Source organism: Notamacropus eugenii, chromosome 5 (assembly GCF_028372415.1).
Source record: "Notamacropus eugenii isolate mMacEug1 chromosome 5, mMacEug1.pri_v2, whole genome shotgun sequence".
NCBI classification, from domain to species: Eukaryota; Metazoa; Chordata; class Mammalia; order Diprotodontia; family Macropodidae; genus Notamacropus; species Notamacropus eugenii.
In genome coordinates, this window is record NC_092876.1 from 1,683,793 (window position 1) to 1,753,693 (window position 69,901).

The 69,901-nt window shown below is 48.1% G+C and overlaps 4 protein-coding genes and 1 pseudogene across 6 annotated transcripts in view; 3 read left to right on the forward strand and 2 right to left on the reverse strand.

Annotated features, from left to right (window-relative positions):
- The window catches only part of LOC140508083 (uncharacterized), a 4,097-nt gene extending 2,150 nt beyond the window's left edge, over positions 1 to 1,947 (reverse strand). The window contains exons 1-2 of the mRNA XM_072615825.1: positions 1,623 to 1,947; positions 1 to 307 (exon numbers count right to left, since the gene is read on the reverse strand). The exon at positions 1 to 307 is cut by the window's left edge and continues 2,150 nt beyond it. Coding sequence (XP_072471926.1) covers positions 1 to 239 — 239 coding nt within the window. The 5' untranslated portion in view covers positions 240 to 307; positions 1,623 to 1,947. The remainder of the gene's footprint in view (positions 308 to 1,622) is intronic.
- The window catches only part of LOC140508114 (uncharacterized), a 40,397-nt gene extending 27,954 nt beyond the window's left edge, over positions 1 to 12,443 (forward strand). The window contains 1 exon segment of the mRNA XM_072615883.1: positions 6,890 to 12,443. Coding sequence (XP_072471984.1) covers positions 6,890 to 8,183 — 1,294 coding nt within the window. The 3' untranslated portion in view covers positions 8,184 to 12,443.
- A 9,066-nt stretch (positions 12,444 to 21,509) lies between these two features.
- On the forward strand, positions 21,510 to 26,432 carry LOC140508090 (uncharacterized). Of its 3 annotated transcripts, none has more exons than XM_072615842.1 (3): positions 21,510 to 21,528; positions 23,748 to 23,942; positions 24,594 to 26,432. In XM_072615842.1, the coding sequence occupies exons 2-3, from the start codon at positions 23,932 to 23,934 to the stop codon at positions 25,879 to 25,881; spliced, it is 1,299 nt and encodes a 432-aa protein (XP_072471943.1). In that variant the 5' UTR covers positions 21,510 to 21,528; positions 23,748 to 23,931; the 3' UTR covers positions 25,882 to 26,432. The 3 variants fall into 3 exon arrangements, with proteins under 3 accessions (XP_072471943.1, XP_072471940.1, XP_072471942.1); XM_072615839.1 differs by lacking the exon at positions 21,510 to 21,528 and adding an exon at positions 21,657 to 21,773; XM_072615841.1 differs by lacking the exon at positions 21,510 to 21,528 and adding an exon at positions 21,762 to 21,928.
- Positions 26,433 to 26,715: 283 nt separating this feature from the next.
- LOC140508102 (sulfotransferase 2A1-like) lies at positions 26,716 to 58,252 on the forward strand. The gene is made up of 6 exons (XM_072615871.1): positions 26,716 to 37,469; positions 45,429 to 45,637; positions 48,360 to 48,486; positions 52,039 to 52,133; positions 57,149 to 57,329; positions 57,813 to 58,252. The coding sequence occupies exons 1-6, from the start codon at positions 37,328 to 37,330 to the stop codon at positions 57,929 to 57,931; spliced, it is 873 nt and encodes a 290-aa protein (XP_072471972.1). The 5' UTR covers positions 26,716 to 37,327; the 3' UTR covers positions 57,932 to 58,252.
- On the reverse strand, positions 35,966 to 36,513 carry LOC140508113 (ATP synthase F(0) complex subunit C2, mitochondrial pseudogene; annotated as a pseudogene).
- Positions 58,253 to 69,901: the final 11,649 nt, after the last annotated feature.

Below are 69,901 nucleotides of genomic sequence, written 5' to 3' on the forward strand. Positions count from 1 at the left end.
TTTTTTAAACTCTTCCCATGTGTATCAGGCTTTGGGGGCCTCAGCTCCCTGGGTCCTCTGACTCTGGGAACCAAGACTGACTTTGTACTTCTGGAGTTCTTGCTCTCATTGTGTTTGTGGCCACTGTTCTCAGCTGCGGCTTCAGTGGAGCTTAAATGGGTCTCTTGCTTTCCTCTCCTTTCCCTCTTGGCTTCTGCTGCTTTGGAGTCCAAGGAAACATCCCTGGGGAGTCTTTTCATTATTTCTGTCTGAGAAGGTCTTTCTTCAGCAACACCCTGCTTTCCAGCTGACTCGTTAGTCACCCAGTCTGAAAGAAACAAAAAGACCCTATCTCTATAAATGTCCAATTGAATACTGTCTCCAGATTTGTCCTTCTGCCTCAGTATCCCCAAGGTCCACCCCAGCTGTAGGTGTTCCTCAAGCTCCCAGGGGCTGAACCACCACAATCATCCCTTTGCAGAGGACTCCCAGGTCTATCTGGCCTCAGTCTCTTCCCTGACTTTCCATCCCAAATCACCAAGTGTTTCCTGGACATTCCAAGCTGGATGTCCTGGAGACCGCATCCTTCCAGCCTTCTAGGCTCCTGAGCCTGGCAGCATCACAGACTCCTCCCATTGCACACCTGGCCCTTGGCAGTCCATCAAGCCTTTGCATGACTGGGGGTGGTGGTGGGGGCCATGGCTTTAGGCCTCACTAAGTCTGGAGGCTCAGCAGCCCGGATTAAACTTTGTTCCCTCCCCAGGCCGGTTCTGGCCCGGTCTATGGGCCTTTGCTACTGCATCCCCCTACACCGCAGGGCCCTTCTCCTCTCCCAAGGCCCAGCTTGTGCCCCAGGGCAGGGATCCTTCCCTTCTCCAACTGGCATGGCACGCTGCACCGTGGGGGCGGCCAGGGCAGAAGGGGAGAGCTCCATCTTCCGCCCCAGCCCCCCTGGCCGGGCTGCTTGGACCCCGGGCAGGGAGGCGGCCTTCCCTGAGCTCCACGGTCCTGGCCCTTGCCCCGCCTCCTTCCCTGCAGACCAGAGGGCTCCGGGGCTCCTCCCTGGGCCAGGGGCGCTGTGGGCATCCAGGCTGGCACAGCAGCTGCTCACTAAACAAAAGCTTGCTGACTGACTGCCTGACCTGTCAGTGTCTGAGGTCCCCTTTAGCTGAACTGTAACAATGTAGCCGGTAAGGCCCGACGTGCCCCGCCCCCCAGCTCGGGGAAGCCTTTATTATGCGCCTACTGTATGCTGGGGGGCCCAGGAGGGGGCCTCAGTCTGCAGCCTGCCTCAGCTTCCTCCTAGGTCCTGTGGGAGCCTCCTCGCCCCGCCCCCGCCGTTACCATGGAAACCGCGGGCCTCGGCGGCCCCGCCCGTAGCCAGAGTCGCAGGGCCCTCCTCCTCCTCCTCCCTCCTTCAGGAGCCCCTGGATGACCCTTGACCCCTCCCTTCCCCCACCCGGGTCCCCTGCCGGAAAGCCGCACGGTGCCTGACTCAACGCCTCCTCCCACCCACGCGGGCGCGCAGAGGCCGACCAAGCAGGACGGACCGGACGCAGCTGCGCCTGCGCACAAGACAGCCAGCGGACACCCGGGGCCTGCGCCTGCGCTCAGGCAGCCTTTGGGGCAAGTCTTCGACTCACCTGCGGATGCGCGTGCGCACTCGCGAACCCGCGGCGGTAGCCGCTCGTCGGGACTCAATTTCCCAGCGGCCCTAGCGGCGGGGGCTCGGCTCCCGCGGACTCTTAAGCAGTCGAGGCTGGGTCCGTGCCGAGCCGGGAGAAGCTATTCCGGCCCGAGCCGGCCCCACCTGCTGCCCCTCTCGGATCGGGAGCACGGACCGCAGCACTCAAGGCTCGACGCGGATCCCGACCCCACTTTGACCTTGGGCAAGGCCCTCCCTACAGCGCCCTGGGCCTCTGCAGCCGCGGTGGAACTCAAGCTACCTACGGAGGCGCAGTGGGAATTGTAGACTGCGACTGCCGATGCGCAGGCGTCATTCCAGTGCATTGTGGGACTCGTAGTCCTAGGCCCACCGCGAACGGACCTCTGCGCAGGTGCAGTCTGGCGCGAGGCCCGAGCGCGTCCCGGGCCTTGTCTGGCTCCGCTCGCGGTGGGGGTGAGTGTGGCTCCGCAGCGACCCCTGCTGGGCGGGGAGGAGATGCTGCCGTCCTGGGCCTGAGTTCTAGCCCTGGAGGGCTTCGCCTGGCGCCATTGTGCAAGTGAGGAAACTGAGGCAGGCGGCGGTGGCGTGGCTTGCCAGGGCCGCAGTAGGAAGCAGAGGTGGCATTTTGCCCCCTCGGGCACCCAGCAGGAGCCCGGGAGCTGAGGGGGCCAGCCCTGGCAGGCCATTGAGGTCCAGAGGGCATCCACGGAGGGCACCATCAGGGCCGGGGCAGTGCCAAGGCTGGGGCAGTGCCAAGGCTTGGCATCCGCGCCTGGACCACTGTGGGGCCCAGGAGCTGGTGCTGGAGGCCGCAGAGGGCATCCACGGAGGGCACCATCAGGGCCGGGGCAGTGCCAAGGCTTGGCATCCGTGCCTGGGCCGCTGCGGGGCCCAGGAGCTGGTGCTGGAGGCCGCAGAGGGCATCCACGGAGGGCACCATCAGGGCCGGGGCAGTGCCAAGGCTTGGCATCCGTGCCTGGGCCGCTGTGGGGCCCTGGAGCTGGTGCTGGAGGCTGCAGAGGGCATCCACGGAGGGCACCATCAGGGCAGGGGCAGTGCCAAGGCTTGGCTTTGGGCGGCATCACTGGGAGTCCAGGGCAGCATCCATGTCTGGGCCCAGCACCTGGTGCTGGAGGCCACAGAGGGCTCGGGGAGGGCTCGGCCCTGCCCTGCCCGCAGCTTCCTCTCCCCACTCTCACATGCCAGGCAGAGGGGTCTGTGGGCACACTTTCCCTTCTCGTGACTCCGTCTTCACCCACTTTAGTGCTTGTCTGAGAGGGGAGAACGCTTCCAACCTCACTCTCCTCATTTTTCCTGGCATGAGCTCAGTGTCCGGGTCATTTCCCCTTGGGCCCTTGTGAGGCCCCAGCGTAGTGGGAAACGCTTCTGCCAATGAACCTCTGCCCAGCTTTCCCAGCAGTTCTTGTCAGGAAGGGAACCCCTCCCTCACAGACGTCTCCTGTGTGGGGTGGGAGGATGAGGAGGGTGGCCGGGCTCTGATGGCTTGGGGCAGACTGGGACACCTGCTCTCTGCTCTTCCAGCTCAGCCCCCAGCTCAGGAGCGATGGCCTCTGGGTGCCAGGTGAGTCTGGGTTTCCTCTTGTATGGGCCTCTGTACCCAAAGTTTCCCTGTTGTTCCCTCCCACACTCCCCGGGCTCCTCCAGACCTCTGAGGCCCCCCTTTCTCCCTTCTACCCCTGACTCTCATCCCTCCTACCCCACCCCCACTGCCTGAGTCTCTGCGTTTGTCTGGGCAGTATCTGCAGCTGGCACCCAGAGGGAGCTCAGCCTCCCGGTGGAGGTGGGGGTAGGGTTGGACTGTAGGGCTAGGTCACTAGGTGGGGGACAGGGCAAGATGGGCCCCCCAGGCCTGGTGGCTCCCAGAGGGTCCTCTCTCTGGGGGGGACTGGGTTGTGGAGCAAGGTCACTGAAGCCCCCCGGGAACTGGTTCATCCTGCTGTTTAAGGTGAGGGTCAGGCATGTACTCACAGCCACTGCCCTCCCATTGCACAGTATAGGTGACCCCAGAGTCAGGCTGCCTGGGCAGTTCCCCTCTGCCCACTCCTCCTGGAAGCCTGAGGGCCTCTGCAGTCGGGCCCTGGGTCTCCCCACCCCAGTAGAAGGTTAACCCCCTGAAGGCAGGCACTGTGTGGCTGTTGTCTCTGTGCCCTCCACCAAACGCTGTGTTCATGTAAGCTGAGTGTGAAGAGGGCTCTGGGACGATCCCTGAATGTGATGCTTGTCACCTCGTACACTCCCACAGCAGGGAAACTGAGGCTCAGGGGAGGACAGGATCCAAGCAAGTCAAGACAGGAGGAGGGGCTTCACCCTGGACCTCAAGCAGCCCCTCTGGCCTGGAGCAGGGGTCACAGGGGCCCTGGAAGGATGGACAGAGGGTGGGACTTTAGAGATCATCCTGCCAGGCAGCCACCCCTCCCTCAATGGGAGATGTGCCAAGGAGGCTGCAGTGACTGCAGAGTGCTTGCACCCCCACAACAACCTAGGGAGGTGTTATGGGCATTGTTATGATCTCCACTGTACAGTTGAGGAAACCGAGGCAGGCAGAGGTGAAGTGACTTGCCTAGGGTCATCCGTGTGTCTGAGGCTGGATTTGAGCTGGGGTCTTTCTGACTACAGGCCCAATGATTTCCCCCCGGCCCCCCCGGTCATGGAAGTGGTCGATGTCAGAGTGGCACCAAACTCAGTGCCTCCAACTTCGCACCCGAGGCCTAGCAATCCAAACTTTCATAGGTGTGGGCCTCAGGGTTCGAGCCCCACAGCTCTGTCCATCTCCTGCTCTCCCCCACCAGGGGCCCCAGAGAGGGAATGAGCCTAGACCCATGGGCTTAGGGAGCCAGAGGGCAGCTAGTAGTGAAGCCTGGGCCCTCTGTGCCAGAGGCCACGGTTCTCCCTCTTGCTTCTTGACTTCACTGCAACTGGGCTGCCCATCACCCTGGCCCCATCCCAAAGTCATGGCCAAGGCTGCTCGGGTGTTCAATTTCCCATCCCATCCCACCTCCCTACCCCACTCAGCAGGGCCCGCTGGCCAGCAGGCATGTGCTCCATGTTTCAGGAGCCTGTGACCTTCAGGGACGTGGCTGTGGACTTCACCCCCGAGGAGTGGAGGTGGCTGTGCCCCTCTCAGAGACAACTGTACTGGGATGTGATGCTGGAGACCTACCAGAACCTGGTCTCCCTGGGTAAGGAGGCCCCTCTGAATCATTGTGATAGCAACACTCAGCTGCTGAGACCCTGAATGCTACAGGATATTGGGGGTTAGGCAGCCTGAGCTTTGGGGAAGAAAACAGGGCTGCCTCCCCCATTGTCCCTATAGGCTAGGAGCGTTGCCCCAGTCAGAATGTGTTCCCACCAGGGGCGGGTGGCTCCCACGAGGGCCAGGGTGTGTGTTCCCACCAGGGACCCTGCAGAGCCCCAGAGGAAGGGCTTCCTGATGATGGGGAGGGGGGCCCTCTGGGAAGGCAGTGACTGTTCCCCCTGGACCTGAGGGGGCTGCCCACTGTCCAGGGCTGGGCCTGAACTCAAGGAGGATTCGGCCTCCAGCACAAGTGGCTATGGCCCATCTTTCTCTTTCCAAGCAGGGATTCCAGTTCCTGACCATGATGCTTTCTGCCATTTGGAACAAGTGGATATGCTGTGGGTTGTGGAGGGAGCTGGTGAGTAAGGGTCCTGGGAGGAGGGGGCGGGCCAGGGATGTCTGCGGTCCGTCTCCTCCAGCTCAGGCTGAGGATCCATCACCCCAAAGCTTTGGGAGGCAGCTGGGAGTGGAGTGGCCTGGAGTCATGGCCGCTCCCTCCAAACCTCAGTTTGCTCCTAAGTAAGGCTGGAGGGGCTCAGGTGGGACATCTACCTCCATGGCTGCTCTGCTCCCTCTCCTCCTGCCTCTCTACTGTGGGTCTCCCTTCTGTTGGACCTGCATAGTCTGGTGCAGCTGGGCCAGACTGCGGCTCTGCCCTATCTCCCCTTGGCTGCTAAGCTTCAGGCCTGGCCTTTGACCTCCAGCCTCCATCCCCTCCCCCATCCTGTTTCCTGGCCAACTCTACTTGAACATGTGCCCTTCCCCAGCAGCTGATTGTTCTTTCTGCCAGCTGTATCTCAGGCTCCCTGCGCCTGAGCCACCAGAACTGCCCTCCTCCCTCCCACGTCCTGGGTCCCAGCAGCTCTCAATTGTCCTCAATGGGGTCTCCTGGAAACAGCCCATTTCTCTCCAGTCCTGTGGCTGTCACCCCATGCAGGCCTGGTGGTGACTGTAGCCTTTTGGAACCACACTCCCCTCCTGCTTACCCAGGGTCTACTGCCAGGTACACCCTCCCAAAGCTGGGCTTTCCTTGGAAGGAGCTCCCCTGCTCAGAAACTCTGCAGTTTGGCAAACATGGCCCTGTGCTTGCTGTTGGGGGCATGAAAGTGAAAAGTGGGGCCTTGCCTAGGTGAGCTTGGGCTAAAGTAGTCTCCAAAGTAAACACCACAGCAGGTCGTGTGTCAGAGGGGTGCTGGGAGAGCTCACAAAATGAGAGAGACCTTTAGCTGGGAGAATCAGGGGGCACCCTTAAGGAAGTGGCCCAGAGGGCAGTTTTGAAGGAGCTTGGGCCCAGGGCTTGCCCCTCCCCTGCAGTTCTCCCTCCCACCCCCATCCCAGCCTGTCTCATATAACCTCCCTGCCCTCCCCTCCTTTTCTCCTTCCCTACCCTTCTCCTTCCATGGTCCATACTGATTCAAGGTTCCCAAAGCCATGCTGCTGCTGCTGCTGGCACTGATGATTTTACCCCCTTGGGAGTTTTCATTTTTTGACAACAAATCAGCCATTTGAGGGTTTCATACATTTCTTTCAGATGGGAAGACTAGGCCAGAGGCTTTAAGCCCAAAGCAGGACATTGCCCGAGAAGCCTCCTTCCAGCCAGCCAGGATGGAAAGACCCTCAAGGCACAGGACGTTAAGAGAATCCTGGACCTGCATGGGCAGGTTTGGGAGCCAGGCCAGACAGGTGATGGAAGTGATCCTCTCTAAGAACCGCCCCATGAAGTCCCAAGACAGTGTGGGTACCACACTCCCTGCAAGGGAAAGCCTTCCTGAGCGGGAAGCCCATGGAAAAGGCTTGCCACAGAATGAAGTGAGGAGAGCCTTCACTTATCACTCAGGCCTTATTGGCTATCAGAGCAGGACAAGGTCTGAACACAGACCTTATCTAGGGAATAATGAATTTGGGAAACCTTGGAGGGACCACACAAGGCATATTGCATGTGAGAACACTCATGCTGAAGAGAAAGTCTATCCATGTAGTGTATGTGGGAAAGGTTTCCATCAAAGCTCACACTTGCTTCAACACCAGAGAGTTCACATTAGAGAAAACCCAAGGGAAAACAGCAAATCTCTAAGTCATCACTTGGCCTATGCTCGGTACCATGTGGGTTCTTCTGGAGAGAAGCCCTATGAATGCAGTGAATGTGGAAAGACTTTCGGCCGGAGCGTATATCTTACTGAACATCAGAGAATCCACACTGGAGAGAAACCCTATGAATGCAATCAGTGTGGCAAAGCCTTCAGCCAGAGCGCACCCCTTGCCAAACACCAGAGAATCCACACTGGGGAAAAGCCCTATGAGTGTGAAGAGTGTAGGAGAGGGTTCAGTTGCCGTTCCACCCTTGTTCAACACCAGAGAATTCACACTGGAGAGAAACCTTATGTATGCAATGAATGTGGAAAAGCATTCAGCCAGAGGACACACCTTATTCAACACAGAAGAATCCACACAGGAGAGAAACCCTATGAGTGTGCTGAATGTGCGAAAGCATTCACTGAAAGTTCAGCCCTTATTCAACACCAGAGAATTCATACTGGGGAGAAGCCCTACGAGTGTCGTGAATGTGGGAAGGCCTTTAGACGGAGGACTCACTTCACTCAACACCAGAGAATTCACACTGGTGAGAAAATCTATGAGTGTAATGAATGTGGAAAGGCCTTCAACCAGATTGCACAGCTCACTCGGCACCAGAGAATTCACACTGGAGAGAAACCTTATGAGTGCAGCGATTGTGGGAAAGCCTTTAGCCAGAGTTCATCCCTTACCAAACATCAGAGAATTCATACAGGAGAAAAACCTTATGCATGTCATGAGTGTGGGAAAGCCTTCAGTGACTCCTCAGTCCTTATCGTGCACCAGAGAATCCATACTGGAGAAAAACCCTACAAGTGTCATGAGTGTGGGAAGGCCTTCACTCAGAGCATATACCTGAATAAACACCAGATAATTCACTCTGGAGAGAAACCCTATGAGTGCAGTGATTGTGGGAAAACTTTCAGCCAGAGCAAGTACCTTTCTCAACATCAGAGAATTCACACGGGAGAAAAACCATATGAATGCAATGCATGTGGTAAAGCCTTTAGTTATTGCTCTGCCCTCAGTAGACACCAAAGAATTCATGCTGGACATAAACCCTATGGGTGTAATGAGTGTGGGAAAGGCTTCCAGGTCCTGTCAGCCTTCCTCAGGCATCAAGGACTTCACAGTACTGCCCAATTCTGAGGGGCTTGAGGAGGTTTGTTAGATGCCTACAATTATACAAGAGAGCAAAAGAGTGAGCTGCCTGAGGGCAGGCTCTGCATCTCTCAACCCTGTACAGTGCCTAGGACCACAGGCAGAGAGAGAGTATTTCTGAATGTTCACTGAGGTAGTAATCCGGGAAAGTGATGAATGGACAGCACTTCATTCCTGCCCTCAGCTTGTCCTGACCTGTTCTCTGCCAGGAATGCCTTCACTGGCCACCTTGTAGAGCACTGCTAGTGACCTTTCTTGAGCAGTCAGGGGAGAGATTCCTGCCACAGCCAGAGGCATGACTTGTTGGGCCCAGGTTTCAGACCCCTTTCTTCATTTTCTTTCCTCTATAAAAATGTCTGGGTTGGGAAAGGAGACACAGAGAAGGAAAGAGACTCTGAGGACTCCTCCCTGACTTAACTTTTCTCCTTTGGTTGGATGGGCTGCTGTGCTGTTACCCCAGACTCTGGATTGGGAGCCTGGAGATGCGGGCTGCAGCCCCTGCTCCACCAGGACCTCACTGTGTGTAGCTCCAGGCTTCTCTAATGTGGGAAGGGAGGCTTGAGCTACAGAGATAGCCTCTGTGGTCCCTGCCAGCCTTCTCTCTGGGATTCTGAGTTCTGATGCTTGGGCTGCTGCCTCCTGTTCCTCCTCAGTCCTCTCTGGTGTGGTAAGGTTCACTAGGTGGCCTTTCCTCAGACAGCTTGGGGAGCAGGGAGTGCATCTTACAGATGAAGAAACTGAGGCCCTGGGATGTGGCTGGAAGCCCCCTGGGAAATGCCACTGCATTTTGATCCTTGGGTGTTCTGATTTACCTGGGAACTCCTCTGGGGGAGGGGGGAGGAGGCTCTGTTCAGGGATGCAGCTATAACACGTGCATGCCTGCCTCTCCTGGGCAGTTCTCCACTGGGGTTGGTCCACCCAAAGCCCCAGGTTCTCTCTTGCTGTAAGAACAGTATCATCTCTGTCAAGGTTAGGGAGCATTCTGGCCCCCTCTTCCTGAGCAAGGCCACTGCCATCTTCCCTTCAGGGCTCTAGTGATAACCCTGAAAGCTGAGGGCATCATTGCCAGTGCCATCGCCTCAAGTCCCCATTCTGGCCATGATTAGTCACCAGTGACTGGTACCCAAATTCCATTTAGCCAGTAAACATCCATCAGCTTTTCCAAGGGGCTATTTGCTTCAAAGACAGAGCAAATGCAGGAGTCCAAACACTCCTCCTCAGCACCTCAGGTGCAAACACTGGCACTACCTCAGACTTTGGGGAGAGGGGGTTTGGACTTCAGGCAGTTTCTGCATGGTACTAGTCCTTGTAAGTCCTGTTCAGATGTGGCATCTTTGCTGGGTGAGTCCTGGGCTCAGCTGCCATCCATCCCTAAGGCTGTTCCTTTCCTCCATCTTTGGGCATCAGGGCTGAGTTGGCTGCAGACCCTGTCCTGACCTCACCCCTGCCAAAGCCTACAGTCAAACCTGTAATTCACAGGGCCACAGTTGGCCTTGGCCAGGGAGAGCCTACAACTTCCTCTTCCCTACAACGTTGCCTCTCTCCTTTTACCAGAATTGTGATCGGTAGTATTCAGCCCAAAGAAGGGATCCCACCAAAAAAGAACTGGGCTGACTGAGGACTTTGCAATTCCCTCCCCCAGCCAGGGTCTAGTTCTACAGCCAGTCAAGGAGTCTCCTCCCCCTCCCCCAGCAGACCCAAATCATTTACAGATGGTCTGCATGTGTTCCAAGCCTACCCATTGCACACATCCTCACAGCTCTCCTTGAAATCTCCCAGAGGCTCCCCAGCTGGTCCCTTGCTCTGAAAGGAGAGAGGCTTCCTAGACTGCCCAAGGGTGCCTCCTCCCTGCTGGGAGTCCTGATGGCCAAATGAAAACACTTTTGGAAGGGAAAAAGCTGAGTTAGGGTCTTGCGTAGAGTCCACTGTGCTTCTGGGATAGCCTGGCATGAGAACCAGGGCTGTGGGGGGAAGGGCTGGGCTTTTTGGGGCACCACCTTATAGATAAGTCAACTCATGTGACCTCGCTTCTGTGTCGAGGTGGTTGGTTTGAGGGTTATCATTCCTATTTTGTAGGTTAGGATCCTGAGGCTCTGAGACATTCTGGGACTTGCTTAAAACTCCATCTCGAGGAAGCAGCTGGACTTTGTCAGACCATCCATTCTTGGGGCTGCCCCTATGGCCCATGAAGGGCAAGGCACAGCATTTTAGGGGCAGAAGGGGCCTCTGGAGCCATCTATTCCAGCCTAGATCCAAGAAGGGATTCCCTGGACAGCTCACCCACCAAGTGGTCAGTTGTCTGACTTTTGCCCAAAGACCTCCAGGAAGGGGAGCCTGCCACCCCTCGAGAAGATCCTCAGACAGCTAGCTCTCAATGCTGCCCTTTGGTGCCAAGCAGAACAAGTGGGCCCCTTGCTCCCCATCACAGCCTCTAAATTCATGAAGAGAGTTGCCACAACACCGCCTCTCTTCCTGCTCTGTCCCAAGTCTCCCATTCTCCATACCAAATATTCCCAGTTCCTTCCAGCAGCCATCATATGAGAGGGGCCCAAGACCCTTCTCTATATTGGCTGCCCATCTCTGTACATTCTTAGGCTTATCAATGTTGGGTCTGATTAGGACCAAGCCCAGTGCCATAGTTGAGTCCTAGGGCTGACCCACCTAGAGTTTGCAGCCCACCAAAGCCTCTGGGCATTTTTAAAAAGAACTACCCTATCCACTCCCCTCCCCCCAACCTGAGAAGCTGGTGTTTAAATATCTACGTAAGACAACATTTATTCCTATGCCGTTTTTACATGAGCCCATGGAATCCTAGGGGGTCAATGCCATCACCTAGCCTCTTGGTCTGAATGCTTCCCAGCTCCAGAGAGCTCCACTGACTGTGGCTGTTGAGGGCTCCACTAGTCCCCCAGTCATCCTAGGGGATGTTCTCCCTCCCACTCAGCCCACAGATTCAGTTTCTTGTCACATCTCAGGATTTCACCCCCCTTTAGGACAACGGTGCTGGCCGTCCTCAGCCTTCCTTATGGCTGCTCACCTGCTTTCTCACTCTACTCATCTAATAGCCTGGAGTTAGAAAGACTCAAATGTGACCTGACACTAGCTGTGTGACCCTAGGCAAGTCATTTAGTCCTGATTGCTTCAGTTTCCCCATCTGTGAAATGAGCTGAAGGAATGGCAAACCACTTCAGCGTCTCTGCTGAGAAAACCCCAAATGAGGCTAGGTAGACTTGGCTGATCAGCTGAAGCGCTTCACTGACGGAGCATTTTACTGCTTGTATGACCTTGAGCAAGTCTTAATTAACTGTTGTCAACCGTTTACCAAAGGTTTGGTCCAAAGAAACAAACAGAATTAGTTTCCCCCTTAACTGAAGCTCTGTCCCAAACAGAATGGGGTCCCCCTTAACTGAAGGTCTGTCCCAAACAGAATGGGGTCCCCCTTAACTGAAGGTCTGTCCCAAAGACAAACAGAATGGGGTCCCCCTTAACTGAAGCTCTGTCCCAAACAGAATGGGGTCCCCCTTAACTGAAGGTCTGTCCCAAACAGAATGGGGTCCCCCTTAACTGAAGGTCTGTCCCAAACAGAATGGGGTCCCCCTTAACTGAAGGTCTGTCCCAAACAGAATGGGGTCCCCCTTAACTGAAGGTCTGTCCCAAACAGAATAGGGTCCCCCTTAACTGAAGGTCTGTCCCAAAGACAAACAGAATGGGGTCCCCCTTAACTGAAGGTCTGTCCCAAACAGAATGGGGTCCCCCTTAACTGAAGCTCTGTCCCTAGGACAAACAGAATGATGTCCCCCTTAACTGAAGCTCTGTCCCAAACAGAATGGGGTCCCCCTTAACTGAAGGTCTGTCCCAAACAGAATGGGGTCCCCCTTAACTGAAGCTCTGTCCCAAACAGAATGGGGTCCCCCTTAACTGAAGCTCTGTCCCAAACAGAATGGGGTCCCCCTTAACTGAAGGTCTGTCCCTAGGACAAACAGAATGATGTCCCCCTTTACCAAAGGAACAAATAGAATCAGGCTGTACATGTGCTATAATATGCTAATTTATTCTCATTAAGCCAGAGAATCAGGCATGATGGAGTCCAAAAAGACTTCTGAAGTCACAAGTAAACAAGCTGAAGGAGACCTTTTATACACTTAGAGCCATCCCAGCCTGTGTCAGCCAGCATTATGACTGGGATATATTGTAAATACAGTAAGATCGAAGAATGTCAAGGTGTCAAATGAAACTCTAGATTCAGGATGTCTGTGTTTCTTTTACCATTAATGTGACATAACATAATGAGTTCAATTATTCAGGATAGTGTCTGGCACAAGGCACCTTGTCCTTGGCAGTCATAAACAGAAGAATGTTCCTGGTCGGCTTCATGTGGCCTGGTAGTTGCTGACACAGGAAGAGGTATTTTGGGTTCACTCAGAGAGCAAAGCAAAGCATGTCTGTCAGGCCAGACGCAAAGCATGATGGTAGGTTAAGCTCAGAGTGGGCCACAATGCCTCTCCTGATTGGCCAATCCAGGTTTTAGGCCTTTCTCAGGTCTAGGGGGTTCAAAATGATTTGGGGAGGGGTTCACAATGTCAAGGTCTCAGTTTCCACTAAGTGCTCTCCAAAGTCCTTCCTAGCTCTCAGTCTGTGATCCTATAAATATCTGAGGCTCCCAAGCCTTCCTAAGTGTGATGTCCGATATATTCCTTAACCTTCAGTTTTCCTCGCTATAACACGGGAAAAAAATGAGACGTTTCTGATCTTAATGGACATTCCAAAGAGCACTGAATGTACACCCTGAAAAGAACCTTTAAGGCCTGTGGCTGGGCTATGATGGACCTCATCCCCAGAATGGAGAGACCTCATTGTCCCAATATCAGAGAGACCTGAAGAAAGTTTCACACTTAGAGCAGCATTCAGAAAACAGTGCTTTCTGTGCCAATTCCCTGCCTCTCACTCTTGGCCCAGTGGGTAGTGTCAGGGTTGGACATGGAGAATACTCCTCTGGGCCTATTTCCTCATCAAAGATCAAGTTAGACACTGGACACAGATCCCAACATACCAGAGAAGTGAAGGCAGAGGAGTTGGGGCATGGGGATAGGACCTGAATTCAAATTCTGAATCAGATCCTTCACTGTTCGCTGCTTACCTCAATTACCCCAACTGTAAAACATCGCCTATTTCTCTGTGTCATGAGGATTAAATAAGATATTTTTAAAAAGCACTTTATACAATGACCAGCACATAGTAGGTGCTTAAATATTGAATTTTTTGAAAAAATTCCAATGCCATCTCAGACATGTGGTTGGTTGGTTGTTGTCCTTTGTTTTCGAAGAAGACCAAAATGACATCACCATGATAAAGTGAAATTTCAGTGTATCTGACTGTGGCTGATCAGACCAATATGAGCTCAGAATGCTCTACCACAGGTTGGGCACAGAGAGTCCATGTGAATATTTGGGGTGCATACTCCAAATTTGCTCATCCTATGTTTCCTTTGTGCCATCTCATTTCCACTTTGCTCATAGAGCACAGCACCCTTTCTGATGTGGGCATGCCATGCTGAGCAGTCCTGTGCCAGTGTCTCCCATGTCCCACAGTCAAATCCAAAGTTCTAAAGAGAGACCTTGAGAGTGTCCTTGTATTGCTTCTTCTGACCACCACGTGATCACCTGCCTGATGTGAGTTCTCCATAAAATAGTCTGTTTGGCAAGTGTACATTTTGCTTTTGAACAACGTGGCCAGTCCATCAAAGTTACGCTCTCTGAAGCATAGTCTGAATGCTTGGAAGTTCAGCTCGAGCAAGGACATCTGTGTCTGGTGTCTCATCCTGCCAGGTGATCCTCAGAATCTTCCTAAGACAGTTCAAATGGAAGCAATTCAGTGTGCTGGCATGGTGTTGGTAGACTGTCCATGTTTTACAGGCATACAAAAATGAGGTCAGCACAATGGCTCTGTAGACCTTCAGTTTGGTAGTCAGTCTAATACCTCTTCTCTCCCAAACCTTTCTTCAGAGCCTCCCAAACAATGAACTAGTTCTGGCAATGCGTGCATCAACCTCGTTGTCAACGTGTACATCCCTGCAAAGTACACTACCAAGGTAAGTGAACTTATCCACAGCATTCAAAACTTCTCCATTTTTTGTAACTGATGGTTCCACCTATGAATGGTGTGGTGGTGGCTGATGGAGCACCTGTGTTTTCTTAGTGTTAATTATTATGCCCAGATTAGCAGAGGCAGCAGAGAATTGATCCAAACTTTGTTGCATCTCAGCTTCAGAGGCTGCATTGAGTGCACAATCATCTGCAAACAGAAAATCATGCACCAACACTCCCTCCACTTTGGTCTTGGCTTTTCAAATTGAAGAACTAACCATCAGTACGGTAGTTGACCTTGATGTCTTGTTCATCCTCATTGAGAGCATTTGTCGATATGGCTGAAAACATCATGCTAAAAGCATGGGAGCAAGCACGTTTCACTCCATTAGTGACTGGGAAGACATGAAAGCATTGTCCACTGTCCAGGCAAACATGCCATCATGAAATTGATGTACAATATTGATGAACTTCTCTGGGCAGTCAAATTTTGACATAATTTTCCATAAGCCCTCACGCCTAACAGTGTCAAAGGCCTTGGTCAGATCTACAAATGTTGTATACAGACCTCTGTTCTGCTCCTGGCATTTCTCCTGGAGTTGTTGGGCAGCAAATGCCATATCGACTGTTCCTTGGCCCTTTCTGAAGCCACACTGGCTCTCAGGTATACGATCATCTTCCAGGTGAAGGATCAGTCCCTTAAAGAGGACTCTAGGAAGAATTTTGCCAGCAATGACTAAGAGAGAGAGCCGCCCCCCGCCATGATTGTCACAGGACAATCTATTTCCTTTACCTTTATAGAGATGGACAATGGTGGGGTCCTTGAACTCCTGGGGGATAACTTCCTCTTGCCATATAACCTGGAAAATTTCAGTCAGGTTGTGTATGAGCATTGGTCCTCTTACTTTGTACATCAGCACCAGGTGCTTTGCCACATGAAAGGAAAATAATGGCACTCAAAATCTTCTTTTCAGTTAGAAGTTCAGCTAAGGAGGGATTGACTTCAACCTGAGGTAAGCAGACAACGGCCTCAGCATTGATTGATGATGGTCTGTTGAGAACACTATGGAAATGTTCAGCCCATCTCTCTAGGATCATGTCCTTATCACTAATCAATGTGGCTCCATCAGTACTGAGTAGGTGTGAAGTGCCATAAGTTTTTGGTCCCTAAATTGCTTTCAGGGAATCATAAAAATGCTTTGGATTGTTACTATCAGCATAAAACTGAATTTCATCTGCCTTCTTACCGAGCCTGCATCTCTCTAAGCTTTGCTTGTATTTTGCTTTTGATGGAATTTAATGCTGCCTTGTTAGAGGTGGATGAACTATCCTGCTGGTAAATCCTGTGGAATTCTCATTTTTTGTTCAGCAGCTTCTGAATTTCCCCATCATTTTCATCAAGCCAGTCTTGGTGTTTGGGAGTGTTCTGACCCAGATGAGCAAATGCAATTGTGTATACCAAATCCCTGAAAGCTGCCCACTCCTTTTCTTCTCCACTGTTGCTAACTGTGTGTTGGCTCAACTTTCCCTTCAGTTTAGCAAAAAATTGACCACACTCAGGGAAGAGCTCTAATTTGTTGAAATTAATTCTTTTGGTAGTCACTTTGCCTTGGGGGCGGCTCTTTTGATGAATGCAAATATTTAGCTTGGAAAGGATAAGTCTATGATCAGTCCAGCACTCTGCACCACGCCTTACCTTTGTCACTCTCACATCTTGTCTATCTCTTCTCCTTACAATCACATAGTCTATTAGGTGCCAATGTTTGCTGCAAGGGTTTTATTGCAGTTTTTTGCAGTTTTTATTGAAGTTTTATTGCATTTAGGTAAATGGAAAACAGTGTTGGTGATGTGAAGGTCATGTGATGCACAAGTCTTCGGCAGTAAATGACAATTACTGCTGCTGTTTCCAACTCCATTCCTCCCTAGGACTTGCTGCCAAGTCTGGTAGTCTGAGCCTACTCTAGCATTAAAGTCGTCCAGAATTATAAGCTTGTTTTCTTTTGGCACATTGACGATAAGGGTCTCTAGGTCTTCATAAAATTTTTCTTTGACTTCATCAGGGTTTGTCATGGTGGGAGCACAGGCACTGATGATGGTGGCATGGTGTTTTTCTATGAGTGGCAATCGCATTGTCATAAGCCTGTCATTCACTCCTTTTGGCAGGCACACCAGCTTGCTTACTAGATTAGTTTGACTGCAAAACCTATGCCATCTTCATGGTGCTTCCCTTCACTGCACCCACTCCAGAAAAATGTGTATTCGGCTCCGACTTCAGTAAGCTTGTTCAACCTTGTTTCACTCAGGGCAGCTATTTGGATGTGATACCTGTTGAGTTCTCTTCCAACAAGAGCAGTTCTTCTTTCAGGTCTACTGGATTTTGTGTTTTCTATAAGTGTGCATGTGTTCCATGTTCTGATGGTGAGTGGATTCATCTTTGCAGATATTTTTATACATTTTGTACATTTATTTTTGATTCGACTGCATAGTGGAATTCCCCAACTGCTGCAGTAATCAGGTCAGAGTTGGATAAGCAGACATTTTTAAAGCACCTTTTCTAGCCCCGTTCCTCACACCAGGAGGTGAGTAGTGCAATCTTTAAAAGGCTGCTCAGACACCCAGGGGACTGCCGAGTCCCACTGCTACTTCCAGTGAGAAAAGACCCTATGGCCTGGGTCACTTGTGTGCAGATTGTGACGACAGCTCCCGCTGTATCCACACCTGCTGCTTCTTCGCTTGCCTGTCATCACAGGATTTTGAGATAGATATAATAGCAAAATATTTTTTGATTCACGTGTAAATTGGATTTAAGGGATGCAGAGTTGCACAAAGTGGTCAGCCTCACTCTCTCCAGAGTCATCATAGTCCAGTGGCAGGACAGAGTCAAGACAACTGGCAATGGCTGAGGATGAATTGGATGACCTTTGTGTCTTTGGTACCTAACAAGATCAAAGCGCTCCACAGCACCTGCTTCAGCTGCCTTCATGGCTGTTGGAACAAATTATAGACACTCCCCTTTACTCACTAATGTGTTTGAGACCCCTTGGTTACCCTCAAACTGGTTTGGCCCATCTGCCAAAATGGTTTACCTGGTGTGGCCACTGCACATGCTGCAGCTTCTTGGAGCCACAGGTGAGAGTTGGGTGAAACAAGTGAACACCAAAGGTGGAAAGAGTCCCAAAAAGGCTCTGCAGCCATTACACCAAAGGTACTGGTCCTTCCTGAACATACGCTACACCCCTTTCAGACTGTGACTCTGGGAAAATCCTTCTTCCTGTCTTGGAGCTTTAGTTCCTTGTTTGCAAAATGAAGAAGTGGACTCAACAGCCTTGGCCTTCTCTTTTCTCTTCCCTGGACCCCATGCCTGGAAGGAAGGAGAAAACATGGAGATGACTCGATAGTCTCTCTCACTGTCTTTGTCTCTCTCTCTCTCTCTCTCTCTCTCTCTCTCTCTCTCTCTCTCTCTCTCTCTCTCTCTCTCTCTGTCTCTGTCAATCTGCCTGTCTCTCTCTTATTCTGATTTTATAGAAATACTGTTCTGCATGTGCAGGCAAACACGCACACAGACGCGTGCGCGCGCGTGCACACACACACACACACACACACAAATAGGGGAGGTAATCTAGGAGGGGAAACAACAGCTCAGGGGAGTGACCTTTTTGCTGAAGCAGGATTTAAGCCGAGTCTGAAAGAAGTCAAGAGGATGAGGGAAAGTGACCTACTGGACTAAGGAAGAAGAGTTCTTCACTTGAATCCTTATGCAGCCTCCTGAACTTGGCCAGGAGTCAATAATAAAGAAGAAAGCTGGGTGCCTGAACTCACTGGTCTGGGTGAAAGTCAGGCAGTGTCCAACCTCCTTGACCCTCAGCCTCAGGCCCTCTGCCCAGCTGCTCAACTCATCTTCCTCTTACTGATGAAAGGGTATGCCAACTGTCTCCTCTCAGTCTCTTCGACTCCTTGGACCAAAACTCCCCCTAGGGGGTCAGCCTGTCCTAGGAGAATGTATCTCCTTTTGGTCCGTTTGATGTCTTAGAGTTAAGGGCAGAGCCTGGCACACAGTTCCCTCTTTCCTTTCTTCCCTCCTTCTGTTTTCTCCTTATCTTTCTTTCTGTCCCTCTCCCCTTAACACTTCCTTTCCTTTCTCCTCCTTTTTTCCTTTCTCTCTTTACCTCTTTGCTTTCCTCCTTCCTTCTTTCCTCCTTGTCTCTTTCTTCTCTCCCTCCTTTCCTTCCTTCCTTTCCTCAACTTTTCCCAGTCAGTGGCCCTGCTGTCAACTCCTTCTAAGTTGCTGTGAACTCTTTCCTAAGAGGTGTCTACTTGCTGGCTACTTAATAATTTTAAAATAATTCCTTACAAAGACTAACCTTCATAGTCTTTGCTATGCTGGCACGTTTTAAAGGGCCTTGCAGAGACAAACCCATGCTGTGCCGGAGTCTGAGCAGTAAATGCATTTACAAAGAACACAGCAAGGCTTTGAAACAGAGATATCAGGGTGTCCTTTCCTCTCTTGCCCCCTTGGTACGGGAGATTTCACTTTCTCGCCATTGCAGGCTGTCTCTGGTGCTGGATGGAGGCATTGCAGGCTGTCTCTGGTGCTGGATGGAGGCTCTTTAACCGTGACTACACTTATCGGGCTGCTCTCCAGGGGCAAGGTATTCACTCTAGCTCCTTGCATTCAGAAAGGGTTTGTCCAGTGTGAATTCTCTGCTGTTGAATGAGGGCTGGATGGAGGCTAAACACGTTCCCACAACTCCCGCGCTCCTAAGGGCAGGCAAAGGTTTTAGACAATCACGTGCCTCTGATGGGATCTTTATCAACCTAGAGTCTTCACTGGGAGAAAAGTACAGAAAAGAGTTTAACTAGACAGAGTGCGTGTCTTTGTGTGGTTAATGTGATGGAAGGTCTTCCCCTCCCGTTCATGAGCCTGCTCCTTCAGGGGAGTTGGATTCCAGAAGACCCGTAGGAAGGCCCACGCCTTTGGTTAATGAGGAGCTGGTTCTGCAGGGCTGGGACGCCCTCGGGCTCTGAGAGGGGATAAAGGCTTTACGTGGGGGCTTCCTGTCTGGAAGCAGCTTTGTGTGCCGCAGAGGCTGGTGCTTCCCTCTGTACGGTCAGACAGTTGTCGCTGTCTGTCAGTCTGTGATGTGTCAGTCTGGGAGCTCTGTCTGTCTGTCTGTCTGTCCATGACGTGTCAGTCTGGGAGCTCTGTCTGTCTGTCTGTGACGTGCCAGTCTGGGAGCTCTGTCTGTCTGTCCATGACGTGCCAGTCTGGGAGCTCTGTCTGTCAGTCTGTGATGTGTCAGTCTGGGAGCTCTGTCTGTCTGTCTGTCTGTCCATGACGTGTCAGTCTGGGAGCTCTGTCTGTCTGTCTGTGACGTGCCAGTCTGGGAGCTCTGTCTGTCTGTCCATGACGTGCCAGTCTGGGAGCTCTGTCTGTCAGTCTGTGATGTGTCAGTCTGGGAGCTCTGTCTGTCTGTCTGTCTGTCCATGACGTGTCAGTCTGGGAGCTCTGTCTGTCTGTCTGTGATGTGCCAGTCTGGGAGCTCTGTCTGTCAGTCTGTGATGTGCCAGTCTGGGAGCTCTGTCTGTCAGTCTGTGATGTGTCAGTCTGGGAGCTCTGTCTGTCTGTCTGTCTGTGACGTGTCAGTCTGGGAGCTCTGTCTGTCAGTCTGTGATGTGTCAGTCTGGGAGCTCTGTCTGTCTGTCTGTCTGTGACGTGCCAGTCTGGGAGCTCTGTCTGTCAGTCTGTGATGTGCCAGTCTGGGAGCTCTGTCTGTCAGTCTGTGATGTGTCAGTCTGGCAGCTCTGTCTGTCTGTCTGTCTGTGACGTGCCAGTCTGGGACCTCTGTCTGTCTGTCTGTGATGTGCCAGTCTGGGAGCTCTGTCTGTCAGTCTGTGATGTGTCAGTCTGGGAGCTCTGTCTGTCTGTCTGTCTGTCTGTGACGTGTCAGTCTGGGAGCTCTGTCTGTCTGTCCGTGATGTGTCAGTCTGGGAGCTCTGTCTGTCTGTCTGTGATGTGTCAGTCTGGGAGCTCTGTCTGTCAGTCTGTGATGTGTCAGTCTGGGAGCTCTGTCTGTCTGTCTGTCTGTGACGTGTCAGTCTGGGAGCTCTGTCTGTCTGTCTGTCTGTGACGTGTCAGTCTGGGAGCTCTGTCTGTCAGTCTGTGATGTGTCAGTCTGGCAGCTCTGTCTGTCTGTCTGTCTGTCTGTGACGTGTCAGTCTGGGAGCTCTGTCTGTCTGTCTGTGATGTGCCAGTCTGGGAGCTCTGTCTGTCTGTCCGTGACGTGTCAGTCTGGGAGCTCTGTCTGTCTGTGACGTGCCAGTTTGGGAGCTCTGTCTGTCTGTCCGTGACGTGTCAGTCTGGGAGCTCTGTCTGTCTGTCCGTGACGTGTCAGTCTGGGAGCTCTGTCTGTCTGTCTGTCTGTCCGTGACGTGTCAGTCTGGGAGCTCTGTCTGTCTGTCTGTCTATGATGTGCCAGTCTGGGAGCTCTGTCTGTCTGTGACGTGCCAGTCTGGGAGCTCTGTCTGTCTGTCTGTGACGTGCCAGTCTGGGAGCTCTGTCTGTCTGTCTGTGACGTGTCAGTCTGGGAGCTCTGTCTGTCTGTCTGTCTATGATGTGCCAATCTGGGAGCTCTGTCTGTCTGTCTGTCTGTGACGTGTCAGTCTGGGAGCTCTGTCTGTCTGTCTGTCTGTGACGTGTCAGTCTGGGAGCTCTGTCTGTCTGTCTGTCTGTGACGTGTCAGTCTGGGAGCTCTGTCTGTCTGTCTGTCTGTGATGTGCCAGTCTGGGAGCTCTGTCTGTCTGTCTGTCTGTGACGTGTCAATCTGGGAGCTCTGTCTGTCTGTCTGTCTGTCTATGATGTGCCAGTCTGGGAGCTCTGTCTGTCTGTCTGTGACGTGTCAGTCTGGGATGTGCGCTGTGAGGCAGCCCCCCCCATCCAAGCCCCTCCCCCATTACTACACGCGGGGAGGAAGCCCACCGCGGGCTTCCCCCAGGGCGGGGCTGGCACGTGGGGGGCTGGGGGCCCCCTGCGGTGCCAGGTTCATGCACGCAGCCCTGGCTAAGCGCCTGCTGTGTACCTGCAGCCCTCCAGGGGGAGCTCGCCCCTGGTCCGGGCCCCGCGGGCCCACGCCGCCACCCTGGAGCGGGAGGCGCTCGGGCCGTCGGGCGTGGCCGGAGAGAGAGAGGGGACACCGCGGCTCCTGATTGGCGGAGCCTCTTCCGTCCATGCGCAGTAGCGCCAGACGGCTGCGGTAGGTGTGGGGGGGGCGCCCTCGTCTGCGGCCACGGCCGGCTGCCGGCTGCCGGGGAGCGACGGCAGGGAGCTCTGGGGGCGTCTGCGTCTGCGCATGCGTCCATGTGCGGGGGGCGCGGCTGCGGGGGCGGGGAGGAAGGGTGACTACGGCGCCTCGGGTGCGTGACGTCACGTCGCACGTCGCGTGAGGCTCGGGGTCGCCGTGCCGCTGCGTGACCCCGCGAGGAGAGAGGCTTTCAGCAGGTGTGCGCTCCCCAGAAGGGTCGGGTCCCCTCCCCCTCCTCCCGGCGCTGGCGCGGCCCCCGCTGCCCCCGAGGAGCGGCGGAAGTGGGGGGCAGCGGGGCCATTCCTTGGCCCCCTCCTCCCCGGAGCGGGGGTGGGGGGAACGTCCTCCCGAGGTGCTCGTCTCCCTCCGGGCCGGCCTCCCGGCCCGAATGAGCGGGTGGGGGTCATTTGTGGGAGGGGCCACCGCCTCCTTCCCCCCTCCCCCCTGGCCCGGCCCTCTGCGGGAGGGGGCGGGCCATGGAGGCGGGCGGGGCCCCGGAGGCGGGCGGGGCCCCGGAGGCGGGCAGGGGCGGGGCTCTGGTGGGGAGGGCCATGGAGGCGGGCAGGGGCGGGCTCTGGTGGGCGGGGCCACGGGAGGGGTGGTGCCGTGGGGAGGGGCGGGCCAAACTCTGCCATGCCCCGCCCCCTGGACCTGCCCTGTGCCTCCTGCCAGCCCTCCGCCCCCTGCCAGCCCTCCTCCCCGGACCGGCCCTCTGCGGGAGGGGGCGGGGCTCTGGTGGGTGGGGCCCCGGAGGCGGGCAGGGGCGGGCTCTGGTGGGCGGGGCCACGGGAGGGGTGGTGCCGTGGGGAGGGGCGGGCCAGGCTCTGCCATGCCCCGCCCCCTGGACCTGCCCCTGCCCTGGTCCCCAGACCTAGGAGTGAGCGCCCCAACCCTGCTGGAAAAGGCGCCTCGATCTGGTCATCAAGTGCGTCCAGAGAGAGACCTCCTGTCCTGGGACTGTGCCTGGACAAGGGCATTGTCCTACCTAGTCCTGGGCGGGCCGGCCCTCCGCCCTCTGCCAGCCCTGTGCCCCCTGCCAGCCTCTGCTTCCTGCCAGCCCTCCGCCCCCTGGCCAGCCCTCCTCCCCCGGCCAGCCCTCCTCCCCCTGCCAGCCCTGTGCCCCCTGCCAGCCTCCGCCTCCTGCCAGCCCTCCGCCCCCTGGCCAGCCCTCTGCCCACTGGCCAGCCTCTGTCCCCTGTCAGCCTCTGCCCTCTGCCAGCCCTCCATCTAGGCCACCCCTGTCTCAAAGCCGTGACCTGGGAGAGAAGGTCCTCAGCTCCCCCAATTCAGCCTTCAGGGGCTCATTCCAAGATGGACCCCTCTGGGGCCAGGGAAGCTGATGTTAGACTGAAGAAGGGGCCTGGAAGGGAAAGGGAGATGATTCCTGGCCTTGGTGGCCCTTGTGTGGACACTGCTCGAGTCCACATCCTGGAGGGAGGAGTGGGTCTCTTTCCTCCGTTTTTCCTTTGACTTGGGCAGTCTCCCAGGGTCCTCCTGCACACTGCCTCTGCGGCCTGAGGGGAGAGCGCTCTTATATGTGGAGGACTTCCTGTCCACTCCTGAAGGCCTGAGGGCATGGACATCATATGAGAGGGGGCAGACAGACTGGGGGGGGGCAGCTGCCATCTGCACTGCGGCCCCCCCAGAGTTAAGTCTTGTGTTTCTCCCTTGGGGACAGGGATCCCATACCCAGTGGCCCAGGCATTAGGTGGCTGGCGGCTGATTGCCAGGTTGTGCTTGAGAACCTGCCCTCCATCTGGCAGCAGGCTGGGTGGGGCCAGGAGGCCTGGATTCGATTCCTGCACGTTTGTGGACCTTAGTTTACCTATCTGTTAAATGAGAAAATTGAAGTTCTCTCTCTAATCTCTTACCTTTAAGGATGGGCCTTGAACATTTTTACCTTCTTAAAAATTGTTGAGGACTTCCCCACCCTGAGCTTTGGCTTAAGTGGGTTCTGTCAGTATTTCTGAACAGGAAGAGATCTGTGTGTGGGGTTGAAAGTTCTTTGGACCCCACAGTCCTTTGATGGGGGTTCCCTTTGAGAAGTGCTAGCTTCGTGCCTGAAGCCATGTTTTGTTGACATAGCTTTGTTGATAGGCCCATCTGACAGCACTTAGCCAAGGGACAGAGACTTGAGCAAAAAGGTCACTCTTCTCTTGCTTCGTTTTTAGGTAGCTGACCCTCGGCCACACTCTGGTCCCCACTCTTCTCTTCTGGACCCCTTAGAGCTGCGTCTCCATGGAGGTGACCACGCTTTGGTGGGGTCACAGCATTGAGTCCACAAGAAGGACTGGGGCCTCAGGCCGGGCCACCTGAGGAGCAGAGCTTCTGAGGTTCGGTCCTCCCCCAGCCTGGATGCCAGAGAGGTGAGTTCCGTGGAGACTCGTGGAGGGCATGTTGGGGACGTTGAGACATGAGGCAGGTGGTGTGCTGGGGGCTTTGGACCCTGGAAGGCCAACATTATGTTTATTCTGTAAGGCCCTGAAGGCAGAATTAGGAGTGTGGAGACTTTGGCCCAGCGTCCTTCTGTGCCAGTGATGCCATGGAAGCCCGGTGTGCCCTCCCAGTCTTCCCACTGTCCCTGGGATATTCTGGGCCCTAGAGGAGGTCCCTCCTTGAGTCTTCAAATGCTGATAAAGATCCTACTGTGTGCTGGGCCCTTTCCTGAGTGCAGGGAATATAGAGGAAGGCAAAAGATACTTCCTGCCCTCATGGAGCTTACAACCTAGTGGGGAAGACCATATACAAAAGGAAGCTAAATGGGGGAGTGGGGGGAAGACTGTGTAGAGCCCTGGTGCCCTCCTGGCACTTTCCTCACTGAAGAGTTTCTTAGGAAAGGAAAGCATGGTGGGAAAGGCCCCATACAGGATCAGTTAATTGAGGGGTGGTCTCACAGGGAGGCCTAAGAGGAGGCCAGAAGTGGGCAGGACAGGGTGGGCATCCAGAGAGAATGCTTGGACTGTTGGGAGATGGCCACAGACCTCCTGGGTGCTCTCAACTCTTCCCCTGTCTTCCAGGGCAGCGTTTGCCCACACCTCCTCAAGGGGACCCTCAGCTGAGTCGTGGCTGGCCAGCCTGAAAGTGGCTTCGATCGCAGGAGCCGTGTGCAGCATGTCCTTCACGCTCTTCCCCACCGACCTGGTGCCCTTTGAAGATCTCTTCTCCAAGCCCCCAAATCCCATGCTCGGCCCCAGCTTTACTAAAGATCATCATGTTTCACCCAAGGAGGGCTGTGGGAAGCTGAGTTGCTCACAGTCGGGCCTTGGGCTGGCCCTGTATGCTCCACTCTCTGGGTCTTCATCTAGCCCCACCAGCTTTGGAAATGTGGTGCGGGAGCCTTCAAGCCCCTGCCAAGCCTCAGAGCCCAGCCCTGATGGCCCTGGGGCCGCAGAGACCTCTGGAGATTCCCCTTGCTGTGATTTTGGGGACCTGTTTTGCAAACCCCCAAACCCCATGCTTTCCCCCAGCATAGCACTCCCAGGCTCAGGAAGTGTGACCTGTGCACCTCTGCTCCAGGTGATGACTCCATCCCTGCTATCCCCTAGGCCTACTCCTGGCTCAAGGCCCGGGACTTTGAACCCGGACAGTGCTGCCTGCAGGCCCAGACCGGGGGAAGGCGGGTCCAAGAAACATAGTGGCCAAGGTGGTGGCCTTCGACCAGATGGCAAGAAGAGAGGCAAGGAGCCTGGAACTCTTGCTGCCAAGGGGAAGCAGCCCCAGGAGGAAGACTTTGCCCAGCTCCTTGAGCAGTACAGACGGGAGAGGGAGGCCTCTGAGGCGGCCCCAGTGCCCCCACTTATGGAGGGCAGGACAAAGAAAGGGGCCAAGCGTAGCTCTGGGGCCAGGAATGCCAGCCGTGCCAAGAAGAGGAAGCGGGTAGGGCTGGCGAAGGCCCAGGGCCCCAGGCACCCAGCGGGGCCTTCCACTGCCCCAGAGCATGCCCCTGTGAGCGAGGAGTTCATCCAGAAGAACACAGTGGTCCTGGGCTCGCAGAGGGTGTGTAAGTATTTCCTGGCTGGACGGTGTGTCCGCGGAGAGCAGTGCCGGCTGGACCATGCAGCTGATGGCCTCAAGTTCCAGCAACTCTGCAAGTTCTACGTGCAAGGCTACTGTACGCGGGGAGACCAGTGCCGCTTCTTGCACCATGAGTTCCCCTGTAAGTTCTTCCACACGGGTGCCAAGTGCTACCAGGGTGACCACTGTGTCTTCTCCCATGCGCCCCTGACTCCTGAGACGGAGGGCCTGCTGAGGGCTGCCCTGGCGGGGCCAGCCCCTGCAGAGGTGACTCCTGCGGCTCCCTCCTGATACCAAGGGCTGACTGAAGATCTCTCCGATGAGGCCTCCACCCTGACCCTTAACCATAACCTTGGCCCTAAGCCTTGACCCTGACTGTGAGCCTCAACCTCAACTTCTGTGTTTGGTAGAGATGGGAATTATTTTCCTCTGGTTAGCACCATGATTGCGATGAGTCATATTAAAAACCCCATGAAGTTAGGGGCAGTTGTTTATTCCCCCCCACCTCCCGAGGGATCTGGGCCAACTTTGTACCCAGTAAGGACTCCGTGGTTTGCTTAGAGGACTGATCTTTGAGGGTAGCCAGCTGTGTCGCCTCCACGCTGGCTGCCTCAGATCTTCCCTTTTAGGGGCTCGTGCTTGGGACTTTTGCCTTCGGCAGATCAACACGACCTTGCTGAGATGCCAGCCTCTAGGGCTGAGGTCGTAGGACTCATCAGTATCACTGTGCTGGTCCCTTCCTTTTACTTTTAAAACACATCCACATTAGTCATGTTGTAAAAGAAAAATCAAAAGAAGGGGAAAACCACAGGAAAGAATAAAACAGCAAAGAGCAAATACCATCTGCTTTGGTTTGCATTCAGGCTCTGTAGTGCTTTCCCTGGAGGTGGACAGCATTTTCCATCGAGTCCTTTGGAATTATATTAGATCCTTGCCTTGCTCAGAAGACATAAGCCATTCAGAGCTGATCGTTGCACAGTATTGCTGTTCCCTGTGCAATATCAGTTCACATAAGCCCAGGTTTTTCTGAAGTCCCCCTGTTTGTCATTTCTTATAGCACAATAGTATTCCATTAGATTCATAGACCTCAACTTTTTCAGCCATTCCCCAACTGATGGACATCCCCTCATTTTTCAATACTTAACCACAACAAAAAGCTACTCTAAATATTTTTGTACATGTTTTTCCTTTTCCCATTTTTATGATCTCTTTGGGATATAGGCCTAGAAGTGGTATTGTTGGATGCTTTGATCAAAGGATATACACTGTTTTATAGCCTTGTGGGCCTTGTTCCAAATTGTTCTCCAGAATGGTTTGGATCAGTTCACAACTCCACCAACAATGCATTAGTGTTCCAATTTTCCCACATCTCCAGCATTTATTATTTTCCTTTTCTGTCATATTAGCCAATGTGGTAGGTGTGAGGTGGGATCTCAGAGTTTTTTTAATTTGCATTTCTCTGATCAATAGTGATTTAGAGCATTTTTTCACATGACTATAGATAGCTTTGATTTCTTCTTCTGAGAATTGCCTGTTCATATTCTTTGATCATTTATAAGTAGGGTCCCTCACTTTTAATGAGAGGCATGCTGAGGAAGGTCTCTGACACAGATTGATCATGTTGCCTTGGACATGTCTTGCCTTTGCATAGGCTCAGTTTCCCCCTGTGTCAAATGGGGACAGTTAAGAGTTCCCTCCCAAAGAGTAGATGTGAGGCTAAATGAAGGAAAATGCCTTTGACAGACTTGGGCAGTGCTTAAGCAGTAGGTGAACACCAGCCATCTTGCTTGGGGTGCATCCCCCATCTTTAGGGGCAGGGCAGGTGCTGCAGAGTCCATCTTCGTATCCCCAGGGTGCTGGCAAGTCCACAGGATGGATTAGCAGCAGCTGGGTCCTGCCCTCTTGGGTCTCATACCTCTGGTGCCTCTTGGTTTATACAATGATTTCTTCCCCTCAAGCCTGGGAAGCAGGTTGTAAGAGGACGGAGTCCACAGGCATGCAGCTAGTAGGCACCCCCTTGCCATTAGGGAGCAACAATGGTGCTGGAGGCTCAGGGTGGAGAGCAGCGATGTTGGGGTAAAGAAAGGGAGAGATTTGGATGTTTGAACAGGAAACCTCCCTGTCCTGGGGTGTGCTGGGAAAGCAGCCACTGTCATCCCTCAAGGATGGCCCACATATGGTTAGAGCTGCCTTCCTGGTTTGGACAGGCTAGACTTGTCTTGATCAGAGTGGCAGTTGCTGGGACTGGGGCCAGATGATCAGCTGCTGGGCAGCTGGGTGACCTTGAGCAAGCTCTTGGAATCTTCCCTTCCTCTAGTTCTATCAAGTGGTTCCAAAGCCCCTTTCACCTCTGACTTATGTGCTCTGGGATGGTGGGAAAGTCAGCTAAAGCTGAGCTTGTTTGTTCACCTGTGAGTGGGATGGGATTGAAGTTCTGTCATGGTCACTTCTAGGGCCCTGACATGCCCATTGGAAATGAGGGTCACACTCCACAACATGTCCCATTGACCTCTGGAGAGGGCAGCCTTGTGCTGGGAGAGGCCACACCTTCTTCTTTGTGTCTGACCCCTGGGCAGCAACAGACTCGATTCATAGAATCCCAGATGTTGGAGCTATTGGTCCTATGGAGATGATCTAGCCCAATGCCCTGTTTTTGTGAGTGGGGAAACAGGCCCAGAGAAGGGAAGATCACATGGATGGTAGAATTCTCTCTCTTTGAGGGTCATACTGAGTCTCCAGAAGAGGAAAGCCAAGTATCACACCGGTGCCAGAGCCAGGCCTATGGAGACTGAGGCTGGAGCGGCTCCTCCCCTCTCAATGGGACCTCCCTTCCTGAAGGGTCCTCACCATCTTCATCTGGGTGCTGTGCCCAGAGGGCCATTTGGAAGAAGAGAGAGGAAGAGCTAGGCATTACAGATTTGTGAGAGAGGCAGGTGCTATTAGGATCCCTGGTTTACAGTTGAGGACACTGAGGCAGGCAGAGATGAAGTGAGTTGCCATGGATGACCCAGCTACTACATGCCTGAGGCTAGATTTGAACTCAGGTCTTCAGACTCCAGACTCTAAACTGTACATTGTGGTGCCCTCCCCACTTGCCCCCGAGCTTTCAATGGACTTGCCTTGCCCTAGGAACCATTTCTGATCCACAGTCAGAGGTAATGATAGGTCCTTGCTGGCCTCTCACTCCAGTGCACTCACCAGTCCACACTGAAGATTTGGCACCACCATTGAGTTCAACCAGATGTAGACCAGGAGAAATAGGGAGAAGGAATAATGCCCAGAAGCAGAAAAAGAAGACAGGTCAGGGGGTCATCTCTTGACTATCCTTGGTGCATTGTCCATCTAACTTCACCCCATCCCAGCTTGGACACCCATCTTGGCTTATTGGGGTCAGTGTTGATGTCAAGTTGCTCCCCACCCCTGGCCTCCTGGAAGGGAAATGGAACTGAAGAATTCCTAAATGGTCAGGAAGGCTAGGGGCAGCAGAGCGTGGACCGGTTGAGTACCCCAGATCTGGGCTTCTGTTCAGGGATGATGGGGCCCAAGGGAAATGTGCCAACTCAAGCATCTGCAAGGCCTTGGCTCCACTGCTGAAGGACTTCGAAAGGGCTGTGGGGTGATGGGAAATGTTCTAAGAGATGGAGGTGGGCTCTAGGGAAGGAGGGCAATGAGGAGGCATGTGAAGAAATGGTAGCTCTTCCCTTCAGGGGTCCCTGGGCAGGGCCAGGAGAACAAGAGAGCCAGGAGTACTGACGTCTAGAACCCTGTAAGGCTGGTGAAGCCTGTGCCTATGAGGCTGATTGGGCAGGTGACATCCTTGGAGGAGAAGCAAGCTCAGTGAGGAACCAGGGCCTTGGCTAAGGGGCACAGTCAAACCTTCTGGGGCACCCCTTTAGGCTTCCCTCCCTCTTTACAGAACCCTGGGCTCAGGTCTAAGTCCTCAGTGACGATCATCAGTGGGCATCACATCTGAGAAGGTCTCTCCAGGATAGAGGGACTGCCAAGAGCCATCACAAAAGACCCTTTGAGGGCGTCAAACCCTACCCCTCTCCTTGTGCATGTGGGGAAAGTGAGAAAGCCCAGAGGGATAGGGGCAGATTCAGGAATGGAAGATGTGTCTTAAGTTCAAATCCAGTGACCTTTCCTTGGCCCCCAGCAGCTTGATTTCCCTCAAAACCAGGATCTTAGAGATTGATGAGGTTCAGATCCTGACCTACACTTGAACTGATCCTTGGCCAAAGGAGCACAGACAGGACCTGGAGAGCATCCAGGCCAGGGGTTCTTCACCTACTTGTGTGTCCAGGACTCCTTGGGCAGCCCCATGGCTCTCCTCCCCCCACTCTCAGCTGAGACCCCTGTTTCCTACATCACTCAGGTGACTACTGCTCCTCTCCTTCCACCACATGTGACTTAGGCTTCCATGTAATTTGAGCAGGTGACATGAGCCTATTAATGAATGGGAAAGATCTTTAAATTACCATTACATTTGACCCCCAGATCTTTCATATTCATTACAGAAGTCAGTGGGGCAACTGGTATCAACAGAACTGTGACAGGGATAACAGAAAATAAGCATATAAAACAACATCTTAGGCAACTGGTGTCAGCAGAACTTTACAACAATATCACAGGGATCACACAGGATCACACAAAAGCACTCTGGCTTCTGACTTCATCTTTCCACCCAAACTGCCCTCTCCAAAATCTCCAGGGATCTCTTAGTTACCACATCTAATGGCCTTTTCTCAGTGCTTATTCTCCTTGACCTTTCAGCAGTCTTGGACACTGCCAGTTGTTATCTATCACTAAGAGGGATCAGGAAAGGCTTCTGGTCCAAGAGAGGATTTTAACTGTGATTTGAAGGGAAGTTTCAGGCATGGGGCACAGTCAGAGAAAGTGCAGAATTGGGAGATGGAGGGTCTAGTTCAGGGAACTGGCAGAAGGCCTGTGCCACTGGATCAAAGAGGAGGTAGGGAGAAGACTGGGGGTGGGGAGTGGGGGCATGCTCATTACGAAGGGCTTTGAATACCAAACAAACAGAGATTAAGTGATTTGCCCAGGGTCACCCAGCTAGTAAGTGCCTAACTAGATTTGAGCTGGGTCCTCTTGGCCCTCATGACCAGGACTCTGTGTACTGCAGCAGTCACTTAATCTCTGTGCCTTAATTTCCTCAGGGTTGGTGTGAGGATCCAACCAAAACATTTTTTTTAACTGCCTAGCACATCATAGGTGATTAAGAAATGCTCCCTCCTTTATGTAGCTTATGGGAACATAGTTGTTGTCTCCTCTGTGGGACTGTGAGCTCTTTGAGAACAGAGAATGTTTTCTGCCTTGCTGTGTAATTCTAGTGCTTAGCATAATCAGTGTGTTTATCCTTCGTTGTCGAAGAGGACCGTGCCATCAGAGAAATGATGACGTGACTTGCCCTTGACTTTGTTTTGAGTGAGGGAGGGCTGCAGGTCACCAGCCTCACTTCTCCTCCAGAGCCATCTGAATCCAGTGACCAGATATTCCTCAGGATGACTGGAGATGACCCAGGATGAGGCAATTGGGGTTAAGTGACTTGCCCAAGGTCACACAGCTAGTGAGTGTTGAGTGTCTGAGGTGAGATTTGAACTCAGGTCCTCCTGGCTCCTGCACTGGTGCTCCATCCACTGCACCACCTAGTAGATGCTTAATAAATGCTGATTGGCTTACATACACAGAATCATGTTTTTGAATACATGATTAGAATACATAGGTTTACAAAGAAAGCCAATTTTATTGAAATGCAATTGTCTATCATCTATCACAGTTGTTAAAAATCCTGTGTTCTAGCCTGTCCTCTAATTTTTTAGATGCAGAAGCCGAAGACTGTATTACTCAGCCAGAAGGCTGCACTTCCTCTGCTTTTTTTAAAATTAATATTCCCATTTTATTTTTCAAATTTATTTCTTCGTTATCAGTTTTCAACAATCACTTCCATAAGTTTAAAATTTTCTTTCCCCTCCTGCCCTCCTTTGCCAAGATGGCATGCAATCTTATATGGGCTCTACGTTTTTATTATCCTATTGAACTTATTAAGCCACATTCTCATTGCACACGTTTTCACTTTAGTCATGTTGTCTAGAAGAATTAAAATGAATGGGAGAAAGGAGTAAAACTAAACAAGACCAAACTTAACAAGAGAAAACGGTCTGCTTCACTCTGTATTCTGACTCCATAGCTGTTTCTCTGGATGTGGATGGCATTTTGCACCATGAGTTCTCTGGAAATAGTTTAGATCCTTGCATTACTGTGAAGGGCTAAGTCTATCCAAGAGTCCTCACATCCTCTTCCTGTACTTCTGACTCTAGCTTCCCAGGGCTAGCAGGGATCTCAGTAGCTTCCTTGGGCAACCCACAAGAAGCTTCTCACGCACAACACACTGGTAGAGAGAGGTCTAGCCTCTGCTTTCACTCCCTGGAAGGAGAGCCCGCTGGCTCTGCAGGCAGCCCATCCTATCTTGGGATGGCTTTCATTGGTCTTGACTACATCGACTTCTGTAACTTTCCTCCCTTCTGCTCCCTGGATCAAGTAGGATAAGCCTAATCCAGTTTTCCATGGGCCTTCTCAACTCAGAGAACATCATTAAATAGACCTAGAAGGGGGAGAAGTAATGGGTCCTACACAGATCAGGAGGAGAATTCCTGACTGCCAGCCCTGGCTCAGGAGTCTACCTGTGGGACCCTTTGCATCTCTGAGCCTCAGTTTCCTCATCTATAAATGAGGGGATTGGAACGATGGATCTCGAAGGTCCCTCTCAGTCACAAGTCTATTGCCAGAGGGTCCAAGACTGCTCTCCACTGAGTCAATGCATGAATGAACACAACTGGAGAGAAAGGGAGAGAGCAGTACCTGGGATATTCTCTGGCCCCTGGTTGGGGGAAAGGACGGCAATTTGAAATGTTAGGCCATAGAGGAGCCCCATTCTATTTCAGGAAAGGCACAGAGCATATGACTTCACATAGGCTTTGAATGGCCATCTCTCATTTTACAGATGGGAAAACTGAGGCCCGGAGAGGTAAAGTGACTTGCCTGAGGTCACAATGGCTGAGGAAGGATTTGAACCCAGGTCCTCTGACTTCAGACCCAGTATTATTTCAATTACCAGGCATCATCCCCTCCATGGTAGGAAAGAAAGAAGGGCCCTAGAATCTGGATGACTGTCATTCTCTCTCACCCATCCAAGCAGGAGTTTGGTTAGGGTTAGAGTTAGAGGCAGGATGCTTTTTTTGTGAGGTGCTAGGGTTCCTCCAAGGTTTCCTGTTAGAACAAGAGGAGATCTATTCATCTGTCCTGGCTGGTCTGCCTTTGCCTTCCTCTGGGGATTGCTGGGCATAAGCGCATTTAGGGTTAATTGGTTAATTAATTGGTGACTGACTGTTGGGAGACAAGCCTAGGCCAGCTGCGGTCACTTTCTGGCTAGAGGGAAGAGAACTCTGAGGCTTTGTCCCTGTGACCTGAAGTCTTATTAAAGCCATTCAGGGTGCAGAGTGATAGAATCTTAGTGTTATCACGGTCAACTCCATCATTTTGCAGATGGGGAAACTGAGGCCTAGAGAGGGAAAAGGTCTTCCGTCCTTCCTGGGTTGAAGCCACAGTCATCTGGCTATCTGAGGATTGGTTGAAGTACTTAGGGACGCTGGTGGTGGGGAGGGGCTGGGGGAGAGTGCAATAGAATCAGGTTTTTGGAATGCTGTCATGTGAAAGATGGATTAAACTTATGTTGCTTGGGGGAGCAAAGCTAAGGTTACAGAGCTGTTAGTGTTCATATAAACTCTCTCAACATTTCCTTCTAGACAACTTCTAAAAAGCACATTGAATTTAATTCTAAGAAGTGTAACCAAGAAAAAGTCAAAGTGAGCCATTTGTCCGGTCTGGGACATCTTAGAAGCGCAGAACGAGAGGTCTGCAGCACTGGTGGGGGGTGGTGGGCAGCAGCTGTGGACCTCGAAGGTGGAGGTGGCAGCAGCACCCAGGGACAGTGAGGGGATCCAACGCTTGGTCATAAAGAGGTTTTAGGGGATCCTTGTGCTCATGCTAGGACAGGACTGGGTTCTAGGGTGGAGAGGAGTGAAACCCGGGGGGCAGTCACTAGACCCCACACCAGAAACTTAGGCCCCCAGAGCTAGATGTGAAAACATGTATGGGATCAAAGCCTAAAGCTCAGAACATGCACGCACGCATGAACGCACACACGCGCACACACACACCAGAGGTAAACAGAATCCAACTCTAACATCACACTCAAAGATGCAAAATAGATTGGAAACAAATGAGCAAACAACAACAAAACCTGACCAGGAGATGGAGAAACAGGATACAAAACTCAGAAAACAGTGGCGTGAAAACAGCCACAAGCAAAGTCTCAAAGAAAAATGTCACTCCGACCTAAGCCCAGGAAGATCACCTTGGATGGATCTTGAGTGGGAGTGTGGGGGTAGATTTATCTGACGGTTCTTGCTGAACCCTAGAAAGGTAATCCTCGCTTTGGATCTAAAAATCCCAGCCGTGGTAACTTCCTGCTAATGTTATCAAAAACCTAACAGTGAGTGGTTCAAAGACTTTTGTTATTTGTTGATACAAAGCCCAGAAGCCCCCTAAAGACTTAACCCTTGGAGAAGTGTGAAGTCAGTTGTGGTCTGTTAATGCAATTACATACTGCAAATAACATGGGATTCAGCGGACTTCTGCAGGCATTTATGTGGCATCCACTGTGTACTAGGTGATGGAACAGGTACAAGAGATGCCAAGATAAAGCAGGTCCTGCCTACCAAGAACCTTCAATAATGAGAAAACATCCTCTCTGAAACTCTTGCATCATTTCAGTTCTCATTGTATATTGTAGTTGGAAGCAGTTGCCATATTTTACATAATTATTTATGTTTACAAATTGGACAGCAATTTTTTTAAAAAAGGGTTTTCCCCACTTCCATTAAAAGCACTTTTTAGCATTCGTTGTTTTTCTCTAAGTTTTGTTCCTGAGATGGTGTATCACCAAGGCAATGTTCACAGCCGTGAGGACGACTATGAACATGCTGGGGTAGTTGTGAATTGCAAAGTGTAACAGACACCCCATATGGAAGGCAGAATAGAAACATTTATTCGGACACCAGAAAGTCAAATCCATTATGGTAACAAGAAGTCAATACACATGAGCATTGAAGGGGACAACTCCATTCTCAAGCCTTCCCCCCTTTTCCCTTCCTCCCTCCCCCTGCCCCTGCCAGTGCCTTCCCACAACACTAGCTGTGCCTGCCTTTGTCCTGTCTCCTCCACCCTAACTGCTCTCACCAACTTTCTCTGAGTTCTGCTCCACACTGCATGTTCCTCCTGTTCAGCAAGCTTCTCCCACCGTGTGTGACTTAAGCTTCCATGTGATTTGAGCAGGTCACATGGGCCTAGTAATGGGTGGAAAAGATCTTCAAATGAAGCAAAAATACATAAACAATAAATTCAACCCCAAGATCTTTTTTATCTAATACATAGGTCAATGGGGCAACTGGTGTCAACAGAACTTTACAATATAACAGGGATCACAAAAAACAAGCACACACAGCAATATCTTAGGGCAGGGCTTGAGCACACGCAACCCATCTCTCCCCCCCTTGAATGAATAGGGCCTAAAATCTTGGAATAAGGGGTGAAAGTCTCTTCTTCCATAGCTACTTCCTGCTGAAATTGGACATGGAGTTGTCCCTGCCCATTTGAGAGGTCGGTTGTTTGGCTGGCATCTGGAGCTTGGTCAATGCCAGATCCAGGGGTGACACATCACAGTTGTGGACAGGGGAGTGTGACCTCTGGCGGAAGCAATCAGCCATATGCAGGTGAAGGATACTAAGCATGAAGGAAACAAATCTAGAAACCAAGTTTAGCAGACAAAAAGTCAAAAAGAAACAAGGAGGCAATAACCAGAAGTAGGGTAGTTATAGGGTCAGCCGAGTTTCTAGAGTCCATGAGCTCACTCTTACAGCCTCATTCATAGTAGAATATATGAATTAAAGGTACAATTTGGTAATCATCCTCTCCTGAATAAACAACGATTATTATTACAAGTATTATCTTCCTCTCTGCTATAATTTCCACAGCCTTTGAAACACTGTCTGACTTCTGTTTCCCCCACGCTTTAGCTCCCAATTTTATTCTATCAGTAGAACCCAACCCTTCAGTTCCTCTGCTAGTTATATCAGAAGAAGGGTCAGTTTTCACAAGGGGTGTTGTTTCACAAAGAATGATAATCACTTGAACTATTCTATCAAATTTTACAATACTGTATGGATTCTTTTTTTTTTCCAGTTTATTAATACAATATTTATTTGTCTTCCCTCTGTCAAACCCCAAGCCTGGTAAAGGCCACCTGGTAAGATGGAGGGGGAGGTATTCACAGGCTGCAGGAGACATGGAAGGATGAGGAGGACGAGGAGGAACATTCAGAAATGTTGGGAGATAGAAATGAATCCATCACATGGCAAAGAGGATGAGGAAGGCCACCATCAGGAAAAAGAGCCCCATGGCCTCAGACAGGGCAAAGCCCAGGATGGCATAGGAAAAGAGTTGCTGCTTCAAGGAGAGGTTCCTGGCATAACCAATGATGAGACTTACAAACACAGTCCCAGTACTAGCTCCAGAGCCAGCCACCCCCACAATGGCAGCCCCAGCTCCAATGAACTTTGCTGCTGTGTCAATGTCCCTTGAGACAGCACTAGTTTGGAATCCACATATGGGGACAAATGAGGTCAAGGGATCTGATGCTGCCAAAATGCTGAGGTTCTCATCTGTCCGAACCTCTTGCCATTTTAGCACCACTGCAGATAATGGTCTACTCAGCAGCTGAGAGCTGCTCCTCACAAGTGCAAGGGTAGAGATGAATTTGGTGGAGATGTACATTCCCAAGGGGTGAGGGGCAAAGCTGAAGAGCTGCTGGCAGAGCAGAGAAGACAGAGAGCTACTGTGTGGGTTAGGGTTAGGTGCTACAAGAAAGACTCTTTAGAGCAAGATCAGCAAAACACAGGGACTTGTGTTATTAATAGCCTTACCCATTAGTTCTACCACATGCAGAAGTGAACCTGGGGGGAGGAAATGTAGGTAGCAGGTAAGGTAACCTGGAACCCACTCCCCCAAGGCTGAGGGTTCTAGAGGGGAGAGTGTGTCTCCCTCACCAGTTAAAGGGCATGTGGTTATACTTCTGCACTTGCTCTATCTTCTAAGGAACTATTCCTTTGCAAAAGCTAATCAATGAGGATTGCTTCTCAGTGAAAATAAACAGCCATAGTTCTAGTCATTAGATAGTGTTCCTGGACGTCTGCCCCAAATCAGCCTTGCTTGCCCCCTCCCACTCTGCTCCTGGAGCAAAAATAACCATTTCCAGTCTCTCTTCTCCCTGACAGTTCTCCAGAAGTCTTGAAGATATACACACACCATGCAAACTCAGTCACGGAAGTGTTCTTTTTGAGCTAATATTTGTTATTCTGGTCCTGTGTATTTATATTCTGTTGTTCCTCATGCCAGATGACCTCACAGATTCAGATTTTTTGGTCTTGAACATCTTTGTCAAAGACATCCAAGGCTACAAAGCTTCTTAATTATTGCCTTCTGACTTCTGACCTATTGAGCAAGTCTGTGGTTCACTAGACGTTGGGAAGAGCTGAGGAAGCAAAAACAGCCAGGAGAGAGATCCAAAGGAGAGCACTCACCCAGCCTGGAGAGGTCTGCCTGCATGGAGAATCCCAACACATTCAAGTTTGTGAAGGGGATACCTTTCATTCCTGAAGTCATTGATGTGGAGACAGTCGAAAGGATGTGCAATGAGTTTGAAATTCGGGACAAAGATGTCATTATAATGACCTACCCCGAGTCAGGTAAAGAGCAGGGTTGACAACCGAGAGATGGGGAAGGTGACTGGAAATATTAACTTCCTGCTGTTCCTGCACATTCTTGGCCTTAATATTGAAGGAAAGGACTCCTTGGAGAGCCAAGATTCTTAAACTTTAGTGTCTCTTGTTCCCTCTGGCAGACAATTTGCTGAAGCACATAGACCCCTCATCCAAATAAGATTTTAAATAATTGAAGGAAGTGCTAAACTTCAGTAAAAGGTTAGTGAAAACAAAGATGTAATTTCATCCCATTAAGTTCATGGATCTCCTGAAATTTCTAAGCAGTCAATTTTCTAGGTCCATGCACTTCAGATTAAGAAACCCAGGTATAAAGTGAATCCCTGGAGCCCTAGAAAAACAGGCACTGGTTAGAGTTCATAGACATAATAGAACTGTAATCCTGACCCTGTGGTTTTACCATTGTGTCCTGAGTCCTCTTTGAAGGAAGAGGTGTTCAGGCCACTTCAGTGGGACCAGGCAGGATTTATGCTCTTGGTCCAGGGGAACAATGAATTGTACCACAAGGAAAGCGTCAGAGAGAATGGCAGCACTCACCTTAAGAGGGTCCAAGGACTGTAGGAGAGACAAAAGAGTTTCCCAGGAAGGCTATTTTTAATCTAATGACAATCCCATTTTCTTTTCTTTTTGATTTTAATTAATTTACTTTTCAACAACCATTTCCACAAGATTTTGAGTTTCAAATTTTTACTGCAATCCCCTTCCCTTTCCCCAAGATAGCATGCATTCTGATTACTTCCTCCCCCAATCTGCCCTTCCTTCTATTATCCCCCCCTCTTATTCCCTTCCCCTATACTTTCCTGTAGGGTAAGATAGATTTTCATACCCAATTAAGTGTGTATATTATTCTCTCCTTAAGCCAAATCTAATGAGAGTAAGGTTCACTCATTTACTCTTACCTTCCCCCTTTTTGCCTCCAATGTAAAAGCTTTTTCTTGCCTCTTTTATATAAGACAATTGATCACATTCTACCTCTCCCTTTCTCCTTCTCCCAGTACATTCCTCTCTAACCCTTTAATATTGTTTTTTAGATATCATCCTTTCATATTCAACTCACTCTGGGCCCTCTCACATATATTCCCTCCAACTATCTTAATACTGCGAAAACTCTCATGGGTTACAAATATCATGCTTCCATGTAGGAATGTAAATACTTCAACTTTAGTAAGTCCTCCATCATTTTCCTTTCCTATTCACTCCGTGACTGGAGCCAGACCAAGCTCTTTTCTCATCCAGATCTGCTTTACCTGCATGTCTCTCATTTCTCTTCCCAGCTTTTCCTCCACCTCTCTAACTTGATTTTCAAAATCCTTTTTGAGCTCTTCCATCGTCTGAGCCCATTGAGTGGGCTGGGATACAGAAGCCTTGACTTCTGTGTCATTCCCTGGTGGTAAGCACTGTTCTCCCTCATCAGAAAGGAAGGGAGGAAATGCCTGTTCACCAAGAAAGTAACCTTCTATAGCCTTATTTCTTTTCCCTTTTCTGGGCATTTTCCCAGCCAGTGACTTGACTTCTGAATATTCTCTTCACACCCACTTGGCCTCCAGATCCTCCCAGCAAGCGCTTGGGGTCTGAGATTCAAATGCTGCTTCCCAGCCTCAGGGGTTGGGGTGGGGGCAGGGCTGCTATTCAGTGTGAGATAAAGTTCAGGTGCTCAGGTGGGGGCAGGGCCACCTCACAGGCTCAGTTCCCTCAGGGGGTTTATGCAGAGACCAACAATGGATCTGGGATCCTGCCTGCTTGGGGAGGCCTGGTCTGCTCCCACCTCCGCTGTTGCCTCCCGAGGGGGCCTGAGTTATGGGGGCACCCCACTCCCTTCTTGACCCGCCAAAGAGACCCTCTCACCGACCCCCATCACCTCTGGGTGGAGGGACCCGCGCAGCTGCTGGAGATTCCATCCCCAAAGCCCTCTCAGATCTGCTTCTCTTGGTGCCAGGTGGCCGCAGCAGGGCTGGGCTGGGCTCCGCAGCGCGACGGATCTTTGCGAGAGGTTTGCAGGCTCTTTGGAACAGAGATCTCCTCCGCTCCACCGTTCTGTGGCCACTGCTGCTCCAGAATTCGCCGGGAGTTCTTTTTTACAAATGTTCTATGGGCTCTGGGTTCAGAGCTATGTGTATGTGCGTCTTTCTACTCCGCCATCTTGGCTCCGCCCCTCTCATCCAGATCTGGACAGACATTTCCCACTGACATTCTGTGTTGTATTAGGTATTTGTTGGTTGAGAAGTCTGAAAACTCCCACAACTGCCAGTGATTTAATGCCCTGAGACCTGCTCCAGTCCAGTCTGTGCCACACAGAGGATCCTGGAGTGTGCTTGTCTCCCAGCCCAGTGTGATAGACCTTCCCTGTTGCCCTTCCAGCTTGTCTTGGGCTCGAAATTTCTTTCACTCTGTCATTTTGTGGGTTCTGCTGCTCTAGAATTTGTTTAGAGTAGTTTTTATAGGTATTTGGAGAGTTTGAAGGAGAGCCCAAGCAATTCCCTTTTACTCCATGATCTTGGCTCACCCTTGTCCCATTTTTCTATTTGTTTAAAGACCACAGTTACCTTCAGTTCTCCCAACAAACCTTTGAGATGCATACTGCAAATATTGTCCTTAACTTAAAAAGAACTCTGGCCCAGGGGAACTAAGGGACTGAAAGACTATAAAAAACCCTCTCTCAAATACACAATGCTGCCCTACTGCTTTTATATTCATTACATGCTCCTTTATCATCTTTGTTTTCCTCTTTCTCTGTCTGTTTGTTTCTCTATCTCTGTCTCCCTCTCTCTGTAGTTCTCTCTCTCTCTCTCTCTCTGTCTGTCTCTCTCTCTCTCTCCCTCCCTCCCTCCCTCTTCAAACTCTTCTCTCTTCTTTCTCTTCACTGTTCATGTCAAGAGGATGGAGGGCATGGGAAGAGATTCACAGATTCTCCAAGGAAAGAGTAATTTAGGAGTCATCCAAGGCTATCGCGACATGAAAAGGAATCCCTTAGAAAACACGAGATCTCTGGGGAAAATGTCATTGCAGCCAGAGCTTCCCCATTGATGGGGAATTCATGACTTATCAAGGTCAGTTGCTCCACTGTGGATCAGCTGACATTGTTCACCTAACCCAGGACCCAGCCCTCCCATTTCTGGGCTTCCTCAGACAGAATTTCTTCAAGGATTCATCCCTCAATCATGCTCTGACTCATTAGATGCTGATGTAGGATTTGCTCAGAGAAGAACTTTGAATGGAACTCTTGTGTGGAAAGGGAGAACACTGAATTCATCTCACAGAAATGCAGAAAAACCTAGGGGAGGTAAGAAGAAGCCATCAACAATGGAACTCAGTGTGAAAAGTATTCACAGTTGTCAAAATGCAATCCCTTTGGGAGGGAAATACCATGTGACTCCACATTATTTGAATAACTCCTGAAAACATTGTAAAGAGTGGACATGGGGATGCCCTCTGTGGGAAGATGCTGTCTGTTTCTCAAATATGGACACACTATTCCTTCAAATAAGAACCAACCCAATTGATCACAGTACCCCCAAATTCTTCCTCCCAATTAAATATTTGCAGTCCCTGTAAATAAGAACAGGATGTCAGCGGTGGGAATGGTTCACCATCATGATTCTGGATGGTTCTTGCATTCTCTGGGAAACCTCCAGAAGTCTTCTTCTGGATTCTTGTCCCCTGAGCTTTTCTTAGTGCCAACAGATGTGACCATGTTTCACAGTCTGTAGCTGCTCCCCAAAGTTGCAATCCCAGAATGACCCAATGTGAGAATTGGAAGAAGTCTTAGTAGTCCTTGAATCTAACCTCTATGGGAAAGGAATCACCACTCTATTCAACCCAACAAGCCATCATACAAGTTGCCTAAACATCTTCAAAGACAGGAGTCCACCCCTACTCAGGCAGCCATCCCATTTATGGAGGAATCAAGTTGTTAAGAACTTGTATTTTTCTTTCTTCATATCAACTAGATTTTCCACCCTGTGGAATCCCCTTGGGGCTCTTTGCCCTGCCACTTTGCACCAAACAGAAAAAACTCCACCAGGCCCCAATCCAGACTGGTTGATTAGTACCTCCCTGCTAACTGTCTGCATTCCAGAAAATCTGAAACAGAACTGACCATGTAAGGCAAGACTCAGACTCAGGTTTTCCTGACTACACATCTCCTACTTTATTAACTTCAGCACCACAAAACCTCTTCAAGGGGACATAGCTTTCACGGAAATGATAGAGCTGGGATTAGAATTCAAGTCCTTGACTCACAGGACAGAGGGTATAGCTGCCCCTTTTACATATGATAGGCTATAAACTTCTATTCCCCCAACCCTAGAAATGCTCCCTGCTGCCCTCCTTGCACCCGTTGCTTATGATGTTCCCCAAGGCAAAAATATGCCCTTTCCTTCCCTTGTCTTGAAGTTCTACCCAGCTTTATGGCCCCCAAATCTCTGACTTTTTCATCCTGTCCCATCAGAGATGAAACTTACTGATGCCGTGTTCTCCTTTCTTGCATGTCTAATGTACATTTCCGTGTTGGTCTAGTTACTGACTAAGTTTCACACAGTCTCACCCCAAGGTCCCCCCAAGGCCTGGTTGTGAGCAACAGGAAATCAGGGACTCCATGCTGATTTCTTTTTTTAAAAAATGTTTATTTATTTATTTAGTTTTTAACATTCAATTCCACAAAATTTTTATTCCAAATTTTCTCCCCATCTCTCCCCTCTCACCATCCCAAAACACCATGTATTCTGATTACCCCTTCCCTCAATCTGCCCTCCCTTCTATCACACCCTTGCTTTCCCTTATCCTCATCTCCTCTCTTTTCTTGAAGGGCAACATAGATTTCTATACCCCATTATCTGTATTTCTTATTTGCCAGTTACATGCAAAAACAATTCTCAACAGTCGTTCCTAAAACTTTGAGTTCCAACTTCTCTCCCTTCCTCCCTCCCTCCCTATCCTCACTGAGAAGGCAAGCAACATAATATAGGCTATATATGTGTAGTTTTGCAAAACACTTCCATAATAGTCATGTTGTGTAAGACCAACTCTTTTTCCCTCCATCCAATCCTGCCCCCCCTATTTGTTCTATTCTCTCTTTTGCCCTTGTCCATTCCCATAAGTATTTTCTTCTAATTACTTCCTCCTCCCATTTGCCCTCCCTTCTGTCATATGCCTACCCCACTTATCTCCTTATCTCTTACTTTCCTATAGTGTAAAATAGATTTTCATACCAAGTTGACTGTTTATGTTATTCCCTCATTAAGCCAAATATGATGAGTATAAGGTTCACTTTTTCCATCTCACCTCCCCCCTTTCCCCCTCCATTGAAAAAGCTGAAAAATCTTTTTCTTACCTCTTTTATGAAAGATAATTTGCCCTATTCTACTTCTCCCTTTCTCCTCTCATTATATTCTTGTCTCATCTCTTAATTTTATTTTTTTACGTATCATCCCTTCCTATTCAACTCACCTCTCCTACATGATTTTCAAAATCCTACTTGAGCTCTTCCATAGTCTGAGACCATTACATATTTATTTTTGAGGTTTTGGGTGCAGAAACCTTGACTTTTAGATCTTCCTCTGATGGTAGGCATTATTCTTCCTTATCTGAAAGAATGGAAGAAACTACCTGTTCACCAAAGAAGTAGCCTTTTATAGTCTTGTTTTTTACCCTTTTTTGGGCATTTTCCCAACTAGTTACTTGACTTTTGAGTCCTTTGTCGAGGGGAAGGTATACTCTGGGGACCCGGAAGTTCTGTTTCTCCAAGGTGGCACAATCAAGGGAGAGCAGTTTACTCCTCTCCTTGTCTGTGCTCTGATCTGGGTGCAACCACAAGCACTCTGTTGTTTCCAGGATCTGTGAGTATAATTCACTGTTCAGAGCCTACACCAGCTCCACCAGGTCAGTCAGAGTTCCTCCTCACCCCAGGGCTGCCAGTCAGGGCTGGGATCCAGATCAGCCCGCGATTGTCCCAGAGGCTTTAGACTGAGGGATCCCAGAATGAATGCTATGCTGCAGCAACTGCTGATGCCCTGAGGCTTCTGGGGCAGACCATGTTCCCTTCTCATGCAGGTGAAAGAGCTTTCTCAATGATCTTTGAAGCTGCCTTTGGCATTTGTGAGTTGAGGGATCTGGGAACTGCAGCTGCAGTCAGGGATGCTGCATGCTCCAAAGCCTGCTCTGATCCTTTCCCTACCACGTGGCCTTCTGGTGTGATAGACCTTTCCTGTCAGCCTTCCAGGATGCCTTGGGTTGGAAATCTCTTTCACTCCATCTTTTGGGGCTTCTGCTGCTCTAGAATTTCTTTAGAGTCATTTTTAAAATTAATTTTATTTATTTTCAATGTTCTACAATCACTACCATAGAACTTAGATTTTTTTCTCCCTCTCTCCCCATACCTTCCCCTTTACTCCCCAAGACAGCATACAATTTAATACATTCCTATAAGATACATTTTCAGTATAGTCATGCTGTGTAGAAGAGTTAAAATGAATGGAAGAAATCATATAACAAACTAAAACATAATACAAAATAAAATGATCTGTTACATTCTGTGATTGAATTTCATAGTTCTTTCTCTGAATGTGGAAGGCATTTTGCCTTAAAAGACCATTGGGAATTTTTTTAAGTTAGAATCATTTTTTACAGGTATTTTATGGGCTATGGTGGGGAACTTCTACAGGTCCGTCCTTCCCACATGCTTATTTCTTTCGATTACAACTACAGTACAGCCTAGTGTTTGCACTAGGCAACTAGGGATAAAATTGGACAGTCTGCAATGAAAGAGACTGAGGCAGACCTCAGAGCAATGACACTTTATTAAAGATTCCTGGGTCCCCTCCAATGTAGTGGACCTCTGATCTTTCTCATGATCTGAGATGACCCCTTCTTTCAGGGCTTTAATTTTATAAGACTTGATACCAGATTTCATACCTGAACACTCTAAAGAGGCTACATAAAGTATGGAATCCTATTGGTTGATAGATCTTGCTTTGATGGCCAAAAAATAATTCATCAGTTAGAAATGGTATGTCTACAGCTGGGAGGGGAGCAGGTTTCAGGTTGGGTGAAGCATGTGGGATCTAAGTGGTTGTAAGATAGGTACCTGCTCATGTGGGATGAGAGAGAATGGTCCAGAGGCACAAAAATAAATCAGAGGACTTTCCATGTAATTGAGTCACCTATGCCAAACAGGGCTTTGTTACCATGATAAAAAGAGGGTAGAGGGCCTCCAGTTAGCTTCCTGTTATTAACCAAGTAACTTACAATCTTCAGCTCACAGTTCTGGCACCTAATATACAGAATCATAATCCCTACCCCTATGCAATCATAGAAAACTGATTAATACTGATTGGAATAGTATAGAGGTTCAAATGAATTCTTTCTCACATCACTGCCTGTGTTCTCTCTGCCTAAAGTTATCTCTCCTCTCCTCTACCTCTTAGATTCCCTGGATTCCTTCCAGATTAATTGTAAATGGCTTGCTGAAGTCTCCAATTGCCTGTAACTTCCTCTCTCTGACTTTCTTTCCTTCATTTCCTATAACTCATATATGAAATGACTTATTTACAGGTTGAGTTTCACCTTGGACTGTGAGCTCCAATGGGGAAGGGATTGTGCTTTTGCCTTATTTTGAATCCTTGGCATCCAGCACAGACCCTGACATCCAGTAAGTGCCTAGGAGATGCTTCTTGAGTGACTAGACACTCTTTGGTGTGGCCATTCAATCATCCAGGCAAATTTGAGCTTCATGTCAAAGACATCTTAACAAGTAGCACTGTCTCAAGTAGGGCTTTGCAATCTTCCTTGCTTCCATCCCCAGAAATCCTTCATAGGCTTGTTCCAGTAAGGGCAGGATTGATGCCAGTGAAGCCTCTCCTACCTCCGAGGATCTGTGATTCTGTGAATGGAATATTTATGAGACCCTTCTGTCCTTTGTATTCCATGTAGGTACCCACTGGATGATAGATATTCTCAGCCTGATCTACTCGAAAGGGGACCCGACTTGGGTCAAATCTGTCCGCATTTGGAAACGTTCTCCTTGGATAGAGGTGAAAAACAGCTTTAAAAGCATCAGGAATCAGTCAGACTCAAGGCTTCTCACATCCCATCTTCCAGTTCAACTCTTCCCTGAGTCCTATTTCACCAGCAAAGCCAAGGTGAGTATAGGAGGCCCCTGATAAGAAGTGAAAGAAACATGTATCAAGGAGCTGGAGGAAGGATGGGATAGAGAGAAGAAGGAGCTACAGTCCTGGTTCATTATCCATAGGAATTCAGGGAAGGAAGGAGGGAGACACAGGAATCCCCTGCTCCCCATTCTCTGCAAACTCCCATAACCATCTTCCTAATCATCCCACTGACCATGTCACTGCTTGCTCCTACCTATGATAAGCAAGGGCAAAGGTCCTGTAAAGAAAGTCGGGAGAAGGACTGCGAAAAAGCAGAAGGAGGAAGTAAAGAAAATGGAAATATGAAGCTGATTTGGATGGTTTGGAAGGAGGACAGAAACTGAATTGGAGAAGGGCATATCTGGGAGAAGCTGAGGAGGCTTTCTAGAAAATGAGGAGCAATGAGGGAGTCAGGAGAGACAGAAGAGGTCTTTTTCAAGTATCTGAAGTGCCATTATGTGGAGGAGAGGTTTGGTTTATTATGTCTGGTCCCAGAGGACAGGCTCAGTGGCAATGAGGGGAAGTTACAAATGGGCCAGTTGAGGCTGGATGTCAGGAACCACTTCCTAACAATTGGAGCTATCACAGAATGGAATGGATTCCCCAAGAGTTAGTGGAGTCTCTCTCCCTGGAGGTCTTCACACAAAAGCTGGTAAGCCATTTCATCAGATGTCCTAGCGAGTATTCTTTTTTTCCTGAAAATACTAGCTTTTTTCACACCCCAGTGGTAATCTCCAAAGGGGACCCAGTTAACTTAATTTCTAAATTTCTTTGCAGATCTCTATGTCTCATTAAAATTCAAAAATCTATCAGCAAGCAGACAGGAAAGGTCCTTCCTGGAAATTCTTAGCCATATACTAGTCTCTTCTCCAATGAAACTTCCAAACGTGTCATGTCTCCTGGTGCGTACAAGTCACCTCCTTTCTTTAACAAAGAAGTCACAGCTAGTGCTAGCAGACATAAGCCATTTCAACTCCCAGGTTGAAACAATACCTTGGTCAGTTCTTCAGAAGGACTTATTCTTCCAAATGCAACACTGGTAGCAGTGAATGGGGTGGATGATTTTCACAGCAACAGTCTAGTGGCTACATGACTTCAGTAGAGCAACATGCTATCACAGCAGACATGACCTGGTGGATATTCTGCGCTCCACACATTTGGCAGGAAATCATCACATTAAATGTGAGGTAGAATGAGGTCATAGCCTGAATTTGTTCTTCCATATTCATTTTATCATCCACCCTCCCCCTCCCCTGCTTTTTTAAACAAGAATTATTTCCATGATTCCACCAAGAAACTATAAGGAAACCTATAATAACTAAGAGGTTTATTCAGACTCTTTCAATGAAAACAGTGCTCCAGGCTACTTCCACATTGTGCTGCTTATGTACCACTGAGTTTTGGTCTTTCTTCTATTTCTTCTCTCGATTTTCTGGATCATGCCCTCATTTGCTTTCTTTTTCTTCTTCCTCATCAGAAGCCTGATTCCTCCTCTTCTTTCCTCCTCTTCTTCTTTCCCCTTCTCTACCTTCTATTCCTCCTCCATTTCATTCTACTTCTCCTTTATTTCATTCTCCTCCTGCTATTCATTCTCCTCCTTCTTTTACTTCTTCTACTTTCCTCTTTTTCATCTTCAACATCATTATCATTTTTATCCTCCTACTCCCTTCTCTTGAATGATATGATAGTAGTCCTCGAATACTATAGAAGCTAAATTGAGAGGTGACCATTTGGAAATCTGCATAATCATCATCCAGATCTCAGGTCTGAGATAATTCAAGAGGTGAAAAAAATTGAATGGAAGAGAAACATTTGGAAAGAGTTCACATCAGAGTTCAATTGTCCTATGGCGTTTGTTTCTGTTTTTCTTAACAGTTTGCAAAGTGACCTTTACTCCCCATTCTACCTGACACCCTGGGCAACTCCTTATTTGTACTCCATCAGAGAAGTGGAGATCTGAATCATCTAGGTCTTACAACTATAGACATCTTCACTAAGACTTTCTTTGTGCAATATTCACAGATTTCAAAGTATAATTCTAATTTTAGTCTCATAGATTGGCCAGCATCTGAGAACTTCAGTTAAATTGCTTTCAAGTGGTTCAGAATACCTTTGTAATGTTTTTGGAGGACTTGAAGGGAAAGAAGAGGAATGGAAGGACTCAGGTTGAAGGTGGAAAAAGAAACAGGTCGAGGATCTCACATATTGTGTCTACTCTTTCCTGCAGGGCCCTCTTGATATCTTACACATCTGAGGAGATGTTGAGGGCTCTATCTATGTGGGACCCCTCTAAACTCTTCTCCAAGGTTGAAGATCTCAGCATGCTTGGGCTCCCCCGACTACACCTTTGCCCTCCATTTTCCTTGAACATGCTGCTCATGCTCATTCTGTGTGCTAGTATAAATTTTCTTTGTCCTCTTCCATCATCTGAGCATTTACAAAAGGCTTTTATGCAGTGCAATCCAAAGAATCCTCATCCACTCATTTTGATAAATATCCCCTTTTCTTCTCCTCAAGTGTTAAATCAATTAACAAACATTTATTAAGCACCTATTAAATGCCAGGCACAAAGCTGAGCACAAGGGATACAAGGAGTGGGCTGGACAGCAGATCCAAGAAGCAGCAGCTGCTCCAAGAACACTCCACCCAAGAAGCTTCCTGAGAAAAGAAAATGGATGTATCAGCTTCTTAGGGTTCCATTTTTTTCTTTCAGATGATATATATTGCCAGGGATCCAAGGGATGTCATTGTATCTCTTTACCATTTCACCAATCAGCTTCCATTCTACCCGTTACAGTCAACCTTTGAGGAATTATTTGTTCATTTCCTGCAAGGAAATGGTGAGTGAGGGGGAAATGATGGAACCAGATCCTCCTCCCATTTCTTTTTTTTTTTTTTTTTTTCAGAGTCAAACAGGGGTTGAGCTTTATTTCAGGGTCTGGGTTACAAATGCAGGGAAGTTCTTCCTTAGGAGGAAGAGGGGGAGATTTCCTAAGGAGGCTAAGCTTAAGGGATTGGAAGTAGAAGTATAAGCGGGGAGAGAGGGGGAGGGGAGAGAGGAAAGAAAAGAAGCGGAGCCCTACTTTTCTCTTTGGCTCCACACGTGCTAAGAGAGCTTTTAGGCTTCCTCAATCCTACTTAACCTTCAGCCACACAGTTTGCATCTCAATACCATGCTGTTAGGTAACTAGGTGTGCTCCAATCCGGGACGACCTCGAGGGCAGGGAGACTCCACCCATCAGGTATCTCCGGGGGAGAGGCGGAAATACCCGAGCTAGCCGAGCTAGCTCAGTCTGACCTTCTCGAACCCCCGCTGTTCATGGAGGGCCTCGTAAGACTCTAAGATTTAGAAGTCCCACTTTTACCAGCCCGAGACCGTCCACACGGAATTGAGCTTCCAGTCCCAACATATCCCCTTCTTTGTTATGCGTGGAGCGCACCTGGCTCTAGAGCAAACAGTGGCTGGAGGCTGAGTGGATTAGGAAGGTCTTTAGCATATGAGTACCTTACAACAAGACTTCATTCACACAGAAATCTGCAGCTAGCACAACTGACAAAGGGAGGCATCAAATAAAACAAAGATGAAACTAAATGGCTGAGTTACAACAGAGGAAGTGCAATCAACTAAAATCCCAAAGCATATTTTAAGAGAAGCAGGTGGTGTAGGCGCCTTACATCACCACTCCCTTAATCTTGCAAATGGATCTATACAGGTGGAAAATTGGTCACCTCCTCCCTACCCAAGTGTCCTGGGTTTGTGATATCAAAGTCCTCATTCAGCTGGCGAAAAAAGGATGCCTAGATTGAAGCTGTCAGCAGCAGTGTCTGCGGTTGTGATGAGGGCTGCTTCCTCTCTGGGCAGCAAGGTTAAAGCTGTCAGCAGCAGGCTCAGGTGGTGTATGATCCTTCTCCGGGGTCTCTGGGCTCTCCGGGGTCTCCGCCTCCTGCGTCTCCGTCGTCTCCGACCTCGGTTCCCACTTACGGATCCTTCTAATGGGAATCCATGCATTCCCTTTTCCTGTGGAGACACAAACATACCCTCGACCCCCTATTAGTATCTTAAAATGTCTCATAGCTGGAGTAGTATGTGAGTTTTTTGAGACAGCTGTATCAAGCTCTGATTGTATTAGGCCTCTTAATCTTAGCTCTGATTGTATTAGGCCTCTTGATCTTAGCTCTGATTGTATTAGGGGACCTTTAGGGGACCTTTTCCCCTTCTTTGTTTAGCGAGGATCGCCTTTAAGGTAAAATTGATAAGAATGCATAGTGGCTGTTTGTTTTGGTATAGCTGCTGCCAGGTACTTACAAATGCTTCATTAACATCTGTAAGGAACCTGAATTTCCCGGATTTTTTCTTTATAACAAACACAGGAGCATTCCAGGGTGCTAATTGCTCCTTAACCAGTAGTTGCAGTGCCTGGAGTTTTTCTGGAGTCAGGGGCCATTGCTCCACCCAAATCGGGGTGTCTGACTTCCAATTCAAGGGTGGGGACTCCAGTACAACAGCAATGGCCCTTACTAAAAATTTGATAGCTTCATTTCGAGGCGGCTCATAATGTCCCTGCCCCAGATGTTAAAACTAAGTCCTGGAATCACCAACGGCCATACGGTCCCTTGGCGATCCTCTGCCTCCCACTTTACTGGGTGCATTGTCTCTAAGGTATTTTGGCACCCTCCTATTCCCCACACTGGTCTTTGGCTTTCTTTGAGCTTCCAGTGCCGGGGTACTGAGCGACCGCTAAGGCAGGTCCTATCCACTCCAGTATGGAGCGTGCTATAAGGAGGCGCAGAGGGAAGACACGGTACATTCTCCCCTGCCTCGCCTTTCCCATCCGCTAGATGGAGCTCCGAGTCTATTTTTTCTTTACGCTCCTTAACTTTCCGCTTAACTTTCTGCTTGCCTGGATCCTCCCCTCCCCTCTCTCCGCTTCCACTCTTATTCCAATCCCGCCCTGGCCTCTCGGCCCTTCCAGCAGGCTTTTAATTACACCGAATATCAGGAAATCTAAATCCTCCAGCTCCCCAGGGTATTGTTGCTCGTGAGCAGTCATTTGCTCTCCGACCGCTCCCCATTTTTCTCTTGATATTCCTGCCTGCTTGAGCCAAGGAGAAACTTTCCAAATCCTTTTACAAAATTCTCGGAGGTCATCTAACTCTATTGTGACCCCCGCCTTCCTGCATTCCCTGTGAAGTTTCTCAGCCCAGACCTCCTGTTCCTCTGGCTTTATTACTGGCAATAGATTCCCCATCTCCGCCCTTTTCCCAGGGGTTTGGGAAGCTTCTCTCCCCTTTCTCTCCTTCCGAATCTAGGATTCGGGACTCGCTTCTTTCACAGCCCCTTCCGGGTGTACCCCAAAAGCACCCAGGATTATCTACGCTCCCAATCCCTGTTGGGGCGCCAACTGCCAAGCCTAGAGGCCTGTATTGGGCTACCCGAGTCTTTCTTACCTGTCCCAGGTCTTCGGTTGGCCAAACCGGATAAACGTATGAGAGAAAGGACGTTCCAGAGTCAAACAGGGGTTGAGCTTTATTTCAGGGTCCAGGTTACAAATGCAGGGGGGTCTTCCTTAGGAGGAAGAGGGGGAGATTTCCTAAGGAGGCTAAGCTTAAGGGATTGGAAGTAGAAGTACAAGCGGGGAGAGAGGGGGAGGGGAGAGAGGAAAGAAAAGAAGCGGAGCCCTACTTTTCTCTTTGGCTCCACACGTGCTAAGAGCCCTCCTCCCATTTCATCTCCCCTCTCTCTTCTTCCTCCTCATTCTCCCTGACAACATAATGAAACCCCCAGTATTGAAGGTGCCCTTCCATTCACTGGGAGGCACATTTCTCTCAGCAGTCCAGGGACAGAGACAGTCAAATGACTGTCAGCTTCATGTTAGGGAAGAGGGATAGGGACTCAGACTTGGGATGTGGCTTTCCCAAGTTTATGTGGCCAAGGAATTTGCAGAGCTGACCTACTTCTGAGCCCATGTCTTCCGAATTTATAATCAGTGCTTTCTGAGGAGCAGGGCCTCAATAGACCAGCTCAGGGCCTGGATTGAAATACAGGTCATCTCCTAATGGTGCAATTTTAATGCCACCTTCTCCAGCAAACCCAACCAGACATCTCCATCAAGTTCCAACGTCCTTGCCAAGATTCCTGAGTTTGAGGGTAGCACCTACCCAAGCGTGCCCCATGACTTCCTCCTGGCCCTTCTACTAGCCAACCTTCTCTCGGGTGGTATTTCTCTGGGTCTAGGAATCATGCCCTCCTGCCCCAGACTAAGTCATGTCAGGGCAGAACTTCTGTCTACAAATCTCCCATTTTGGCCAGCATCTGAGGCTGATTAAGCACTTTATGAATGTGTGAAAGAGAAATGACACCATCCCATCTTTCCTTTTCAATTTCCTTCCAGTGTTTTATGGATCTTGGTTTGACCACATCAAAGGATGGCTGTCCTGGAGAGATTCAGAGAAGTTCTTGCTCCTAACCTATGAGGAACTCCATCAGGCAAGCTTCCTCTCTATTTCCTTCATCATTCCCTGAGGTCTGCATTTATAGTAGTGGCTTCACTCTCTCAATTACCTTAATTTATCTGGTGTATATTTTGTTTCTGTAGAGTTGTTTGCAGGTTGTTCCAGTCAATACACACTTATGAACCATACGCTGTGTGCCAGATACTGAGCTCAGCACTATGAAAGCAAAGAAAGGGAGAAGAAACTCCCTGAGCTGAAAGAACTCACAGCGTTAATGTGGAGACAATGAGGAGACAACATGTAAACCATATGTGTATGCATACACACACACACACATATATATATGGGTGTGTGTATCAATAAACATATATATGTATATGTATATACATGTATGTCTGTATGCAGTTTGTATGTCAGAAATTAGAAACATTCACCAGACGTAGGATACTGGAAGCTTAGAGTGGTGGGTAAAGCCTTCCTGGAGGAATTGGGCTTTTGTTGCTCAGTCATTTCAGTCATGTCTTACTCTCTGTAACCCAATTTGGGGTTTTCTTGGAAAAGATCCTGGAGTGGGTTGCCATTTTCTTCTCCAGCTCATTTTACAGATGAGGAACTGAGTCAAGGAGGTTCAAGGGACTTGCTCAGGATCAGAAAAGTAGTAAGCGTGTGAGTCCTGATATAAACTCATGAAGGTGAATCTTTGTGAATTCAGGCCCTGCAATTTATCCCTTGTACCACCTGGCTTCCCCTTCAAGAAAGCTAGGAAGGTTAGGAGCCAAAGCAAGAGAGGGAGAGTATTCCCAAGATGAGGGACCGCCAAAGACAATTTCCAGAGCCAGGAGATGGAGGATGTTGTTTAGGGAATAGGTCACAGGGCTGTGTAGCTGGATCAAGGATTATATGTTGGGGAGTCAAGTGTAAGAATACTTGAAAGGTATGAGAGAGGGATATTTTGAAAGGACTTTGAATGACAGATATTTTGGCATTGGATCCTGCAGGTGATAGGGAGCCACTGCAGTAGGAGGAGGAGGGTGACATGATCAGACTTTTTGTCATCTCACCCTTGGAATATTCCCATAGGCTCCTGGCAGTGGTGGGGGTGTGGGTGTGGTGGGGTTCAGATCTCTCCCACTCCAGTTCATCCTCCATTCAGCCAACAAAAGTAGTTGCCTTTTATTTGTTTCAAATATGATGGTGGTTGTTCTTCCTTCTCGAAGAGGACCAAAATGACATCACCATGATGAAGTCAAGTTTCATTGTGTCCAAGTGTGGCTGATCAGACCAATATGAGTTCAGAATGCTCTACCACAGATTTGGCAGAGATGGTTCATGTGAACATTTGGGGTAGAAACTCCAATTTGTGCATCCTACATTTCCTTTGTGCTGTTTCAATTCTGCTTTGCTCATAGAGCACAGCACCCTTTCTGATATGGGCATGCCACATTGAGCGAAATTTGGTCATATAACATTGTATAACATAACCTATGAAAAAATATTGACTTTAAGGTCCATACCAATGACCAGTCACAAAGGACTCAAAGGATAGAAATTTCACTGTTTATGTATCGAAAATGTCAAACTTATGTCTAAGATTGTTGCTAAGAAAGATTGGGGAGACTGGAGCATGACGTGACTTCAGAAAGTAAAACAATTGAAGAAATGCTAAAAAAAAAGTAATTATTTTATACAAATGAGGTTCCAGAGGAAGAACCAATACAGAGGAATGAGATGAGGGAGGATAGCTTTTAGTTCAGGAAACCTACGTTCATGAGGAATGGCTTTAAGAGAAGAAAATACATACACATCTAGAAGAGCACAAAAGTCTTCTAATTAAAAGAAATAAAACTCTAAGGGGACAGGGAGTAGGGCAACGATAGAGGAGGGAGCTTTACAGGACAGGGAGACAGAATAAGCCAAAGAGGTGTAGGGAAGGGTGTTTAGATTTAGGGGAATGGGAGGATAAGGGAAGGATTGCTGGGGGTAGCTTAAGTAATAGGAGGGTAAAGTAAAAGGTAGAAGGAAAGTATAGAAGTTGGGAGAGCTAGGGAGAAAGAGATAGACAAACATAAAAACAATATTGGGAATACATTCTTTTGAGGGAAAGTATATGTTCATATATGTATGTATTTATGGAAGTGGATATATGTACATGTGTATGTATCTATCAATACCTATATGTAAATATATCCATGCTCAGTCATAGCCTTCAAGTTTTGAGTAGAGGGGAGTAAAGGGGAAAATAGAACAAAATACAAAATGTACAGCACAGAACAAAAGAAAACCTACAAGGAAGCACAAGAAAAGATGAATAAACTTCAACTTAACACGTGGTATTTAATATATAGGCTTTCTGGAAATGATAAGTTATTTCTATGTGATCTGAATCCTCTCCCATATTCTGCTGTGAGCATGACATGATTTTTTGTCTTTTTTATTTTATATTTAAGTTTATAATGCTTCCTTTTCTGTTCTTATTTTGTATTATTGTTTCAGTATTTGTCTAAAATGTAAAAAAAAATTTTAAAATGGATTCTTTCCACTCCAGAGATTGCTCTGCTCAGGGAAAGAGCCTGGGTCCCCAGTACAACCAGTGTACAGAGACTCAAGATATGTGAATGTAGATGTCTAGGAGCACTGAAGGAGGGGGAAGATAGATGGTGCTGTGAATAGAGTGCTGGGCCTGAAGTCAGGAAGGTCCCTCAGGTCTCCAATTCCAATCTGATCTCAGATACTCAACACCTTGTTCACCCTGGACAAGTTGCTTAACCCTCTTTGCCTCAGTTTTTTCTTCTATAAAATGGGTTGGAACAGGAAATGGCAAATCGATGCAGTATCTTTGGCAAGAGAAATCCCAATGCATTTATAAAGAGTCAAATAGGACTGAAAAGTAAAAAAGTCAAGGTAAGATATCCCAGTGGAATTGGGGCAGAAGAATGAGGGAAAAGCAATGGGGAATAGGAGAGGCCAAATGCCACAAGAAGGCTTGACTATCAAGCCAGCTTACCAGCATATCTATCAAGAGAGGGGCTGCCAAAGAGCAAGGGGGGATGGCTACTACTCAGGGATGTCAGACCCCATAAACCAGTGCTTGCCTCTGAAGAGATCCGGGTAGAATGTGGTACATTGTGAAAAGCACTAAGTCATTGCAGTTCTGGCCGTGGGTCCAATCACTGGTTCAGTCAGGTCGCTTCATTCCGAATCTCTCTTCCATAGAGTGATCCTGGGGGGGGGTTGCCAAGAGCCTTTTTAAGACACTATTACATCCACATCCAGAGACTGAAGCATAATAATTTCTTTTTTTCCCTGATTTTTCCATTTGTTCTTTTTCTTCTTTCACAACATGATTAATGTGAACATAGGGTTGATGTGTTTGAACATATATAACCTATATCAGATTACTTGTCTTTAGGAGGTGGGAAGAGAGAAAGGGAGGGAGAAAAATTCAGAAGTTAAAATCTTATAAAATGAATGTTGAAAACTATCTTCACTTGTAATTGGAATAAAGTGAAATGCAATCAGAAAAAAGGAAGAAAAATGATGGTGCTATAAGAAATTATGAGCAGGCAGATTCCCGAAAAATCTGGAAAGACTTTCATGAACTGAACCAGGAGAATATTGTACTCAATAATAGCAACATTGTATCATGATTAATTATGAATACTTAGCTATTCTCATTAATACAATGATGCAAGACAATTCCAAAGGAGTTGTGATGGAAAATTCTATCCACATCCAGGGAAAGAACTGATGGAGTCTGAATGCAGATCAAAGCCTATTATTTTCGTTTTTCTGTGTGTGTGTGTGTGTGTGTGCAGGTGCGTGTTCTTTTGGTCTGTTTCCTCTTTCACAAAATGACTAACATCGAAATATATTTTACATAATTGCACATTTGTAACCCAAATCATATTGCTTATCATTGCTGCATGTATTTGGAGAAAATAAAATAGTATTCAAAAAGAGAAACAAGTTTTCTAAAAGGCAAGTAAACAAGCTCTTTCCAAGACATTTCCATATCTGTCAGAAGCTTCTCCCTGTGCCAGTCACATGAGGCTGATTTCCTCTGTTATGAGCTGATGGGAGGAGTTCCCACAATCCTGATGGAGAAGCTTCTTTCTCCTCCCCAGGAATCCCTTGGGCTTTCCCTTAGTCATTCTCCATGTCTATTTTCCCTCCTGTCTCATCTTTTTCTTCCTTTCCTTTTTCTTTTGAGTTTTGTTCATCCCTTTTCTCTTTCTTCTTCTGTCTGTCCTCCTCCCTCTCATCTCCTAGGGCTTTTCTTCCTCTTCATTTCTTTTTAGACTCCTTAGAGTCCTCTTGCCTTCCACTCTCCATGGCTCTGACTGCTTTTCTTTTTCCTATTTTCTCTAATTCCTTTTCCCTCTCTCTTTTCTCTCCCCAACCACTTTCTCTAGTAATTATAGACTTTCCCCTTTTGCCATCCACGCACCAAACCTTACATTCCCTCCACCAACTCTTCTTTATGCTTCTTTTCTTTCTTTTCCTCCATCTCTTCTTTTTATGTCCTCTTTCTCATTCCCTCCATCTCTTTTTCATCTTTTCTTTCTCTCCTTTCCTTTTTTCTTCTTATCTTCCTTCCTTTCTTTCTCTCCACCTTCCCCACCAGCTCTTCCTTCACTTTCCATGACCTCTACTTTCACCTCCCTTTATTCTTCCCTTGTTTCTCCCCAAATCCTCACTTCACTTCCTGGTTTGATTCACTTCCCACTCCTGCTTCAGATCTAATTCTCACCCCCTGCTTCTTATTCCCACCCACCCCCTGCTTCCTTTCCAGTTCCTCTCCCCTGTCCAGTTAGTTCTGTCTTCCTTCTCCTCAGACTCTCCTTTCTCTCCTCCTAAATTCTTTCTTTCTGCATCGCTTTTTCTTGCACTGTTCTTTCAAACTCTTCCTACCACCTCTCTTTGCTACTTATCTACCTCTTCTCTATTCTATCCCTCCTCTTTATTCTTCTCATTTTTGCCCCCTCCATTTTCCCATTGTCCTTTCTCCCTAACACCACCCCCTCACCCCCATGGGGTATTTTTTCTCAGGATCTTAAAGCCTGTGTGAAGAAGATTTGCCAATTCCTGGGCAAGGAGCTGAGTGAGGAAGAAATCAACTCAGTTGTACAGAATACCTCCTTCCAAGTCATGAAAAAACGCATGCTGGAAGACAAGGAACTTATACCAGGGGAAAATGTGGAGATTATCAAAATAATCACATTGAGAAAAGGTGAGGAAGAATGGCCTAGGGTCATTAGAAGTTTACATAGGTGGGTTTCTCTCAGTTCAACTGAAAACTTGGCCTCAGAAATAGGATCAGAGAAGCTGTGAATCTCAAAATCGACAGAAGCCAGACAAAGAATTTGCTCCATGTCCACCACAGAGGGTAGATGCCTTTGATATGACCCACTCAGAGACAGAATTCCCAAGCACACACGGAAACCTCCTTTAGGTTTTTATGCTATGGAGTAACAGCAAGAAGCCAGGGAGTAAGAGGAAGGGGCATTTTCAGCATCTACATTCTGTGAATGATGAGTGTGGAAGGGAAGAGCTCCCTGGTTGCAGGGAAAGGTCACCTGACCCCGAATAGAAGTCACTAGAGTCCAATCAATGTCTCCTTCCTGGGGCAAGGAGGGAGGTTGGATAGTATGGAAGGACATGATCACAAAGGAATTGTCCTTAGGATGTGTTTCCCCCTTTCCACATGTGGCAGGAATCTGTGGAGACTGGAAAAACTACTTCACAGTGACCCAGATGGAAACATTCAGCAAGGTGTACCAAGAAAAGATGAAAGGGCTGGATCAGGATCTCTTCCCATGGGGTCAATGCTGAGAAGAGCTGTGGAAGATATGGTGCTGTCTAATTCACCCAATATATGATCTGCACATAGAGAGAATTCTGCCTCCACTTCCCTGTTGCCATTCCCCTACTTTCTCTTCCCTTTTCTCATTAGCATGGCTCACACAAAGTCATGTGAGAGACTTGGGGCATCCATGTTTCTTGCCAGAGGGAAGCTTTTAGTGGGGGTCCCATTAGTGATCCCACTAACTCACCTTTGAATAATATGCTTTGGAAGCTATTGTGGAAGGCTCGTTTTAATCCTATATTTCGAATAGAGTATTTCAAACAGAAATAAATGCTGAATATAGTAGACCTCTTCTGCCTATTGATGTAATTGTGATTGTAATCAGTTTCTTGATGAAAAGACCAGAACAGAATAGAAAATTTGACTTTCAAACACAAGAATCAAGAGAAGCATGAAAAGGTAAACAGGAAAGAGAAATCATAAGGGACTTACTAAAGTTGAACTATTTACATTCCTATATGGAAAGGTAATATTTGTAACTCTTGAGACTTTTGTCAATATTTGGGTAGTTCAAGGGATTATGCACACACACACACAGACACACACACAAACACATATGTATATAGACACAGAGCACAGGGTGAGTTGGATAAGAAGAGATGATGTCTAAAAAAGTAAAATTAAGGGGTGAGAGAGGAATATAATGGGAGGAGAAAGGGAGAAATGGAATGCGGCAAATTATCTCTCATAAAAGAGTCAAGAAAAAACTTTTCTTTGGAGGGGAAAAGGGGGGAGGTGAGACGGAAAAAGTGAAGCTCACTCTCTTCTCATTTGAGTTAAGAAGGGAATAACATGCTCACTCAATTTTGTATCAAAATCTATCTTGCACTATAGGAATGTAGGGGAGAAGGGGATAAGCAGGGTGGGGGTATGATGGAAGGGAGGGCAAATGGCAGGAGGGAATAATTAGAAATAAATACTTCTGGGGAGGGACAAGGTCAAAAGAGAGAATAGCATAAATGGGGGGAAGGATAGGGTGGAGGAAAATATATTTAGTCTTACACAACATGACTGTTATGGGAATTTTTTGCAAAACTACACATATATGGCCTATATTGAATTTGTTGTCTTCTCAGTGTGGATGGGTGGGAAGGGAGGAAGGGAGAGAAGTTGGAACTCAAAGTTTTAGGAACGAATGTTGAGAATTATTTTTGTATACAACTGGGAAATAAGAAATACAGGTAATGGGGTATGGAAATCTGTCTTGCCCTACAAAGAAAAGAGAGAAGATGGGGATAAGGGAAGGGAGGAGTGTGATAGAAGGGAGGGAAGGGTAATCAGAATGGAAGGTGTTATGGGATGGGGTGAGGGGAGAGATGGGGAGAAAATTTGGACCTCAAAATTTTGTGAAAATGAATGTCAAAAACTGAAAATAAATAAATAAACTTCAAAAAAGACTTTCTGCAAGCTGTTTCTCAGATCTATGTTAAGACTATAAAAAGTTGCTTAAAATATACAATAGAGATAACTTTCTTCAATGTTCCTTTGAATCTCATTAAATAATTAACAATACAATATACACACTGTTTCTAGTTAAAAGAAACCCTTGTTTCTGTACTTTCCTCCTTGTAAAGATTCTTGACTGATAAAGGCAAAATTCAATCAGGCACCTGATTATACTAAAACAAAAACAGCAAAAAATCCTAATTTCATTGCCATCACCCTCCCACCCTCCGTCCCTCCCTTCCTCCCTCCGTCCCTCCCTCCTTCCCTTCCTTCCTTCCTTCCTTCCTTCCTTCCTTCCTTCCTTCCTTCCTTCCTTCCTTCCTTCCTTCCTTCCTTCTTACCTTCTCAATGTATTTGTTTAATAAATATTAGCTGAAAATTTGTGTTTCTATCCACTTCTCCCCCTCTAATTCTCTCCTTGACTCTCGCTGCTCCCTCTCCCACTCCTCACCCCCAGCTCCCTGCCTATCTCTTACCATAGAAGTAGAAGTTAGAAAGGACCATTGATAACTATGAATCCCACAGTCTTATTTTCCAGGGGAGGAAAATAAGGCACAGTGAGGGAGAGTCCTAGTCTCCAAATTCAGTAGATATCCCAGAAGGAGCAGTATTGCATTTCAGAAGTAGCTGCATCCCCACCTCGCCTTCCCTGTGCCTTACCCTTCTTGGGCTCCATCTGCTCTGTCTCTGATTCTCCCCAGGTCTCTTTGACTTTCAACAGCTATCTCTCACTCTCCCCAGCTCTCAATCTCACCAGATGTCTCTGATTCTTCTCAGCTGTCTCTGACTCTCTGCAGTTGTCTCTCTCTGTCTCCATCTCTTTTCCCCTTTAGCTTTCCCCACCTCATTGTCTCTCCCCCATCCATCTTTACCCTTTTTCCCATCCAGCCCCCGTATGTCTGTCTCTTTTTATCCTTGATCTCTGACTCTCTAGAAGTCTCTCTTTTTGTCAACCAGCCCCTGGAATTACAACACCCACTAGGAGCAGGCCAGGAAGGAGGGATGACAGACAGGAGGAGCTTCCTTGGTCCTTCTGTCACCTCAGCTCCCCACAGAGCCCTCTGCCCCCTAAGGGACTCATCCAGGACTGAGTGTGCCAAGAACAGAAGCAGAAGGGTTTGCGACAGGATTTGGCACTGAAGTGTCAATAGGGATGCTGGGAATGAGGGCCCAGGAGAGGAAAGGGAGGCATAGGAGGGAGGGAGGGAGGGCGGGCTCTGAGGACTGGGTCTGCCCAGGCTCCAAAGTTATATGTACCCTGGGGCCAGGAATACTGAGTTTTCAGGGGATAGGAGTTTGGGGGATCTAAGAAGTGCTGCCTGAGCACCAGAGGGTTCAGTGCTCATGCACATGGATGGAGGGTCAAAGGAGGCTTGCTCAAGCCAGGCCTTTGCTTACTGCTGATCCCCTCCCCTGGAGCACCATCTCTTAGCTACCTCCCAATTCTCTGCCCCAGTTTCTAAGAGATCAATTTCCAGTGCAGGTTCAGTTGGAGTGGGTGGGTTGATGAGACTTTGGAGACACCCTCTTGAGCCCCTCTTCTCAAGCTCTGTCTCCCAAGCAAGCATAGGAAAGCTGGGCCATCTACTTGGCTTCTCAGCTCAGTGAGGCACAGCACCAGTGGCCTCTTTTCTTTGCCTTGGGAGGTGCAGGCCAGCTTTGGGCTCAGGGGTGGGAGGTGGATGGTTGCCTGGATAAGTCGTCTTCTAAAGGAAGTCACTTGGGAGCTCCAGGGTCATGAGGAGGATACCAAAGCCAAGAATGGAGGCTGGCCTTGGCTACAGGCCCATGTGGACATAGCTGAGCTGGGACCAGAAGCTGAGAAACAGCCATCTCCCTAAAAGCCCTTCCTAACCTAGGAGTACTCTGCCCTTTAGGGCAGCCAAGGGCCTGGAGGAGTGATGGGATGGGCCCAGAGGGCTGAGATGACCAACTGCAGAAGGTCTGCCTTCCAATCTATATTGCCTCTCCCCTCCCTTTTCTCTCCCTCTGGCCCAGCCAGGAACACAGGAAGGGTAGCAAAGGAGAAGCCATCACCTCCTGAGATAAGCAACGTTTCCCCAGCCTAGTAAATGCTGCACCTTGCTGAGTCAGGGATCGCTGGGAGGTCTCAGATGCTAAATCTCAAGGCCAGGTCACAGGGGGCCATACCCAGGGACAGACATATCTGTTCCCCAAATGTTCTGTGGATCCATCCAGAAGAAGGTGAGCCCATCACCCTGGAGGTCAGCATGGTGAGGGATTGCTCCCCAGGGAGGTAACATAGAGGAAACTCTGGGTTAGGGAATGGACCAAGTGACCTCTCATGGCCATTTCAACTCAGAAATGCTGTGGTTCTGTAACTTTCTCGAGGGCAGGGGTACCCAGCAAGCAGGCCAGGCAACAAAAACTTTAAAAAAATTCAATAAGAAGGAAGGAAAGAGGGAACAAAGAAAGAAAAGGAGGGAGGGAGTGAGGAAGGAGGAAATGAAGAGAGGAAGCAAGGAAGGGAGGAAGGAAGGAAGGAAGGGAGCAAGGAAGAAAGTAAATGCACATTTACTAAGGGCCTTCCATATGGCCTTGCTCCGTGCTCAGCAGCACACAGGCACAGAAGATGGGAAGTAGCCTCCAGGAAAGGTACTGGGTGTTGAGAAGGAACATTCAGGGTCATTTTGGATATTCAATCAGTGTTGGTGTACTAAATTAATTACAGCCAATCATTTTCCCTGTCATAAAATCATAGGAACACAGAACTAGAATTGTTTTACAATTGAGGAAACTGAGGCACAGAGAGGTTAAGCCTCTGAGGTGGAGCTTGAACCCTGAGCTTAAGAGTCAAGGTTTATCCAGAAGCAGATTTGTGGCAGCAAATCCCTCTGAGGAATGGCATCTCTCCCTCTGGGGACTGCCAAGGGTCTTTTCTTACTAAGGGCAGTGAGAGGGGCAGTCTGGTTCCAGGGAAAGCCTTGAGGAAGCTGGAAGTTGGAGCTCTTTGAGATTAGCTCCGGGGAACTTCCCCTGACCAAGCTGTGGGGAGCTCTAATCAGGCCCCCACACACCATCAGTCCTCTGCAGGCCCCCAGCTAGTCACAGGTGACTTCCTTGATCTCATTGCAGAGACCTCTCTGTCTCTGTCTCTCTCAGTGTCTCTGTTTTCTCTCTCTCTGTCTCTGCTACTGTCTCCCTGACTCTGACTCTATCTGTCTCTGTGTCATTTTGTCTCTCCCCATCCCTGCCTCTGTGACTAAATTCTCCAACCTCTCGTCCCTAGCTCCCACCCCCTCCCTCTTCAAGTCTGCTGGGAACACTCATTATGTTCCTCTCCAGCCAATTAATCACTTCGGTAATTTTATCTTTCTGAACCCAAGGGGAAACAGGGCTGAGGAGGGAGGGGCTTGGATGTCAACTTCCCTGAGGAAAAGAGGGTTGAGTGAAGAAGTCAGGAAGTGGCGGTGGGGGTGGTTTGGAGGATATAACAGCAAATAGCCCAGCCTACATAGGAAGGTGTGTTGTACTAAAGGTTGCTTTTCTAAAAGGAAAGCAACTTTTGAGGGGCCAATAATCACTTTAATCAAGCATATGTATCATTCACTTAGTTCGGGAAAAGTCATCACCTCTGACTTCAGCAAAAGTACAAAGAGAGAAATCAAGACCAACACACAGGACGTCCAACTGTCTGACCATAAGCAATACATATATAATGGATCTACAGACAGATCCAAATGTCTGACCATTACTTACACACATAGTTACCACAGGGAGAAGCACCAAAGGAGGGGTGGCTGGCTGCACCCCAGGATTCCTTAAGTATACCCACAGTCCCAAAGCAAAACCTCACCTCAGAGTATGTAAGTATGTATGTGTACACACACACACACACACACACACACACACACATATGTAGTCTTTCAAGAGCTGGAAGGCATCATGAAACTGGTGACCCAGTGGCTCATTACAAATTAATAAAAGGTGTGAGCCTTCCTTCAAAACACATCTCCCCTAATCAAACTTCTCCTAATAGGCAAGCCCATTAATTGGTGGGGAAAATCTTTTACTCTCATTAACATATTTAACATTACTAAGGACTGAAAGGCCAGCCTATGGATCAGTTCCAAGCTTCACCTCACCTGGCTTCAGGTTCAGGATTAATGAGCTCCCCATCACTGAAGGGCTTACAGTGGATATTGATGGTTCCATATATGGTTGGTGTGGTGGTGGCTGATGGAGCACCTGTGTTTTCTTATGTTAACTATTAGGCCAAAATTAGCACAGGCAGCAGAGAATTGATCCATACTTTGTTGCATCTCAGCTTCAGAGGCATTGAGTACGCAGTCATCTACAAACAGAAAATCATGCACCAGCACTCTCTCCACTTGATCTTGGCTTGTAGCCTTTTCAAAGAACTTGCCATCAGTATGTAGTTGACCTTGATGCCGTGTTCATTCTCATTGAAAGCATTTGTCAACATGGCTGAAAACATCATGCTAAAAAATCTTGGGAGCAAGCACACAGCCCTGTTTTACTCCATTGGTGACTGGGAAGGTATGAGAGCTTTGTCCATTATCCAGAACCCAGGCAAAAATGCCATCATGAAATTGATGTACAATATCGATGAACTTCTCCAGCCAAACAAATTTTGACATAATTTTCCATAAGCCCTCACGACTAACAGTGTCAAAGCCCTTGGTCAGATCTACAAATGTTGTGTACAGACCTCTATTCTGCTCCTGACATTTCTCCTGCAGTTGTCAGGCAGCAAACACCATATTGACTGTTCCTCAGCCCTTTCTGAAGCCACACTGGCTCTCAGATAAATGACCATTTTCCAGGTGAAGGATCAGTCTATTAAGGAGGACTCTAGCAAGAATTTTGTTAGCAATTACTAAGAGAGAGACACCCCTGTGATTGTCACAGGGCAATCTATTTCCTTTACCTTTATAGAGATGGACAATGGAGGCATCCTTGAACTCCTGAGGGATAACTTCCTTTTGCTATATAACACAAGATATACAACAAAACTTCCTGGATGGATCCTCATAGCAAACATTGGTATTTAATAGACTATGTGATGGTAAGAAGAAGAGACAGACAAGATGTGAGAGTGACAAAGGCAGTATGTGATGCAGAGTGCTGGACTGATCTTAGACTTATACTTTCCAAGACAAATATTTCCATTCATCAAAAGTATCACACCCAAAGCAAAATGACTACCAGAAGAATTAATGTCAAATTAAAGCTGTTCTCAGAGCGTGAACAGTTTGTTGCTAACTTGAAGGGAAAGTTGAGCCAACACACAGCTGTCAACAGTGAAGCAGAAAAGCAGTGGACAGCTTTCAGAGATATGATGTACAACACTGCATTTGCTCATCTGGGTCAGAACACTCCCAAACAGCAAGACTGGTTTGATGCAAATGATGGGGAAATTCAGAAGTTGCTAAATGAAAAATATGAACTCCACAGGATTTACCAGCAGGATAGTTCATCCATCCCTAAGAAGGCAGCATTTATTTTCATCAAAAGCAAAGTACAAGCAAAGCTTAGAGAGATGCAGGATTCCTGGCTCAGTAACAAGGCAGATGAAATTCAGCTTTATGCTGATAGTAACAATCCAAAACGATTTTATGATTCACTAAAAACAATTTATGAACCAGTAACCTATGGTGCATCAAAACTACTCAGTGCTGATGGAGCGACACTGATTAGTGACAAGGCCATGATTCTAGAGAAATGGGTTGAACACTTCCATAGTGTTCTCAACAGACCATCAACAATCAATTCTGAGATCGTTGACCGTTTAGCTGAGGTTGAAGTCAATCCCTCCTTAGCTAAATTTCCAACTGAATAAGGGGTTTTGGGTGCCATTAGGTTCCTTTCATGTGGCAAAGCACCTGGTGCTGATTCCATTTCAGCTGCAATTTATATGGTGGAGGGACTATTGCTCATACAAAAGCTGAGTGAAATATTCCAGGAATCCCAGTTATGGCCTGGGTAATGAGTACCCCAGCGTCTGCTAGAATTGGACATGCACAGGAAGCTAGCATAATTAAATAGAAATGGGTTACTCAAAATAGATCTAAAATAGGCAAAAGTGAAGTTTTGTTTTACATGAATCTTTAGCAAAAATAGATACTGAAGGAAATGATACACTCCTGAACGAAAGCAACATGGTACAGTACTTGGCAAAATGGAATGAGGGATATGATGGATTAACTGAAGAACAAAAGAGATATGCATGGTTTACTAATGGGACAGCAACATATTTGGGCCCCAAAAGACTCTGCATAGTTGTAGCCTACATTGCATGTACTAGGCAGACTTTGGAAAGAACTGGAATAAGTAGAAGAAGTCAATAAGCTGAACTTATGGCAGTACATCAAGCTATCCAAACAGGGCAAGGAGGACAGTGTCATATATTCACTGATTCATGGGAGGTAGTTAATGAGTTAACTACATGGATGTCCATGTGGAAAAGTCACTATTGAGAAATTCATGATAAACAAGTCTGGGTCAAAGAATTAGGGGAAGTTTTTGAGAGAGACATTGAGGGTGCCCTTGTATCTCTTCTTCTGGTCTCCATGAGATCACCTGCCCCATTTGAGTTCTCCATAAAATAGTTTTTTTGGCAAACATATTTTTCATTCGAACAACGTGGCCAACCCATCAGAGTTGTACCCTCTGAAGCCTAGTTTGAATGCTTGGCAGTCCAGTTTGAGCAAGGACCTCAGTAAGGTACCTCTGGTACCGTATCCTGCTAGGTGATCTTCAGAATCTTCCTAAGACAGTTCAAATGGAAGCGATTCAGTTTCCTGGCGTGGTGCTGGTAAACTGCCTATGTTTTACAGGCATACAACAGTAAGGTCAGAACAACGGCTCTGTAGACCTTTGGCTTGGTAGTCAGTCTAATACCTTTTCTCTCCCAAACTTTTCTTCAGAGCCTCCCAAAAACTGAGCTAGCTCTGGCAATGCATGCACCAACCTCATTGTCAATGTGTGCATCCCTGGAAAGTACACTACAAGGGTAAGGGAACTTATTCACATCATTCCAAACTTCTCCATTTGTTGTAACTGATGCTTCCACGTATCGATAGTGTAGTGGTGGCTGATGGAGAAGGTATTTTCTTGTTGATTATTGGGCTGAAATTAGCAAAGGCAGAAGAGAATTGATCGAACCTTGGTTGCATCTCAGATTCAGAGACTGCATTGAGTGTACAATGATCTGCAAACAGAATATCATGCACCAACACTTCCTCCACTTTGGTCTTGACTTGTAGCCTTTTCAAATGGAAGAACTTCCCATCAGTATGATAGTTGACCTTGATGCAGTATTCATTTTCATTTAAACCATTCGACAACATGGCTGAAAACATCATGCTAAAAAGCATGGGAGCAAGGACACAGCCCTATTTTACTCCATTGGTGATGGGGAAGGCATGAGAGCATAGTCCCCTGTCTTGAACCTGGGCAAACATGCCATCATGAAATTGACCTACAATACAGTAGTTCTCTGAGCAACCAAATTTTGACATAATTTTCCATAATCCCCCACGTCTATTAGTGTTAAAAGTCCTTGGTCAGATCCATAAATATTGTGTACAGACCTCTGCTCTGCTCCTGGCATTTCTCCTCAAATTTTCAGGCAGCAAATACCGTACTGAGTATTCCTCAACCTTTTTTGAAGCCACACTGGCTCTCAGCTATATGAACATTTTCCAGGTGAAGGATCAGCCTATTAAGGAGGACTCTAGCAAGAATCTTGCTAGCAATTACTAAGAGAGAGACACCCCTGTGATTGTCACAGGATAATCTATTTTCTTTACCGTTATAGAGATGGGCAATGGAGACATCCTTGAACTCTTGGGGGATAACCTCCTCTTGCCATAACCTGGAAAATTCAAGTAAGCTTTTGTATGAGCAATGTTCCTCCTACCTTGTAAATAGCAGCTGGAATATAGAATCATCACCAGGTGCTTTGCCACGTGAAAGTAGCTTAATATCACTCAAAACCTCTTCTTCAGTAGAAAATTCAGCTAAAGAGGGATTGACTTCAATCTGAGGTAAACAGTCAATGGCCTCAGCATTGATTGAGGATGGTCTGTTGAGAGCACTATGGAAGTGTTCAGCCCATCCCTCTAGGATCGTTTCCTAATCAGTCATCAATGAGACTCCATCAACACTGAGTAGTTGTGCTGTACCACAAGATTTTGGTCCATAAACAGTTTTCAGGGAATCATAAAAAGCTCTTTGGTTTGTTACTATCAACATAAAACTGAACTTCATCTGCTTCTTCCTGAGCCAGGAATCCTGCATCTCTCTAAGCTTTGCTTGTACTTTACTTTTGATGGAATTAAATGCTGCCTTCTTAGGGATGGATGAACTATCCTGCTGATAAATCCTGTACAGTTCTCGTTTTTCATTTAGCAGCTTCTGCATTTCCCCACAGTTGCATCAGACCAGTATTGGTGTTTGCGAGTGTTCTGATTCAGATGAGCAAATGCAGTGCTGTACACCAAATCTCTGAAAGCTGTCCATTCCTTTTCTGCTCACTGTTGCCAACTGTGTGTTGGCTCAACTTTCCCTCCTAGTTAGCAACAAACTGTTCACACTTTGAGAAGAGCTCTAATTGGTTGACATTAATTCTTCTGCTAGTCATTTTAACTTGGGGGAGGCACTTTTGATAAATATTTGGCTTGGAAAGGATAAGTCTGATCAGTCCAGCACTCTGCACCACTCATTGGCTTTATCGCTTTCACATATTGTGTATCTCTTCTCCTTACAATCACATAGGCTATTAGATTCCAATATTTGCTGCGAGGGTGCATCCATGAAGTTTTATTGAGCTCAGGTAATTGGAAGACAGTGTTGCTGATGAGAAGGTGATGCGATGCACAAGTTCTCAGCAGTAAATGACCACTGCTGTTGTTGTTTCCAACTCCATCCCTCCCTAGGACTCCCTGCCAAGTCTGGTAGTCTGAACCTACTCTAGCATTAAAGTCAACCAGAATTATAAGCTTGTCCTCTTTTTGCACATTGATGATAAGGGTCTCTAGGTCTTCGTAAATTTTTTTTTAGACCTCATCAGGGTTCATCATGGTGGGAGCAAAGGCAATGATGACGATGACATGGCACTTTCCTGCAAGTGGCAATCACATTGTCATGAGCCTGTCATTCACTCCTTTTGGCAGTAATACTAGCTTGATGACCAGATTAGTTTTGATTGTAAAACCTATGCCATTTTCACAGTGCTTGCTTTCACTGCAGTCACTCCAGAAAAATGTGTATCTAGCTCCAATTTATCATACACAAACTGCATACATACATGTATGTATATACATACATGCATATATGTTTCTGGATGCACCCCCCCCATCCCTGTATATATGGTTTGCATGTTGTCTCCACATTGAGGCTGTGAGCTCTTACAGGAGAGGGAGTATCTTCTGCCTTTCCTTGTATTCCCAGCGCTAAATTCAGTTCCTGGCACATAGTACATACTTCATAAACCTTTGTTGACTGAGACAAACGACAAACAACTATACAGAAGCAAAATATACACAATATACATTGGAGGTAATTGAGAGAGTGAAGCCATTAGTATTAATGCAGACCCCTGGGAAAGATTAAAAAGTTAACATAGAGGAAGCTTGCCTGATGGAGTTCCACATAAGTTAGGAACAAAAACCTCTTTTGCTCCTCTTCCTTTCCCTCAAGTTCTTCTGAAAACTTACACATCACAGCCTGAGAATTGGCAGGGGTTGCAGCAGCCATCCAGGCAAATTCAGACATCAGAAGGATCACTTTTACCTCCATATGTTCAGGGTGTAGCCTCCTTGTCTTCCTCCCATTGCTTGTCTTTCTTCTTGTCCTCTGCCTTCCAGCACTTTGTTTCACAGCTCATTCAACAAGTGGACAGTTTCTAAAACATTGACCTGCTCTGGGAGATGGTGCAGAAACTTCAGAATGCTATTAAACTGAAGTTCTCAGATGCTGACCAATCTAGAAGACTAACATTAGAATTATACTTTGAACCCCATGAATGTTTCACAAAGAAACCCTTGATGAAGATGTGGAAAATCATCAGAGCCAGATGATTCAAATCTCCCTTTCTCTGATGGACCAGAAATGAAGATTTTTCCCAGGGTGTCATGTAGAATTTGAGTAGTCGGAGAGGTCACTTTGAAAACTATTAAGAAAAACAGAGACACAAACTCCATAGGACAATGTGAACTTTGATGTAAATTGGTTCTAAACTCTTTTCTGCAATTCAAGTATTTTTTTTCCCTGAAGAATCTCAGATTTGAGATCTGGATGATGATGATGATGCAGCTTTCCAAATGGTCACCTTTTAATTTAGCCTTTGTAGGATCCCAAGACCCTTGTAATATCCCAAAGAGAAGGGAGTAGGATAAAATGATGATGATGATGATGATGAATATGATGAAAAAGCGAAAAGTAGAAGGAAAAGAAGGAGGAAGTTGAGAAAGGGCGGGAGGAGAAGAATGAAATGACGTAGG

What these genes read in the sequence shown, in the direction of transcription:
- LOC140508102 (XM_072615871.1), top strand. Translation starts at nt 37,328, where the DNA reads ATGGAGAATCCCAACACATTCAAGTTTGTGAAGGGGATACCTTTCATT. An exon ending in TCATTTCCTGCAAGGAAATG is followed by an intron (nt 48,487 to 52,038) that starts GTGAGTGAGGGG and finishes ATTTCCTTCCAG; the next exon opens with TGTTTTATGGATCTTGGTTT. An exon ending in CCTATGAGGAACTCCATCAG is followed by an intron (nt 52,134 to 57,148) that starts GCAAGCTTCCTC and finishes ATTTTTTCTCAG; the next exon opens with GATCTTAAAGCCTGTGTGAA.